Source organism: Emys orbicularis, chromosome 21 (assembly GCF_028017835.1).
Source record: "Emys orbicularis isolate rEmyOrb1 chromosome 21, rEmyOrb1.hap1, whole genome shotgun sequence".
Taxonomy (NCBI): domain Eukaryota; kingdom Metazoa; phylum Chordata; order Testudines; family Emydidae; genus Emys; species Emys orbicularis.
In genome coordinates, this window is record NC_088703.1 from 925775 (window position 1) to 993042 (window position 67268).

At 65.2% G+C, this 67268-nt stretch overlaps 4 protein-coding genes across 4 annotated transcripts in view; all 4 read left to right on the forward strand.

Moving 5' to 3' along the window:
* The first annotated feature begins 11342 nt into the window (after positions 1 to 11342).
* On the forward strand, positions 11343 to 19816 carry BLVRB (biliverdin reductase B). The gene is made up of 5 exons (XM_065420676.1): positions 11343 to 11467; positions 16832 to 16993; positions 17413 to 17502; positions 18763 to 18894; positions 19193 to 19816. Exons 1-5 carry the CDS (start codon positions 11386 to 11388, stop codon positions 19354 to 19356), a joined length of 630 nt encoding a protein of 209 aa, XP_065276748.1. The 5' UTR covers positions 11343 to 11385; the 3' UTR covers positions 19357 to 19816.
* Positions 19817 to 25005: 5189 nt separating this feature from the next.
* LOC135892987 (SERTA domain-containing protein 2-like) lies at positions 25006 to 26442 on the forward strand. Its single transcript, XM_065420770.1, has 2 exons — positions 25006 to 25035; positions 25486 to 26442. Exons 1-2 carry the CDS (start codon positions 25006 to 25008, stop codon positions 26440 to 26442), a joined length of 987 nt encoding a protein of 328 aa, XP_065276842.1.
* A 3800-nt stretch (positions 26443 to 30242) lies between these two features.
* SERTAD1 (SERTA domain containing 1) lies at positions 30243 to 37274 on the forward strand. The gene is given in 3 exon segments (XM_065420672.1): positions 30243 to 30273; positions 30276 to 30342; positions 36527 to 37274. Coding segments are annotated over 3 exon segments (846 nt in total).
* Positions 37275 to 65739: 28465 nt separating this feature from the next.
* The window catches only part of PRX (periaxin), a 10043-nt gene continuing 8514 nt past the window's right edge, over positions 65740 to 67268 (forward strand). Inside the window, exons 1-2 of the mRNA XM_065421078.1 lie at positions 65740 to 65766; positions 66817 to 66976. Of these exons, the coding sequence (XP_065277150.1) occupies positions 65740 to 65766; positions 66817 to 66976 (187 nt within the window). The remainder of the gene's footprint in view (positions 65767 to 66816; positions 66977 to 67268) is intronic.

The window sequence follows — 67268 nt, forward strand, 5'->3', positions numbered from 1 at the left end:
GCTGAGCTGGAAAATCTGGACAGAAAAATCGTTCGCGCCGACTCGAAATGACAATTATTGGTTTTATCCCTGGAGAAACAAAAAACCCCCAAATATGTCAATGTGGGTCAGACGAAACGTTTCGTTTTCTGGGGTTTTCTTCCCTCTTCTCTGTGCAGCTCGTTTTTACAGGACAGCTCCATTGCCCCGGGAAAAGTCAACATTTGTCCTCCGGCCAACAGGATTCGCTGCATTTGCCCCGAATTAGCGCCTACTTCGACCAAGAAATGCAGACTGTGGCAAATAAACGTTTCCCCCCGGCCCCTCCCCCCGCTGCAGGGCTGAGGTTCGCGGAGCGGCGCTGGAAAGCTGCGGGCTGCGCACGCACCAGGTTTGAACGACTCCCTCGCCAGACGTTCCTCGCTAAGAACAGCCCGTGTTTCCGCCCCAGGCGGGTGTCTGGGCGCCTGGCGAGCTGGGCACGAACCATCGCGCACACAGACGCGTGCCCCCAGCCCTGGTCGGCAGGAACGCGTGAGCTCTTCTCAGTCACACACGTAGGGGAGAGGGAACCCCTGTGATCGGAAAAGGACTGGGGGAGGGGGTAATAATCGCTTGCACAGCTTGGCAGCTGCAGATCTCAAAGCACTTTACCCAGGAGGCGGACGCTTTCCTCTGCCAAGGAAAGGGGGGTTTCCTGGGCCCTGAAGGAGACGAACCAGAAGTTCTGAGAGGCCTTTGCCGACCCCTACAAAGGGGACAGTAGAGACAGCAAAGGCTGCAACTATTGTATATAATTATCTCGGTTACAGCAGCGCATGCAGGTTCCACCTGAGATCAGGGCCCCGTCGTGCCAGGCGCTGCGCAGACCCCGACCGAGATCAGGGCCCCGTCGTGCCAGGTGCTGCGCAGACCCCGACCGAGATCAGGGCCCCGTCGTGCCAGGCGCTGCGCAGACCCCGGCCGAGGTGTGGTGCCAGAAGTGATAGATAGATCAACAGAGGATCAGGTAGTGCTTCCCCACCATGGGGCCTGTGGGGACTTGGCACTTTGCAAACTGCCAGGATTGTTACCCCCACTGTACAAGAAGGGGAAACTGAGGCACAGTGACGGGACGGGACTTATGCATGAACCTGGGCTCCCAGCCTTCCTAACCCCCACCGGCTCTAACCCACTAGGCCCTACTCTCCTCCCTGAGTCAGAAATAGAACCCAGGAGTCCTGGCTCCCAGCCCCCCCTGCCCCACTCTAACCACTAGACCCCACTCCCTTCCCAGAGCTGGGGACCGAACTCGCTCTTGGAGTGGGTCTGTGAGAACAGCCCATCCAGGTTTTGCCAGTGTTCCCCCCCACCCCGGGAATTGTTCCGCTGGTTATTTCCTCTGACCGCTAAAAACGCACGTCTCATTTCCAGCCTGGATGTGTCCAGCTTCAGCGTCCAGCCAATGGCTCATCCGACCTCCCTCTGCGAGCCTGACGAACCCGGGGCGCCAGGACACGTTTGTTCCCCTGTGGGCAGCGACAGGCTGGGATCAAGTCACCCCTGAACCGTCTCTGTGCTCAGCTAAGCAGCCGGAGCTCCTGCCGTCTGTTGCTCCCAGGAGCTTTCGAACCTGGCGGTCGTTCTCCTGGCTCTTCTCTGACCCCCCCAATCCACCAGCGGGCCCCAGAACCGGCCCCAGGCTCCCAGCAGCGTCGCACCAGGGCCAAACACGGGGGAAATCACCTCTCTGCTCCTGTGGGAGATTCCCCTGTTCCGGGGCCTCGTGCTGGGCATTTCTGGGGGGCAGAGCCCCCCCCCCATCCCGATGCCCCAGTTCCCTCCACGGGGCTCGGGGGAGCAGCAGACTGAGGGAGGGAGGGGCGCGGGGGCAGCTGTGCCAGGGAGACGTGTCAGAGGCTCTCTTCTGCTTCTAGCTGTGCACCCCCCTTTGCCCCCGGGGGGCTACAAATACAGCCTGCCCACTCCCCAGCGAATAACAGACCAGCCTCAAGGAGCAACGGGGCCACTTCCCCTTGCTGATGGCTTCCTCCCCCCGGTGACGCCCCAGCTGGAGGGGAAGGGGCGCCCGGACACTGGCACAAGGACAGGCTGAGCTCCCCTCCCTCCCCCCCAGTGCCTCAGCCAGGAGAATGAGAGCGCTCGGCGTGTCCACCCTCGGGGGAGGTAACAGCACCAGCTCTCTGGGCCGGGTCCGCGGGCCGACCGGGTGCCCCGCCCCTGGGGGCCTGATGGCTCCCAGCACGGCTAAGGGAGGGGGTCCAGAGCCCTGCGTGGTTAAGAGGAGGGGGTCTCCCCGGCGGGCTGGGGGAAGGGTCCTGGGACCTCTGCCCCATGTGGTGGTTGCTGACGCGCAGACCCGGGCTCTCAGCAGGGCAGGATCGGTCCCCCTGCACCTCCGCTGTGCAGATCGGCGGTGACAGGCGCTCGGCGGCGGGGGGATAAAGCGCCCGGGGGCCGGAGCAGGCGGGGGGGGGGGGGAGGGGGCGTTTGTCAAACCCAGTGATGGACCTGGGAAGAGGCACGGGGAGACACAAAGGGCATCGCGCCAACTCCGGCCACAGCAACCCACGCTCGACTGCTGCCCCACTCCCAAACCGTCCCCCACCCTGTGCACAGATGGGTCCTGCGCGGTCACCGGGCTACCTGCACGGCGCTGGGGAGAGAGGAGCTTGGGATCAAAACGCCGGCTGGGATTCTAGGCCCCCAGCTCTGCCCCAGGCCCCCCGGGGGGCGACGGGCAAGTCCCTGCGTCTCTCTGGGGCTCAGCTGCCCAATCTGTAATATGGGGACAGCGATCCTTTCATCTGCTCAGACCGGAGCTCCTGGGAGCAGGCGCTGGGTCTCACTCTGGGTCTGGGCAGCACACGTGAGGCCCTGATCTCGGTCGGGGTCGGGGCACCAGGGCTGCTTAAGGTGTTTTGGCCACTTTCTGCCACCTTTACTCCCGGGGACAGATGCTGGTTTCCCATCCGCCTGTTCTCCACTCCCCAGTCTATTCAGTCTCCCCAGCCTGGCAGCTCTTGGAGGGCAGGTTTCTTTTCCCCCTTGGTCTCCCGGTAAAGGCCCTGATGAGATGAGTGTGATGGGTTTGGTCACAGAGACGCCCCTTGGGACTGTTGGAATTACAACTGAGCCCATTTTCCCTGCCAGCTTGGGACTCCAGAACCCTGCCTGCTTGAGCCAGACATGCCAGCCTGCTGCAACACAGACCCAGGACTGGTCCACGCCCCCAAAGCTCCAGACTTTAACCCAAAACTGCTCAGCAGGTTACTTATCTCTAGCACCCAGACACCCAGTTCCCAATGGGATCCAAACCTCAAATAAATCAGTTTTACTTTGTATAAAGCGTATACAGGGTAAACTCATAAATTGTCCGCCCTCTATAACACTGATAGTGAGATACGCACAGCTGTTTGCCCCCCCAGGTATTAATCACTTATTCTGGGTTAATTAATAAACAAAAGTGATTTTATTAAGTATAAAAAGTAGGATTTAAGTGGTTCGAAGTAATAACAGACAGAACAAAGTAAGTTACCAAGCAAAATAAAACAAAACACGCAAGTCTAAGCCTAATACATTTAAGAAACTGAATACAGGTAAATCTCACCCTCAGAGATGTTCCAATAAGCTTCTTTCACAGACTAGACTCCTCCCTAGTCTGGGCCCAATCCTGTCCCCTGGTACAGTCCTTGTTACAGCTCAGGTGGTAACTAGGGGATTTCTCATGACTGCAGCCCGCTTTGTTCTCTTCCACCCCCTTTTATAGCTTTGGCACAAGGCGGGAATCCTTTGTCCCTCTCTGGGTCCCCATCCCTCCTTCTCAATGGAAAGGCACAAAGTTTAAGATGGATTCCAGTCCCAGGTGACAAGTATCGGGGGTAGCCCTGTTAGTCTGTAACAAAAACAATGGGGAGTCCGGTGACACCTTAAAGAGTAACAAATGTATTTGGGCATAAGCTTTCCTGGGTAAAAAAGCTTATGCCCAAATAAATTTGTTAGTCTTTAAGGTGCCACTGTACCAGGTGACATGATCACATGTCCCCAGCCTCCATTCTTCCGGGCCTGACTAACAGGAAGGCTTACAAGCAAACAGAGCCATTTACAACCAATTGTCCTAGTCAATGGGAGCCATCAAGCTTCCAAGCCACCATTAATGGCCCACACTTTGCATAATTACAATAGGACTCAGAGTTAACTTCATATTCCTAGTTTCAAATACAAGAATGATACGTTCATACAAATAGGATGACCACACTCAGGAGATTATAAGCTTTGTAATGGTACCTTACAAGAGACCTTTTGCATGAAGCATATTCCAGTTACATTATATTCACCCTCATTAGCATATTTCCATCAAACGTTATGGGGTGCAACGTCACCCCGAGATGAGACTGAGACCCCAGGGTCAATCCCGCCAGGCTCCGCTAGAGGCCAGGGCGGGAGCAGAGCAGGGGCGGAACCGCTGCTGGGGGCTCTTCGAGTGCGGACCCAGCTGGGCCAGCACCTGGCAGGGAGCTGGGTAAACGGGCTCATCCCCGTGTTCCCAGCCGGGCACGGACTGCGATCGCCTTGGCCGCAGGGGCCTCGTGCCTAGCGCAAGCTGGAGCCCCTCACCCCAGAGCCCGGCCTGCAGCCCAGAACTTCGGCTGTGCTGGAGCAGATCCTGGGAACGGAGACGCCCCCGGTGGGCCCTTCCAAGGGCCAAGCCCCTCCCTGACAGCTCTGCACATCATTTCTAGCCTGAGCTCGTCTTGCTCGAGCGTCCGGCTGCTGCCTTCGCCGGCTCCAAGCCCGGAGTTCGTACCCGGCTGGGCCACGGGCCCTGCAGCGTCCGATGCTGCGCAAGCAGGGAGCGCTGCCCCGAACCGGCTCGCTCAGCTCGCTCTCTCGCCGTCCCAGGTGCTCCCATACCCAGAGCCGGAGGAGCTGAGGCCCGGCGAGGTGGCTGTGCCGCTGACACCGTTATCCACAGGGGCCGGTCACACCGAGTCTGCGGCAGAGGGCGGGACGGCGCCAGCTCCCCCGGGCCCCGGGCGAGTTCCCCATGCTGGAAAGGAGCCTGGCTGGCCTGAGAGCAGCACGTGAACCTGCCCAAGGAGCCGGCAGCATCGTGGGTCTTTCCGTCTCCCTCGGAAGGGTCACCGGGGTGGATGGGCCGATCCTCACCCGCCCCCTGCTCCGGCGCTGGGGCACGGCCCCACAGGGCAGGATCCTGGGACAGTTTGGGAACTGAATGGTTCCCTTTCACCCTGGGGCCCGGATTCCCTTCGAGGGACCAACGCCAGCCAGGCAGAGCCTGCTGCAGATGCTCTGAGCTGAGCGATGCAGGAGTCAGCCTGGCCCCTTCTGGCCTGGAAATGCCTGGAAAGAACGCACGGCTGGCCGGCCAGCCGGGCCCGCTGGGGTCTGCCATCCTGCCAGGAACGGCAAATCAACCGTGTCTGGCCGGGCCCCCAACCCAACCCCCGGTGCCGTCAGGTGGACTTAACCCGGCAGAGGCCACAGGCAGGTGGGGAGCTGCGTTGATCTGTCCCTCGCCCGCCCGCGCTCACACACACGTCCCCAGGTGCTCGTCTGCCTGGCGGCCTGGAAAACGCCAGCGCGCTGGGCTACTACAATGGACGGCGGAGGAAACAGTCGGGGAGAGGGGCGGAGATGGAATCGCGTTGGGGCGGACAGAGAGGCTACAGCTGGGGATGGATGGACAGAGGGGGACGCACAGACAGACTGCCAGCGGGGTAGATACAGAGACGCGCAGGTGGGACCCAGCCCGGCCCCACGCTCTCCCTATGCCACCGGTTTTGTTTTAGACGCAACCTCCAGCCGGACCGGGAAAGCAACCCCCCCGCCAAGGGGCTGGAGGAATAAATTAAAGCCTGGACAAGGCTAGGAAGCCAGCTGGCTCCTGGCCAGGCCGCCCGGGTTCACCAGCGGCTGTGGGGGGGTCCACGCTCAGCTCACGGCAAGGAGCGTCTCTGCCCTGCCGTTCACCTTCAGCAGCCATGGTGTGGGAGAGGCCGGCTGCACAGACAGATGCTGCTTGGGGCAGGGATGCAGGGGGATCACAGGGTCTCCTCGTCCCGTGGGCACCGACCAGGGCCACAAGACAAATCATCAATCACCGCCTCTGCCTGCGTCCGGCCAGGGCAGCCACCTGGCTGGGCCCGGAGAGCCGGCACGACGCTCCGGGCAAACACCGGCCCGGCAGAAATACAAACCTGCCCCCCAGCCGCCAGCCCCATGGGGAGAAGGGGAAACGCCGGGTCACAGACACAGAGCGGCTCTGGGCTCTCCTGGCTGTGGGCAAAGCGGCCCCGTGGCCCGGGCTGGCGACAAGCGGCCCCCCCTTGGCACACCCCCCATCTCCGGCTGGCGACCCCGACGGGCCGTGGGCACCCACAGCCAGTGCTTGGCTGGCACCCTGGGGCGATGCCCTCCACACCGCCCACCGCGAGGGGGGGCTCCCCCCATCCCCCGCCACCTGCCAGCCCCAGCAAGCCTCTGCCCCCCTGCGCCCCAGCCCCAGCCCCTGCCAGCCCCCCGCCGCCCCCTGCCCGCGCCGCAGGACTCACCCGGCGCCGGCTCCCGCAGCAGCCAGGCCCGGTGCGCGCTGCAGAGCGCCCGGCCAGGCAGCCCCGCCGTCACCGCCGCCCCCGCGCCCGGCCAATCCCGCGCGGCGCCGCAGCCTCCCTCCCTCCCCGCCCGGGGCGGGCAGCGAGCCGGGGCCGGGATGCTCGGGCGCGGAGCTGGGGCGCGCCGGGGGCAGAGGGGCGGGAAAGGGGCGGGATGGGCTCGGGGTGCAGCCTGCCGGATGCCTGGGTCCTATTCCTGCCACACGCCGCGAGCAGCCCCCTCCCCTCCTCCGCTGGGGGGGTGACTGAGTGAGCTCTGCCAAGCGGGGGCTGGCTCTGGGGGGGCTGGGCAGCGCCCGGCGCGTCGGGGCCCCAATCTCAGTTGGGGTCTGGGCAGCGCCCGGCGCGTCGGGGCCCCAATCTCAGTTGGGGTCTGGGCAGCGCCCGGCGCGTCGGGGCCCCAATCTCAGTCGGGGTCTGGGCAGCGCCCGGCGCGTCGGGGCCCCAATCTCAGTTGGGGTCTGGGCAGCGCCCGGCGCGTCGGGGCCCCAATCTCAGTCGGGGTCTGGGCAGCGCCCGGCGCGACGGGGGCCTGATCTCGGCCGGGGTCTGGGCAGCGCCCGGCGCGACTGGGCCCCGATCTCAGCTGGGGTCTGGGCAGTGCCCGGCCCGATGGGGCCTGATCTTGGCTGGGGTCTGGGCGGCGCCCGGCGCGACGGGGCCCCAATCTCAGCCGGGGTCTGGGCAGCGCCCAGTCCAGTGTGGGACTCGATCTCAGTTGGGGCCTCAAAATTTGGATTTTTTATTTACAAATTTTTTTTAATAAAACAATTTTACCAGGCCAATCTCAGTGGAATAAAGTCTCAGCCAGAAAGAGGCATTTGGCCCGTCACTGTGTAGATTTACGGGGCTGTTAACATTAGTACCTGGTCGCCTAGCTGAACCCAGGAGCTACAGGGAGCAGCGCTGGTGACTCTGGCCGAGGACAGAAACGGTTTTAGTTGTGTCTGGTTTGGATTGTTTCCTCGGGTTGTGACGGGTTCAGGTCAGTGGGGAATATGAGCACTTTGCAGGATCAGGGACATGGGGCTGAATAAAGATAATCTGGGTCACAAGGTCCATCCTATTGGGCCTCCCCGATGCTGTAGCCCTGTCCCGGCCATGGCCCCTGGCAGAGTTTAGAGGGCCGGAGCAGTTCACCCCTCTTCCAGCTACTGTTCCAGGCTCTCTGCAGACTCAGGAAGGCACAGTGCACCTTGGTTGTGCGCCTAGCGTAGGGGTTGTGAGACTTCTGTACTGGTGACCCCTTTCACATAGAAAGCCTCTGAGTGCGACCCCCCTTACACAGTCAAACCACTTGTTTATATCTTTAACACCATTAGAAATGCTGGAGGCAAAGCGGGGTTTGGGGTGGAGGTTGACAGCTCGCGATCCCCCAGGTAATAACCTCGCGACCCCCTGATGTGTCCCGACCCCCGGGTTGAGAACTCCTGCTCTCGTGCGGGTGAAGTGGGAGGGTGGATGGAATTGTGGGCAAAGAAAAGGACAATGGCTCCGATTCCGCACCTCCTCTGGAGCCCGGCGTCCAGCTCTGGCCCCCCCGTGGGCAAGAGAGAGGAGCTGAAGCTGGACCTGGCGTAGAGAAGGGTGGCTGGGGGGCTGTGGGGAACGGAGTGCCAAGGGGGGAGGAGGGATTGGTTTTCTCCCTGGAAATGCCTCCAGGGGGACCGCTCGAGCTGCAGTATACTAGGCAGCAGCCCAGGGCCGCGCTGTGACTCCGGGTCCAGGTGGCACCGACACTCCGGTTTGGCCTGGACACACACGGCCTGGCTGGAGGGGCAGCCCTGCGGGCTCACCGCACGCCCTGGGGAGGAACCTCTGTTCTAGGCGGCAGGAGGGGGCTGCCTCAGGCGGCAGAGCTAAGCAGCCTCTGGGGAGCGCGGCCGCAGCTAACGGGCAGTGTTGGCACCAGAAGAAATGGGGGGAACCCGGCCAGGAGTCAGCGGAGCCTGGAGCTGGGGAGCAGGGAGGTTCCTCCGCACAGGAGCAGGGCGGCAAACAGCCCGGCAGGTTTGAAGATGGAGTCTGATGAGTTTCTGAGTCATTGTGGCTGGTTCTCCGAAAACACCCGCTCAGCGTCCTGGCCCGGGAAGCCAGTGATCCAACCCACGGGCCAAATTCGGTGAATCCTGGTCACGTGCCACCCGAGGCATGAAGCGCATATGCTAAGAAGTGGGCAGCAGCAGCCAGAAAAGCCACCGGTGCCAGGAACCACTAGGGAAGGGAGAGATAATGAGACAGAAAATACCATGCCGCCTCTATCTCAATCTATGGTATGTCCACATCTGGAATACTCAGGGCCGGTGTAACCACTAGGTGAACTAGGCGGCCGCCTAGGGCGCCAAGATTTGGGGGCACCAAAAAGCGGCTGCCGCTCACCTCTCACCCCCGCCCGCTGCCGCTTCCGCTCTGCTCGGCGCGTAGCGTGCGGGGCAGGGGGAGGAGACAGCAGGTTCCTCCCCCCGCGGCCAGGCGGGCCGGGCTGGCTGGATTCGGGAGACTAGAGGAGGCTTGTCCTGCTGGGGGCATCTCGGTCCGCGCCCAGGCCGGGTCAGGGTGGGGCACTTGCTCACTCGCACCCCAGGAGTCCTGGCGTGGCGCGCTGGAGGCCGGGGCTGGGTCTCGGCAAGGAGCCGGAGGGAAGGGGGGCCTGGGCTTTGGGAGACAGAAAGACGCTGCGGCGGGGCAGGGTCCCTGCCCCACAGAGCCAGAGGGGGCTGGCTGAGCTCCAACCGCTCGGGTCGGACTTGACACGTGTGTGGGGGGCGCTGGTGGCGTGTCTGGCTCTCCAGCCTGGTTCCCTTGGGTGCTCTGCAGCCTCCATCGCCCTGGCACTGGCTGTCCCCTGGGGTGCTTCTGTTCTGCTGTTTAATTCTCAATATACGGCCGAGCCATTAAAGCCCTGATCGTGCAAACGCTAGAGCGCCTGCTTTATTTTAGACAGGAGAGTGAATTTCCTGTCCTTGCCGAGCATGTCTGCAGCATCAGGGCCCAGCTGAGGGGTGGAGAAATCACATCGTTCTAAGGCGCTAAAGGAGGGTGGAGTGCTTCCGGGGAGCCAAATTAACTGATTGGTAACCTCAGTCTGTCGTAGTGCTGTACAATACACAGTTTCTCAGCTCAAAGTCTCTTCTCCTTCTCCCCCTGTCTTGTTTCATTTTATTTCTGTTATTGTTTGACTGTTTCCTTGGATGCTTGGTCCCCCCCCCCCCCCCCCCCGGGAAAAAAGTACATGAATGAAATTGCTAACTGAAATCAAACGTCAAGAAAAATGACTAGTAAATTTCCCATTGTGAGATGATCACTTGCTGGCGTGGTATTTGGGGTCACTCTTTGGGCAATTCATTATTTAACTTCTTGATGATAAGATTGGTACGATCTGGAACTATCATTTGCTGGTCAGTATTTTTTTTTTTTTTCAGAAAAAACCAAAACTGATTTTTTCCTTATCACTAAAAAGTAATTTAAAATGAGATGAATTATTTTTTTCTGAAACCTTATGTTATTAATGTCATGGTCTTTGTATATTTTAAGATTGTAACATTAATATTGCATTAAATATGATTTTGCATGTTAATTTATGCTCGGGGGGAGGGGAGGGGGAGGGGGAGGGAGGGCGCAAGGTGGAAGTTTCGCCTAGGGCGCAAAATATCCTTGCACTGGCCCTGGGAATACTGCGTGCAGATGTGATCGCCCCATCTCAAAATAGATGTATTGGAATTGGAAAAGGTTCAGAGAAAGGCAACAGAAATGCTTAGGGGCATGGAACAGCTGCCGTGTGAGGAGAGATGAATCAGACCGGGACTGTTCAGCTTGGAAACGGCTAAGGGGGGATATGATAGACGTCTATAAAATCATGACTGGTGTGGAGAAAGTCAATAAGGAAGTGTTATTTGCTCCTCATAAGGACAAGAACTAGGGGCCACCCAATGACATTAACAGGCAGCAGGTTTAAAACAAACATAAGGAAGTATTTCTTCACACAACGCACGATTAACCTGTGGAACTCCTTGCCAGGGGATGTTGTGAAGGCCAAAAGTATAACTGGGTTAAAAGAAGAGTGAGATGAGCTCCTGGAGGATGGGTCCATCAGTGGCGATTAGCCAGGATGCTGAGGGATACAGCCCCACGCTCCGGGTGTCCCTAGATCTGTGATGGCTGGAAGCTGGGACTGGACGCCCGGGGACGGATCACTCGATAGCCGCCCTGTTCTGTTCATTCCCTCTGGGACACCTGGCACCGGCTGCTGTCAGAGACAGGGCGCCGGGCTGGACAGGCCGTTGCTCTGACCGTCCCAGGAACGTGACAGGACACCGTGGTGAGGGCCGGACTCGATGACCCAGGCGGGCTCCGGTCCTGAGTTCCGTTTGCACTTGGCACCGGCTCTGAACGGCCACGGGGCGCCCCCTCTTTGCGCTGGGGGGCTCCGAGCCCGGGGGCTGGGCACACGCAGGCAGGGCACCATCCAGCCGGTGGTTTGCCTGGCAGGAGTCTCCGCTCTCAGCTGCGGGCACCGGGCAATGCAGGGAAAGGCCCCTGGGTGCGGGGGGGTCCAGCGCCCCGCCCCAGGCAGCCGAAGCCTGTGGCTTTGGTGCGGGGCAGAGCCGGTCTCTGGAGCCCAGAGACAGGCGGGGGGAGCTCGCCATGGGCCCGGCCCGGGGCAGGGCTGGGGGCTGGGGGCTGGCTCGGCCCGGCCCCCGGGGTGGAGCTGCGGGCGGGCGGGAGGGAGGGAGTTTCCCGCACGGGGAGCCGGGAGCTGGGAGCGCCCAGCATGGCAGCCTGCAAGAACATTGTCATTTTCGGGGCCACCGGCATGACCGGCCTGGCCACCCTGGCGCAAGCGCTGCAGGCGGGTAAGGGGGCGCGGGGACCCCCCGGCCGGAGCCCGCCGCCGGGGCGGGGCGGGGCGGGGCAGAGGCGCCCCGGGGCCTGGGCACAGACAAGGGCTGGAGACCCCAGGGAGCGACCTGCTGCCGGTTCAAATCCTGCCTCCGTCCCTCACTCCCCGGGTCTCTGCTGGGGGCCACTTTCCCCCTCTAACAGTCGGGGAACGGATCCTCCCTTTGGCTCCCCGGACTGGGGGCGTTTCGGGGCAGGGGCTGCCCTTGCTGGGTCTGGGCAGCCCCTGGCGCGGTGTGGCCCTGATCTCACCTGGGGTCTGGGCAGCGCCCGGCCCGACGGGACCTGATCTCGGCCAGGGTCTGGGCAGCGCCCAGCGCAACGGGGCCTGATCTTGGCTGGGGTCTGGGCAGCGCCCAGCGCAACGGGGCCTGATCTTGGCTGGGGTCTGGGCAGCGCCCGGCCCAACGGGGCCCTGATCTCACCTGGGGTCTGGGCAGCGCCCGGCCCGACGGGACCTGATCTCGGCCGGGGTCTGGACAGCGCCCGGCGCGATGGGGACCTGATCTCGGCCAGGGTCTGGGCAGCGCCCAGCGCAACGGGGCCTGATCTTGGCTGGGGTCTGGGCAGCGCCCAGCGCAACGGGGCCTGATCTTGGCTGGGGTCTGGGCAGCGCCCGGCCCGACGGGGCCCTGATCTCACCTGGGGTCTGGGCAGCGCCCGGCCCGACGGGACCTGATCTCGGCCGGGGTCTGGGCGGCACCCGGCGCGACGGGGCCCTGATCTCGGCCGGGGTCTGGGCAGCGCCCAGCGCAACAGGGCCTGATTTTGCCTGGGGTCTGGGCAGCGCCCGGCGCGACGGGGCCCTGATCTCGGCCAGGTGCTACCACAGTACACGTAAGAGCAGTTCTCCCACAGGCCCTACATTCTGGGCATGGGTAGGTGCTTCCAGTCCTTCAGGCTCTACGTGACTTCTCGGTCTCTGGGTGGGGAAGGCACATGTGAGCCGGAGAGATAAGACGGGGGCGTTGGTATCTGGGCCGCCAGGGGCCAGAAACAGCTGCACAGACCCAGTGGAAAGGGCTGGGGCGGCACCAAACCTGTCGCTGGTGTAGACTGTCCTGGTGCGGCAGGCACTCGAAAGGCTCGCAGGGTGAGGGCCTTGTGGCTGTGAGTGCGTGACTCAGCTCTGCAGAAAGGGCACATCCGTCACTGCGTGACTCAGTTTCCCCAGCTGCGGGATGGGGAGGGTGGCGCTGAGCCGGCAGCGAGGAGCACTTTGCGTCCCCTCTGATGAAAGGGGCTCTGAACCGGAGCCTGGGTTTTCTCTGGGAAGTTGAACACTACCAGTGGTCTGACTTGGTGGCAGATTTCGCGGAGGGCCACCAGTCCCCAGCACAGACCTAGGCGCGGGGAGGGGACGCTTCCCTCACTCCTAGAGGCTGCACTTGCCTCCGTCCCCGTCTTGGCACCGGCACGAGCCTGGTGCATTGAGCAATCGGCCCTGGCGTTGCCGCCGCACGAGCCACCCAAATGCCGTGCCGTGGGTCCCTGAGCCCCACCCCAAGCGGTGCAGGATCAGCGCTGGGTGAACCATGAGCGAGGTACGGCCCAAGGAGCCAGCGGGTGGGGCCAGGAACCCCGGCACTCCTCGGGAAACGCTGCTGCCATGAAGGTTGAGAGGGGACTGGACCTCGGAGAGCAGAGACTCCAGGAGACAAAGGCAGAGCTGTTAGGCGTATTACGGCAGCACCGGGGAGCCCCAGTCCTGGAGCCGGACCCTGCGGTGCCGGGCGCTGTACAAACCACAACAGACGGGCCCTGCCCCACAGAACTGCCCAGCTAAGTGAGGAACGAGACACGGTGGCTGGACCCTGCAGCGAGTAGATTCAGGCTAGAAATAAGGTGCAGATTGGTACCCAAGCGCTGGAGCAAACAAGCTGGGAGATGGGGAACCCCTAGCAAGCAGCCAGTGCCTGCAGATCCAGCCTGAGCGTCTCTTTCAACAGCCCCCTCCAGTGTGGCCAGCCGCTCGGGCTGGGTGTGACCCTCCACCTTGTGTTAGCACAAGGGCAGATGGGGTGGGGTCCCTTCTGGCCTAAAGCTCCCTGAGGCTGCAATCAGTGGGGCCAGGGGGCCCGGCCCGGCCCGGCCTGGCCCTGCAGCACTGGCTCTGTCCGTGGGATGGCCCGGCTTTGCCCCCAATCCCTAGGCGGTGCCATGCCACGGACACCACGGGGTTAAATCCTAGAGTTGAGCGGGCAGTAGTCCTTTGCACACATGCTGGATGCATTGAGATCCACACCAGGACTGTGTGTGAAATGCCACCTGTCACGGACTCACAGATCGTGCCCACTCTTGGCCCCGTGCGGTCCGTGGGGGATGCCCCTTTTAGTGAGACAGCCCTTCTCCAAACCATTGAAACTCCACAGAAAACAAGAAAACCCCCCACTTCGTCACACCACCTAGCGGGGGAGAGCCAGTCCGGATGCCTGGGTTCTCTTCCCTGCTCCGCCAGCGACCGGCTCGGGACTTGGGCAGGTTCCCCCCCGCGAGTCTCACTTCCTCAGTGAGGAGCATCCGTCAGCTTTGTAGAGCTGTCAACTAATGGGAAGTGCTGTGCAAGACCCGGGGTAGTATTAACCCAACAAAACCGTTTATACTGCAGGCACTGCCCGAGGCCTCTCATGCCAGCCCCCGGCCGAGATCAGGGCCCCGTCGCGCCGGGCGCCGCCCAGACCCCGGCCGAGATCAGGGCCCCGTCGCGCCGGGCGCCGCCCAGACCCCGGCCGAGATCAGGGCCCCGTCGCGCCGGGCGCCGCCCAGACCCCAACCGAGATCAGGGCCCCATCGCGCCGGGCGCCGCCCAGACCCCGACCGAGATCAGGGCCCCGTCGCGCCGGGCGCCGCCCAGACCCCAACCGAGATCAGGGCCCCGTCGCGCCGGGCGCCGCCCAGACCCCGACCGAGATCAGGGCCCCGTCGCGCCGGGCGCCGCCCACACCCCAGCCGAGATTGGGGCCCCGTCGCGCTGGGCACTGCCCAGACCCCAACCGAGATCAGGGCCCCGTCGGGCCGGGCGCTGCCCAGACCCCGGCCGAGATCAGGGCCCCATCGCGCCGGGCGCCGCCCAGACCCCAACCGAGATCAGGGCCCCGTCGCGCCGGGCGCTGCACAGACCCCAGCCGAGATTGGGGCCCCGTCGCGCTGGGCACTGCCCAGACCCCAACCGAGATCAGGGCCCCGTCGGGCCGGGCGCTGCCCAGACCCCGGCCGAGATCAGGGCCCCATCGCGCCGGGCGCCGCCCACACCCCAGCCGAGATTGGGGCCCCGTCGCGCTGGGCACTGCCCAGACCCCAACCGAGATCAGGGCCCCGTCGCGCCGGGCGCCGCCAAGACACACAATGAGAGGCAGCACCTGCTATGTAAAGTGCAGAAGGGGACACAGGAGGGGGAGGAAGGCCTGTGGCAGAACTGGAGCTAGAACCCAGGTCTTCTGAGTCCTAGCGTAGGGCCTGACCCACTAGGCCACGCTGCCTGTCAGCCACCAGGTGCCCTGCCTGGCAGGACTCCAGTCAGCGCCAGCTCCTGGGAGAATCACCGTTAGTGCAAACTCAGCCCCCCAGAGACTCCCCCTCGCACCACGAGGGCAAATGCAGCAGCATTCAAAGCTGTCCTGAGGGCTGGAAGTGAGTGGCTCTGCTCAGTGCCAGGATGGATAGACGGGGTCCTGGGAAAGCCCCTCTCCCCCCACCCCCCACATGGCGCCTGGGGTCCAACTCCTGCTGCCCGGCACCTCGCCCGATCGTTCCCGCCACGCCGAGCGCCGGGCAGCGTCTCACACCCGCTGTGCACTGGTGTCACACGTGTTTCACACCCGCTGTGCGCTGGTGTCACACGCGCCGAGCGCCGGGCAGCGTCTCACACCCGCTGTGCACTGGTGTCACACGTGTTTCACACCCGCTGTGCGCTGGTGTCACACGCGCCGAGCAGCGTCTCACACCCGCTGTGCACTGGTGTCACATGCGTTTCACACCCGCTGTGCGCTGGTGTCACGCGCGCCCAGCGCCGGGCAGCGTCTCACACCCGCTGTGCACTGGTGTCACATGCGTTTCACACCCGCTGTGCGCTGGTGTCACGCGCGCCAAGCTCTGGGCAGCGTCTCACACCTGCTGTGCACTGGTTTCACACGCGTTTCACACCCACTGTGCGCTGGTGTCACACGCTCCGAGTGCCCGGCAGCGTCTCACACCCGCTGTGCACTGGTGTCACACGGACCCAGAGAGACTCAACCTCCGTGTCAGAGCTGCCAGCGAGGGAGGGTCCGTCCGGCCCCGCAGCTCAGACGCCCTGATCCTGCTGAGTCACGGTCCCCATGGTGCTGACTCACCACCCCATGGCCGGGTGCAGGGGGGAGGGGAGCACCGCCTGCTCCTGCTGGCCCCAGGCCTGGCTCTCTGCTCCTCCGCGGGGGCCAGGGATGGGGGGTTAAAGCCCCTTTGCTGCCCCATATCCTGGGCCCTGCCTGGCTTCGGGGGTCAGGTACAGCAGTCTCAGGGCTGCTCTAACTCCCGCTCCGCCTCCTATGGGCCCCGGGGGGCAGGGAACGGCCCCAGCCAGTGCGCCCCGGCCACGCCCCTTATCCGCCTCCTATGGGCCCTGGGGGGCAGGGAACGGCCCCAGCCAGTGCGCCCCGGCCACGCCCCGATCAGCGGAGTGGGGCACAGAGACCCTGGTGATGGGGACTCTCGGTAGGACAGGGGGATTCTCAATGTACCGACCTCCTTCCAGCCCCAACCTGCGCAGCCTCGTCACACTCCCCCCACCCGGGGCAGCCCGCCCACCCAGCTGTCCAGCCCACGCCCCAGGACCGGCCTGGCAGCTCTGGGGGAGACGCAGGGGGCTCGAGCTCCCCTCTACTGGCTCGCAGCAGGTGCTGCAGGTGCGAGGTATGCCCTGCGCAGAGCAGCGTGACCATGGGGCAGCGGGGGCTGCTGGGTCTCTGGCCGAAGCTCCCACACCAGAGGGGTCCCACTACCTAGCCAGAGACTGACAATGACTCCTGGCACTTTGCAAACTGCCAAGAGATTGGTGTCAAAGGTGTTGTCCCCTGTGAATAGCCAGGGGAAACTGAGGCACAGGGACGTGACAAGGCTGAGGCCACACAGTGAGTATCAGAGCCGGGAAGAGAACCCAGGAGTCTTGGCTCCCAGCCCCCCTGCTCTAACCACCAGCCCCCACTCCCCTCCCAGAGCTGGGGAGAGAACCCAGGAGTCCTGGCTCCCAGCCCCCTGCTCTCACCACTAGACCCCCCTCCCTCTGGCGCTGCCCGAGGCTCCCCCCACGCACACCCACTCGCTGTCTCTCCCGCTGGCAGGGTACCTGGTGACGGTGCTGGTGCGGGACCCGGCGCGGCTGCCCCCGGAGCACAAGCCGGCGCAAGTCGTGGTGGGCGACGTGCTGAACCCGCCGGACGTGGACAGGGCAATTCAGGGGCAGGACGCCGTCATCATCATCCTGGGCACCCGCAACGACCTGAGTATGACGCGCCCCCAGGGACTGGGGCCCCTCCCTCGGCCCCTGCGCTCCCCACTCCTCCCGGGGCCCCTCCCTCGGCCCCCGCGCTCCCCGCTCCTCCTGCCCCCTGGGGCCCCTCCCTCGGCCCCTGCGCTCCCCACTCCTCCTGGGGCCCCTCCCTCGGCCTCCGCGCTCCACGCTCCTGCCCCCCGGGGCCCCTCCCCCGGTCCCCGTGCTCCACGCTCCTGCCCCCTGGGGCCCCTCCCTCGGCCCCCGTGCTCCCCACTCCTCCTGCCCTGCACCCTCTGACCCACCCCCTGCACCCCCCCAAAGCTCCCCCTGCCCCATCCCACACAGCCTCCACGCCCAACAAATCCCCCTACCCTTGGCACTCTCCCCCCATCCCTGGAGCCCCCCTGACCCAGCTGCTCTCCCATCCAGGCCCCACCACCATGATGTCCGAGGGCACCAGGAACATAGTGGCGGCCATGAAGGCCCACGGGATCCGGAAGGTGGTCGTGTGCCTGTCGGGTGAGTCCAGCGGCCCCCGCCCTGAGCTTTGGGGCACCGGCTGGGTGCATGCCCCTGCCCGCATCTCCCTGGGCTACGTGGCCGGCCAGCGGGGGCTGGATTCCGGCTCACTCCTTCCACCAGACATGCAGCTCTTGGGCCCGGAGGGACCCTGCTCCTGTGCCCGAGCGATTGACGATGTTTGTGTTTCAGACCATCCCCCCGTTAGCGGCTCCCGTTTGCCAGGTTCTTGTGCCAAAGGACGGGTCAGGTGGGAGCCCCGGGGCCGGCCGGCTGCCAACTCTTAGGAGAAACCTGTTGGAATTGGCTCAGCGGGCGCCGTCCCAAGCCCTCCGGCCTAGCGCCGGGGGAGAGACCCCAGAGGGAGCCGAGCAGCCGCGGCCGGCAGAGCACCCTGGGGTGGGGGGTTATCGGCGTCTCCCTCGTCGCCGGCACTGCCCGGGGGCACGGGCCTGGCCTGTCCCCGCTGCAGCGATGCCTCATGCGTCTGGGAGGGTTCTCTTCCTGGCCGTTCCTCCCCTGCCAAGGGGGCGCCTGCTCCCACGGGTTCCTAACCCCTTTGCCTCGGGTTCAGGACCACGTCCGCCCCTTCGCTCCCTGCTGTCCTGGGGGCCTTGGTCCTGCCCCACACCGGGAGAAACGAGCCCCTTGCGGTAACCTGGCTGCAGGGCCGCCCGGCAGCGTCCTCGCATGTGACGCCGGAGGGTCCGGGGTTACCCGCGTTAGGGCCGTGGGGCCGGGTGCAGCTACGCTGCCGTCTGACAGGCCTTGCAGGCTCCTTCCGTCCCCACCTTAATGGATCCCCCCGCCTCCCTGAGCGAATACGACAGCCTCCGCGGGCACAGCACCATCACTAGCGGCTTTCTCCTCGTATCCCCCGGGGCGAGCCCACCTCTCAGCTGGGGGACGAAAGGACTTGCCCAAGTCTCACAGAGTCAGTGGGAGATGGGGAGAGAACCCAGGAATCCGGGCTCCCAATCCCCCTGCTCTAACCACTAGACACCACTCCCCTCCCAGAGCTGGAGAGAGAACCCAGGAGTCCTGGCTCCCAGCGCCCCCCCCCCCCGCTCTAACCACTAGACCCCACTCCCCTCCCAGAGCCGGGGAGAGAACCCAGGAATCCTGGCTCCCAACCCCCCGCTCTAACCACTAGCCCCCACTCCCCTCCCAGAGCTGGGATAGAACCCAGGAGTCCGGGCTTTGCTGCCACTGTCCTTCCTCCCCTGTTCTGACTCTCCCCTCCCCCCCCCCCCCCCGTAGCTTTCCTGATGTGGGACCTGAAGAAGGTGCCACCCAAGCTCCTGCCGGTGACGGAGGATCACATCCGCATGCACCAGATCCTGCAGGAGTCGGGGCTGGACTGTGTCTCCGTCATGCCGCCCCACATCGCTGGTGGGTAGGGGGCTCTGGCTGGGACCAGCTCTCTCTGCCAGTACCTGGGAGAGAGGGGCCGGGTGGGCTCCCCCTCTGGGTTCACGGGGGACAGCGGGTGGGGCAGGATACCCCCTCCCAGTTGGAGGGTTGGGCGCAGGCCTGTGTGGGTGGGTGACTCGGAGTGGGGCCCCATGTCACACACACACACCCCGGGCAGGCTCGCTGGCCGAGCAGGGGGCTGGCATGGGAGGAAGAGGGGCCGGTGACCCTCAGTGCCGGCTACGTCCCAAGCCGTCCCTCCCTCCCTGCCCGCCAGATGACCAGCCGCTGACCGGGGACTACACGGTGACGGTGAACACGTCCGGCGGCGCCCGGGTCATCTCCAAGCACGACCTCGGCCACTTCTTCCTGAAATGCCTCACCACCTCGGAGTACGACGGGCAGAGCATCTATCTCTCCAGGAACTACCCCAAGGTGTGAGGGCGCCGGCCCCTGCCGGGAACTCCCCACCCGCGCTGCCCCTGTTGCTTGGATCCAGCCGCCTGCCGCCACTTTCCCGCAACCTCGCCGCCTGCTCCGGATCGGGGGGGGCTCAGCCCAGCTCCTAGCCGCTACCGCAGCGCAAGTGGGGCTGGCTGGGCCCCTGGATCGGGGGCCCAATGAGCGAGGCTGAATTCAGTTCTGTCCTCCACGGCCTGTGGCGGGAGAGAAAATTCAGCCTCCAGCTCCCCAGTGTCTTTCCGCAGGTCAGTTCGTGGAGCTCCTTCGGGGCCAGCGCTCAACCCCGGCCGGGGAGCTGCCCTAACCCCATGGTGACCCCTCGCTGCCGAGCCCAGGCCTCGGGCTGCCTTTGATATCCGCTGTGGTTTGCTTCTCGCTGGCAGCAGGAGCTTCCACCCACCTACCGCGCGGGGACGAGTAAAGATTTCCTATTTTCTCAGACTGAATCTCGCGGGTCTCTTTCATCTCTGAGCAGCCAGCTCCCAACGTGCGTGTTCTTCGTGGGGGTCACTGCGGGATTAGCCTGTGCGACTCCTTGCCACTAGATTGCAATGGAGCTGTAACAAAGGCTCTGATGAGCAGGAACAGCCAGTGCGCCAGATGCAGAGATTAAAACTACAATGGAGAACATGGGACAGTGGGCACCCCCACCTGCAGAGCACTCCCCCCCCCCCCCCCGGCTGCAGAGCGCTCCCTCCCCCCCGCCTGCAGAACGCTCCCTCCCCCCCAGCCGGCAGAGCGCTCCCCCCCCCAGCTGCAGAGAGAATATGGGACAGTGGGCACCCCCGCCTGCAGAGCGCTCCCCCCCCCCCCGGCTGCAGGGAGCATATAGGACAGTGGGCACCCCCACCTGCAGAGCGCTTCCCCCCCCTCCTGGCTGCAGGGCAGCATCGTCACGTCACGCTCCGAGCACCTTTCCGCCCGGAATCTCAAAGCACTTCACACAGACAGGGCAGGACCATTATCCCCATTTTACAGCTGGGGAAATCAAGGCACAGAGCAGGAAAGTGACTTGCCCTAGCTGGGAATAGGCCCTAGGTGTCCTGTCTGCCTGGGCACCGTTCTAACCCTCGAGCTAAGGGGGTTGAAGTCTCCCTGGGGGCAGCACTGCGGGGTCTCTGGAGCAGCTGCTGCTGGCCTGTTGCAGACGGGATACCGGGCCAGATAGGCTCTGGTGTGATCCAAGGGTGGGGGGCGATTCCTCAGCAGTAACCTGCCCCCGAACAGCTGTACAGATATTAGCCAATTAGCCCCAGGCATCCCCATGTGCCAGAGGGGGAACTGGCCTCTGACGAGGTAGGGGCTAGTCCACGGAGGATCGCACTGGCCCCTGAGAACAATGGGCTCTGCTGGGGGCTGAGAGGCACCATGGCCCAGTGGTTAGACCACCTGCCTAGGGGCACTTGGGAGACCTGGACTAATAACCATGTTTCTGAATCCCATAGGAGGTGCCAGGCCTAGCCATAGAGACACAATGTCCTCTGATGGGCTCTAGACCCCAGGGAGCGCCTCAGCAGGGCTGCAGACTGTTTAAAGGGATAGCACCCAAGTCCCATTTGGGGAAACCGAGGCACAGAGCGATGCGGCGACTTGCCCAAGGCCATAGAAGGAGGCATTGGCAGAGCCAGGCGTTGAAGTTGCGTCCACAGTGGGAGAACAAGCTGCTGTATCCAGCTTCCTGGACGTTGTTTAGACAGTTTAAGGCGGGAAGGGAACCGTGGGCTCCTCCCGCCTGACCTGCCTAGCCCTGGCCTGAGGTTAGAGCAGATCTCCCCGAGGGGCAGCCCGGGTGCAAGCCACGAAGGTCTGTAGGGTTTAGGTGCCACCACGGTGCACCAGCCTCCAGCTCGGCAGGCTGTGTTCGGCCCCTGGGTGGACGCGCTGCCACTTGGCTCCTGGCATCCGGGCGCCTGTCTCCCGCCGGAGCCCCCGAGCAATGCCCATGCCGGGGAGACAGGGACTTCAGCCACAGGCCTCACGTCGGTGCCTGACCTGGGCAGGGGCTCGGATGCTGCCTCCGGGATCGGGCCCCCAGGCGAGTTCACAAACCACCAGCTGGGTTGGGGGGAGGAAGCTCTCCCTTGTGAGCTGTGGGTGGGGCACCCCCCCAGCAGGTGGGGGACACCTGGCTCCAGCCCCCACCCTCTTGGGGAAATGGGGGGGGGGTGAACAGGGATCTGCCAGCTCTCAGGTGAGAGCCCTTGTTCCATCTCAGGGGAGGCAGGAAAACGGTGGGATTCTGGGCCTGGGGGCAGGACGATGCTTGGGGGAGACGCTCTCTCATTCCCCAGACTCCCCACACCCCCCGCAGGGGACCTCCCTGGAGGCCGACAGGGCCGGTGTCAATGGGACACGTCTCCCTGTCCGCCCTGGGGTAGCATTAGCCCCACATCACACCGGGACGGGCAGCAACAGGACACAGAGCCCAGGGGAGCTGCTCCCAGCTCCCGCCCTGGGCATGCCGAGGCATTAACCATAGATCACACCTCTCCAGAGCCAGGGAAAGAACCAGCAGGCCCCAAATCCCCACTCCCCTCCCAGGGGCAGGGACAGAACCCAGGAGTCCTGTCTCCCAGCCTCCCCCTGCTCTAACCACTAGACCCCATTCCCTTCCCAGAGCTGGGGATAGAACCCAGGAGTCCTGGCTCCCAGCCCCCACGCAGTAACTTCCCTCAGACCCAGGAGTCCCGCTGCTCGCTCACTCCCGGGCTGGATAGTTCAGTCCCGGGATGCAGGGGGGTCCCAGCTCTGTGGGCTGGAGGCGATCGCAGCCCCCCAGGGGGCGGGCCGGAGACACCTGGAGCGGCCAGGTAAGGGCCCCGCCCAGCCAATCCCAGCCTCCCGAGGCGTCCGAACCAGCCAATGGGGGCCGGGCGGGGCCCGCGGGCGTCCTGTGCAGACCCCAGGCGCTAACTCCTGAGCGCGGAGCCCGAAGCGGCGGTAGGTGCCGGGCCCCATAGGGGGGACCTGGGCTCCGGGGCTAGACACCCGTATCTATGCCTCCCCCCCCCGGCTCATCCCTTATCTGTGGCCCCGGCGCCCCTCCCCCCAGCACCCCTGCAATGGGGGCTGCACCCCCCCAGCTCACCCCTTATCTGTGCCCCCGCACCCCTGCAATGGGGGCTGCACCCGCCCCGCTCACCTCTTATCTGTGCCCCCCGTGCCCCTCCCCCCAGCACCCCCGCAATGGGGGCTGCACCCCCCCTGCTCACCCCTTATCTGTGCCCCCCGTGCCCCTCCCCCCAGCACCCCTGCAATGGGGGCTGCACCCCCCCAGCTCACCCCTTATCTGTGCCCCCCGCGCCCCCCACCCCCAGCACCCCTGCAATGGGGGCTGCACCCCCCCAGCTCACCCCTTATCTGTGCCCCCCGCGCCCCCCGCCCCCAGCACCCCTGCAATGGGGGCTGCACCAGCCCCGCTCACCTCTTATCTGTGCCCCCCGTGCCCCTCCCCCCAGCACACTTGCAAAGGGGGCTGGACACCCCCCCCGCTCACCCCTTATTTGTGCCCCCCGTGCCCCTTGCCCCCCTGCAGTGGGGGCTGCACCCCCCCCTGCTCACCCCTTATCTGTGCCCCCCGTGCCCCTCCCCCCAGCACCCCTGCAATGGGGGCTGGACACCCCCCCGCTCACCCCTTATCTGTGCCCCCCCGTGCCCCTCCCCCAGCACCCCTGCAATGGGGGCTGCACCCCCCCCGCTCACCTCTTATCTGTGCCCCCCTGTGCCCCTCCCCCCAGCACCCCTGCAATGGGGGCTGCACCCCCCCCGCTCACCTCTTATCTGTGCCCCCCCGTGCCCCTCCCCCCAGCACTCCTGCAATGGGGGCTGCACCCCCCCCCCGCTCACCCCTTATCTGTGCCTCCCCCCGTGCCCCTCCCCCCAGCACCCCTGCAATGGGGGCTGCACCCCCTGGCTCACCCATTATCTGTGCCCCCCGCACTCCCCCCAGGAACCCTGCAATGGGGGCTGCACCCCCCCCGGCTCACCCCTTATCTGTGCCCCCCTCCTCCCAGCACCCCTGCAATGGGGGCTGCACCCCCCCCCCCCCGCTCACCCCTTATCTGTGTCCCCGCACCCCTCCCCCCTTGCTGCAGTCTCTCCTCCCCCCCACTACATCTCCAGGAGTTGCACAACATTGAAGGAGGGGGAGGGGGGCTCCGCCCAGCTGGGGGAGCTGGGCTCAGCTGGGGGAGGGAACAGCTTGGAGGAATGTGGGGGAGGGCAGAGGGGTGCGTGGTGGTAGGCGTAAGGTGTTGGGGGAGGGTTTGGGGAGAGTCGGGGATGGGGGGTGCAATGGTGGAGAGGGGGGAACTGAGGGGGTGGGGGGAGGGTTGGAGGGGGGGCTGGGGTTGTGTGGGGAGATGGGGCTGGGAGTCGGGGTGGCGGGGAGGGGCAGTGGGGTGCTGGCGGAAGGTTGCGGGCGGAGGGGTATCAGGCATGACTCAGGTTTTATAATGTCCCGGCCCATTGCCGCGGGAGGGACGCTCGTTGCTGGTCTGGAGCCTGCTTCCCGCAGGGCCGGGAGATGGGGCAAGCCGGCCGCCCGTCAGCCCAGGACCCCAGGGAAACGCCTCTTGGACCAGGGTGTGGATCCTTGGCGGGGGCCTGCCCAAATAACGGGAATGTTTCTGGGCGCCTCGGGGTTGGCTTAGAAACCAAGCCAGAAGCCGAGATTGCTGGCCCCAAATGGCTGGCGTCTCCCGTCGGCGCTTGCCAGGTTTGTCTGGAGCCGGAGCCGGGAAGGAGGGAGCGAAGCGCCTAGATCCCCTGCGTATCAGGAGCGACCTTTGACACCCTTGGGCAGACAGCTGATGGCCGAGGCTGGCCCTTCCTGCCGGAGTCGGGCCGGGCGGGCGTTCTGACCGAGCGGAGGGCCAGGATCCCGTCCCAGCTGGGTGGCGCTCGGAGGGACAGGGCTGCTTGTGCTGAGGTCGTTGTGTGGGCGAGAGCCCCTGTGTGGATGCCATGATCCTGGCCAAGTCCTTTTGCCGGGGTGGCGGATTTCGCTGGTCTAACCTGCCCCCTGTCTAAGCTCTCGCTGGTCTAACCTGCCCCGGCGCTAACTGGGAGGCTCTGCGGGGCTGCAAATCTCCTTCGTGTAGAAATGGGCCTTTCCCCTAATCAGGTTATCTCAATGGAGCTCACTGAGTGCGATTAAACCCCCAGGTTCGCACCACTGGTGACCTCTGTGGTCTGGCCTGCACCCAGAACTGACGTGGACATTGCTACTTCGCGAGGGGGTGTAAAAACCTCACGCCCCAGAGAGACCCAGCGGAGCCAGCCCAGGTTCCAGGGTAGACGCTGCTAGATTGACAGTCAATCTAGATCCGCCTCTCGGGGTGGATTAACTACAGCGAGAGAGAGATCCCTTCTGCGTGGGAGTGAGTGAGCCGGCCGACTGCCCCGCTACGCCCCTTAACAACTCCACCCCCCACGCGGCGCAGAGTCACGGTCCACGCAGTGAGGGCGACGCGGGGTCAGTGTAGCCGTCGCGTCACTTACGTCGACTGTTCCTGCCTTTTGGGCGCTGCTCCGCAATCCCCCGCGCTGCCGGCACAATCGGCGCCAGCGCTCCGGGTGAGGTGCACGCCGCCGGCACTGGGGGCTGCGTGTGGACGTGCACACGTGATGGACTGGCTGTGGCGGCTGGATGCCAACGTAAGTCCACTTAACTTTGTAGACTAACACGGCTGCTACTCTGAAACTTAACTTTGTAGTGTAGACGTGCCCTGAGGCTAAAACTCCCCCTGCGGCGTTCCGCCCTGGTTGGTCCAGGTGGCTCTGTGCCTTTTCTCAACGTCCCAGCCTCGCTTGGCACCGTTGCCGCATGCCGTTAAGCATCCTGTGTCTCTTGGGGGGTTGCAGCGCAGGGATCCCCGTCCCGGGTGTGTAGAAGTAACGCGCTCTGTTGCAGAGACGAAGAGTCAGTGGGAGGAACAGACTTGACTGAAATAAGCAGGCGCCCTGTAGCATCTCTTGTGGCTAGTGGCTAGTTCGGCCAGCTGATAAAGGCTGCTGCCGGATTTTCGGGGGGGTGTCTGAGATGGTTTGTAGAAAGACAATGCTGCGGTTTCTCTAACTCACCTCCCCTACACCTCTTCCTTGCAGGGAGCGATGCCTGTGGGAGAGAAGCGCAAATTCTCGGCAAGGGAGGATGTCTCGAGCGATGCGGTGGCTCCTCAGGACGCCGAGCTGCCTGCGCAGCTGCGCCGGTGTCTCTTCTACGCCACGGTGGATAAATTCAGGAAGGAATGCGTGGCGAAAAGGCCTAACCTACACCGCCACGTGCTGATCTGCAACACCCTCCATCAAATCCGGGAAGAGATGTGCCTGGAAAAGAGCCTCCTCCCTGGCCTGAATCCCCCGGCCCTTACGCATCCACCTCCTGTCCAGGCAGAAGTTACCCCCCAGTCTCTGGCCCGGGAGGTGACATCCTGGTTCAAGGCGGCGAGCCAGCCTCCGAAAGGCCCGGGCGATGCGGAGACAGCGGGGCTCAACTTTTCTGCAGCCTCTGCCGTCCCTGCCATCCTGGAGCCTCTGGAGCCGGCACGGGATCCCGGTGGCCCGCAGGACTCGCTTGCAGACCCCAGGCCTGCTGTGGAAGAAGCGGAGCTGGCGCGTGTCTTCGGAGACGGCTCGTCCCAGAGCCACCGGCAGCCAGACGCTGGAGAGAGCCACGGGCTGGCGACAACGGGCAGCCGCTGTGCGGCTGAGGAGCTTCACCGGGGTTCGCCGGGAGACGCCGCAGCAAACCTGAGCCTGGGAACTGCCTTGGGGGAAGCGTGGCCGCAGGCCGAGCTGCTGCTGGCCAGCGCTGAGTTTGCTAAACCTGCCGATTCCTTCTTCGGGAGCTTTGAGATCCTGGACTCCGGCTACCTCAGTGACCTGGCTGGGGACGATCTGTTTTCCGACATCGACACTTCGGGCTTTGAGAGCTTCGGGGCAGACGTGCCCAGCAGCCGGCAGCCCTCCCAGGCCAGCGGGGACCCGGCAGCGCCCTGCAACACGGCGGGGAGAGACTGGCATGACCTCGACCACCTGATGGAGATAGTCGTGGGCTCCTAACGCCACGCTTCTCCTGTCCGTTCTCCACGTCCAGACCCAGGCCGCTCCGATTCCCTGCCGAAGCGCTGAGGATAGTCGGTTACTTCTCCTCTGGCGCTGCAGGATTGGGTCCTGCACGAGTTGAAAACTCCTAGGTACCGCGGCCGGTCGGCCCCCGACTTGCCCCTGTTCCAAAGCGCTGCTGCTGCCGATTCTACCTGTGCCATTGCCGCCTCCTCTCTCCGGACGGCGCGGCAGGCTCCTGCCGGAGGTGGAAATTGGCAGTGCGGCCGATTTGACGTGTTTTAATGCCGTAACGCTAGTGCCGAGAGGGAAGCTGCATCTCAGGTCATTGGCTGCCTCCTTCCCTGAAACGCCCGGGCAGCGTCCGGCTTGCTTCACGCCGGGTCAAACGGCTCTCATCAGCCGGCTTGTAACTCTCAGGCCCTGCACATCGCAACCTGCCTCTTGCTTTGCCGGCTGGGTCTACGTCCTGGTACAGTGTGAGATTTGGGAGCCAGCTTTGCTAGCTCGAACCACAGGCTGGTCTCGCTGAAGTGGCCTTGGGGCGTATTTGGGTGATAGAATTTCTCCCTCCACCTCCGCGGGGCTGGATTCTCTCCGGAGTCTCTCTGAGTACCGGGCGTTTAGTCTTTTAATCTGTCGGCCGTGTTCAGACGCTCGGGTAGGGCTGCGGTGCGGCCCCTCTCCTGCCACGAGGCTGCGGGAGCGTTGCGCGGCTGCGTGGGGTTAGTCCTGGCACACTTGCACCATCAGAGTGACAGCAGCTGATCTCCGGAGCGCCCTCACTGCTGGCCTGCAGCGTCCCCTCAGCCCGCGGGCACCTGTCTGAGGCCTGAAGGAGCCAGGTTTGGCTGCCCTGAGACCACCCCTTGGTTCTTGCTCATGCATCCGGCTACCGGTCTCGCTGGGTTCAGGCAGCGAGCCGGCAAACAGCTGGGACTGGGGGGCTGTTCCCTGGATTCCTCTTCTGATGGTGTTGGCCACAATGTGTGATGGCCGACATGCAGCCACGTCTTTTGATATGCCCACTAGTCAGGAAAAGTCTATCTCCTTGGGTCTGTTTTTAATATTTTCCTGAGCGCCACCGAGCTCCGTGCTCTTTGCAGCAGACTTTTGTCCGAAGTCTTGTCAGTGTTTCAGACCCAATCGTTTGCAGCGACGGGCCTGTTTTTTAAAATAGCGACGGACCTGTTTTCTCTCGCAGTGGGAGCCTCCATGCTCTGCCCTTGGCCGATCCAGGCGTGAATGCTGTCTGTGGAGAACGGCAAAACTTCTTAAGAAGCCGTTGTGATTTTTAATGATTTCTTCGTAGGCCTCTGGGCCAAGCTAGGCAGGCGTGATCATTGTGTTGTGGGGCCAATGCTGAGACACCAGAGAGGGTTGTGACTCTCCCGGGCTCTAACCAGGTCCCTTTACAGGGTCTCAGGTTGGGCACACACAAGTTACTGCTACAAGTTGTGGTTTCAGTTCTCTTCTGGAAGCCTACCCCTGAGATCTTTGCCTGAGTTGCTCCAGGAAACCGACCCTGTTGTAACATGGCGCTACCTATTACAAGCTCCTCTGGGGTGTAAATTGGGGGGTGGCGGCTGGGAATGGTTGAGAGGTCCAGCTTCCCTGTGTTTGGCCAGAGTCCTGTCTCCTCATTAGTCACAGCATGGACGATCACGCCTGCCCTGCCCAAGAGACTAGCCCTTGAGTCTGATTTTTCAGATGTGCTCAGCCCCCTCCCGGCTTCAGCCATCTTCCCTGGTGCTCAGGTGTTCAGCAGATCTGGGCTGATCCGAGGGGTGTCTGCACTCCCAGGAATCTGGCCTTAAGGAACCCGAAGACCTGGTGGGTGTTGACGTTTCATGAGAATACACGGAAATGTGAGATTCGTGCCAGATGCACGTGCCTTGGAAGACAGAGCATTCCCGGGGAGGTTTGCCAGGTGTGAGAGATGCCCATCTTGGTATACTGCTCGGCCAGGGCTGGGGGGCCACGGTAGAACTGCACCTGTTCAGCGTTAGGATTATTACTCCGCTTTGCTATAAGCCACAGGCAGCGGACGCACTCTGTCCTATTGGTGCCTGATGGTAACGGAACAAAAAGCAGGCACCTTCTCCCAGAATACTCGGCGCTGTACAGAGATGTGTAGCCTGGCCATTGCGATCTCCAGCTGCGTTAGCGATGGGACTCTCAAACTCCTGTTTAAATCGCGTTCGGCCTGAGTGTGGAGCAGGGCTCGGGGTGGAGAAGTGGATGCACAAGGAGATCTAGTAGCTTCTGTTCTTAACCGAAATTACGTGACCTTTAACTAAAGCCCTGGTTAAGCAACAAGCTTCATTTATCTTGCAGTGTTGTGTGTGCGCGCGTTTCAATCTGTAATTTGCACCTTGCAAGTAATTGCGGTTTTTCATCCCTGACAAACTCAAATCGTGCTGTAATCTGGGTATAAAGGATTCAAATATCAGTGTTAAAGCACCCACGTGTGGCAAATGCCCTGAATCTGCTGAGAAACTCTAGGGCAAATGCTCCTTATGCAGATCTGCATAATTAAACTGTTCTGTAGAGTTGCTCTCCCTGAATTGTTAGTTTAAACTCAAGTCTCTTACACTGATTGCACCTGTCTTGTTAAACGTGATTGCTCAGACAGATGGGCACATGTTGAAACAAACTGCTGGCAAAACTAGCAATGCAGGTTACTTTAAAAGGGTCACTTCTTTACTTTACTTTGTGAATAAAGGTATTGGCTCCATGGAGGAGTGAGCTTTCTTCTTTCCCAGTGTGCCGATCACACGGGAGTGTCTGACGGGAGCTGCAGGGTTTCACTGGGGGTTAGACTAGGGATGGTGGCGACAGGCTCCTTTTAATTCTCCGCACTGAACTATCTAGGAAGGTTGATCTGGGGGCTGCAGGTAGGAATGGTTGGGCGGGATTCTCTGCTCGACATTCTGCAGGAGATCAGACTTGGGCGTACAAAACAAGTGACCTAGAAATGAAAGGCTCCAGGATATCCCAGTGTATCTCCCGGTGCTCTCCACCCCCTCGAGGGTCCTGGACTAACAGTGTCCTTTAAATAAACAGCTGCCCTGTGCTTTCTGGCCATAGCAGAATTTCCGCCTTGCCTTTTGAGCTCTGCTCTATCTCCTTACTACCTGAGCCCCATGTAGGAAGCCAAGCGATGCGCGAATCGGTAGGTCTCACATTTGCTTTCCTTTTGCGCACACGCTGTAGTAGCGCTGGCCACAGCCACGACTTGTCCGCGAGATGCTGAGTGAAAAGACGAGGGAAGAAATTGCTCTATTTGTGGGACTTTTTCCCAAATCTCATTTGTGGTTTGTTTTCAGATTTTGCCCGTCTCGAAGCCGGTAGGAAAGGGCTGTCTCCTAAGAACTGATCTTTGCCTTTGCCTGGCCCCGCTGCTGGTGTGCTAGCATCTGGAAGCGATCGCTGGGCAGAGCGAGAAGCTCTTTCTGCTGCAGCTGGCCAGTGCAGACACAATAACTGCACGTTCCGGGAGCACCTGGGAACAGGCTGTCCGGGGCCAGAACGTTCGGGCAGCGGTAGCGCCCGCTCAGCTAAAGTAAAGAACGGCTTGTGTGCCAGCCCTGCCTCGCCTCTGAGCCGGAGCCGGGCTGCCAGCACCCTTGGCACGGGACCCAGTAGCGGCACATCACTGTTCATGTTAGACCAGCAGCTTGGTGAGTTAACCCTGAAGGTCCCTGGTCTGCTGGGTGGGGAGCTGGTGGGATCTGGCCCGGGGCCTTGGGTCTGATCGTGTTGGAGAGAGACAAGGGGGGGAAGGGATCTATTCGATGGGACCAGCGTGGGTGATGGAAGAGACAGGCATCCAGCTGCTGCAGTCCGGATGAAGCGCTCGGTGAAGGTAACTGGAGTGTCACTGCTCCGTACAAGGTGGGACGGATTGCTCTGCAAGAGGGTTAGCACCTTGCAAGAAACTCCTTGAAACGAGGTGGGTAATTAACTCCTCTGCAGTCACAGGCCAAAGGAGGGTTAGTAGGTTGCGGATGGTTTGGAATGAGGTCTGGGGAGACCATGGTTTTGAGTGTCCAGCGGAGTTCTCATCTCTGGTTTTCCTGCGGGCCGAGCGGTCGGATGTGGCGGGGTGGCATGGGGTTTGTGTCTCATCCTTTTTCTGACACAGCTCAGGCGAGCACGGGCTGATTGGTGCAAAAAGTGACGTGTTTTCAAGATGGCATTTGAAAAAGCAACAGCGGCCACCTAGGAATCACTTCAGGTAGCTAGGAGGAGCTGGGCTCGGGAAGCCAGGAAAGCCACAGCCGTTGCATTAGGCAGTCTTTCCCCCTGCACCTGGGCTCAGGGCTCCCATCAATGTACCTGCTTCCACTCCCCGCCCAGGTCACCTGGCCTGGGGCGAGCCTGCTGTCTGACCAGCCTTTCCTCGCGGTGCCAGCCTCACGGCCAAGTGAATGGGGCCACCGGGCGGGGAACGGGGCGAGCGGGGTTCTAGGCACAGCGCCGGGTGCCTGGGCAAGTCTGTGTGCTTCCGCCCCCCCCCCCCCCCCCGTCTAATCCATGGGGCCTGAGTGCTCCTTGGCAGGGACGTCTCCCGGGCGCATGGTGGTGCATGCAGCCGGGGGCCTGGTCTGCGCTGGAGATACTAGAGGGACGAGGTGGGGCAGGTGAGGCCTTTCGTTGGCCCGAGTTCTGGGGGTGAGAGAGACACTTTGGAGGCCCCGGGGGCGAGGGTGGGGGAGAGGGACGAGCCGGGGCTCTGGCCAGGCTGACGCAAGGCTGGTCCGAGGGTGATGGTTGTAAAAGGCTCAGGCGGAGGCGTGGGCCTGATGTGTAATCCTGGGCCCCAGACAAAGCAGCTGGGGACCTGCCCCAGCTCGGCTCAGGCCTGGCCCTTGTGCAGTCACAGGGCAACGCCGGCCCTTTCGCTTTCGCTTCTCGGCCCCGGACTCTTCTTTCACTTTCCTCTAAATCACATGAATCCTGACACTCAGCGGCTGCCCGGCCCCCCGGTCCCTCGCGTGGAGCACCCTGCGCGGCTCAGCGGGCCCACCCTCACTGTGCTCCCCTGGGGGGGGGGGGGGGGGGCTGCCTGGCCCCCCATCCCTCGCGTGGAGCACCCTGCTCAGCGGGGCCCACCCTGGCTGTGCTCCACTGGGGGGGGCTGCCCGGCCCCCCCGGCCCTTGCGTGGAGCACCCTGCGCGGCTCAGCGGGCCCACCCTCACTGTGCTCCCCTGGGGGGCGGCTGCCCGGCCCCCCCCCATCCCTCGCGTGGAGCACCCTGCGCGGCTCAGCGGGCCCACCCTCACTGTGCTCCCCTGGGGGGGGGGGGGGGGGGCTGCCTGGCCCCCCATCCCTCGCGTGGAGCACCCTGCTCAGCGGGGCCCACCCTGGCTGTGCTCCACTGGGGGGGGCTGCCCGGCCCCCCCGGCCCTTGCGTGGAGCACCCTGCGCGGCTCAGCGGGCCCACCCTCACTGTGCTCCCCTGGGGGGCGGCTGCCCGGCCCCCCCCATCCCTCGCGTGGAGCACCCTGCTCGGCTCGGCGGGGCCCCTCGCTTTGCTTTGCTGGGGGGGGGGGGGGGAAAACTGGAACTGCCCTGCCCCTCGCGTGGAGCACCCTGCATGGCTCAGCTGGACTCACCCTGGCTGTGCTCCCCTGGGGGGCGGCTGCCTGGCCCCCCCCATCCCTCGCGTGGAGCACCCTGCGCGGCTCAGTGGGGCCCCTCACTGTGCTTTGCTGGGGGGGGGGAACTGGAACTGCCCTGCCCCTCGCGTGGAGCACCCTGCATGGCTCAGCTGGGCTCACCCGTGCTGTGCTTTGCTGGGGGGCTGGAACCGCCCTGCGTGGAACTACAGCCCTGCTCTGCTGGGGGAGGCAGGATACCGGGGTAGATGGGCCCCTGGGCTGGCCGGAGCAATGCTGGTTGCACTAAGGTGGCTGGGGGAGTGGGGCTGTTGAGGGCTAGAGGAGAGGAGGGGGCGGGGCATGCCCAGAGTCTCCTCCCTCCTCCCCTGCAGGCCCCACCAGCAGCTGCGGGCTGAGCCCCGACAAACTCATCCCAGCCCGCCCCCTGCGGGGCCTGCCACTCAAACCGCCCGCCCCGCCTCTCGCTTGAGTCGCTCACGTCCGCTCTCTGTATGCAGATGAGCCGCTTGGCCCTGGCCAATCAGATGGCAGTGGGGCAGGGCTTCTTGGTATTTCCTTTCACCCCGCCCCTCCCTCCAGCTGTGTTGATTCGGTCCCGTCCGCCCACTGTATGCAGATGAGTCGTGCGGCCGAGCCCCGCTATTGGCTGGCGCGCTGCTTCCCCCCCTCCCCCGGACAATCGGAGGGGCGGGGCCTGGCGCGGCAGGGCAGATGTAGCAATTCCCGGTGGCCGAGTCGGTTTCGGAGCCGGAGGGGGGGAGATGCCGGCTGCTGATTGGCTGCGCGCCGCGTTCCAAACCCCGCTGATTGGGCCCTGAGGAGCCGGGTATGTAAATGAGGGTCTGGAGGGGTCCGGCGGCGGGGCTCGCGCTGCCCCGGGACGGGGCGCGGGGGGGAGCCCGGGGCCGGCCGCTGGGGGGAGCCCGGGGCCGGGAGCCGGAGCCCGGAGCCCGGGGCCGGGAGCCGGAGCCCGGTGAGTCACCCGGGCCGGGCGGGGAAGGAGGCTCCGGCTGCTGCGTGACTCACCCGCCCCCGCCGCTGCTCCGTCCGCCGCGTGGGGACGCCCCCCCCCGAGCAACGGGGACCCCCCCGAGGCGAGTCCCGAGCAGGGGCAGCCCCCCATGCCATGCACGGAGCACTGGGGCCCCGGCAAGGGGCAGGCAGCAGGCGGCCCCCCCAGTGCAGTGGGGCAGCTAAGGGACACTGCAGTGCCCGGATTAATGGGGGTGCCGGGGGGGGTCCAGCCTTGGGGTGTCTAGCTCCCCATTCTGCCTGCGGGGCCCTGCAGGAAAGCCCAGGGGCTGGGCTCAGAACTGGCCGTGGCCCCCCCCAGCCCAGCTCCGGGCACTGACCTTTGGCTCCCAACAGCCTCGGGCCATGGGACGGTGTAAAACGTGCAGCCGGAGCTGTGGCCCAGCCCCTGTCTCAGGCGTTTGGCCCAGTCCAGGTTCCCAAGGGCGCAGAGACTGCGGGCGAATGGCTTTTCTGGCAGGCACAGTGCATAGGACCCTGCCCTGGGACTCAGGACACCTGGGTTCGCTTTTGTGACCTGTCTGAGCCTCAGTTTCCCCATCTGTGGGCATTGCTCCATCATGTGCAGGCTGCCTGGAGACCTCTGCGTGCAAAGCCCTCTGTCACAGCAAGGGCATTAGACTGGTTAGGGTTCGTTCTCCTCTTCTCCGCTTCAGGACAGGACCAAGACACGCTGCCAGGGGGCCTGGGTGTGCGGGACGTGGGTCCTGCTGCTCCTGCCCGGAGCTGTCAGTCTGGCGCCCTGGATCCACACATGTTTAAAACTTTCTGGGTCTGATTCTCCGTGTGCCCGGGGCACCTGCTTGCCTCCCTGCCAAGCGAGTGCCAGGCGCTGCCGGTTCAGCATGGCTGCAGCTGTGGCCTGGAGGACAGAGCAATTGTCTGGGACTTAGGAAACCTGGGTTCTAGCCCTGGCTCTCCCTGGCCTGCTGGGTGACCTTGGGCAAGTTGTGGTGCTCTGTGCCTCAGTTTCCCCATCTCTACAATAGAGAGGATGTGATACTGGCCTCCTCTGTAAAGTGCTTTGTAAAGATCCCTATTTGTGTAGCTGTAATTCTGTGTCCTGCGGTAACCACCCCTAGGAAATCAAGGCCCTGCGGCGCTGTATACACATATACGGTATCAGTGTGTTGATTGTTAGTTCTTTGGGGCATTTGTCCCGGGCCCTGCTCCGAATACCAGCGATTAACAGGGATAATACGACATCCATGATTACTAATAATTTATATTAGGGTAGCACCCGAGGGCTCCACTCGGGCTCTGGGGCCCATCACACCGGGTGCTGCACAGACCCTGCGGGAGACGTAGCCCCTGCCCCAAGAGCTCCCCGTCTGGGTAGGCAAGGCTGAGAGGGGAAACTGAGGCACAGAGCAGGGAAGGGGTTTGCTCAAGGCCACCTGGGGCGGAGCTGGGAGTGGAACCAGCCCTGTGACCTGCTCACTGGTTCGAATGCTGCCTTGGGTCTCGGCTGGTGCTTGGTTCATATCGAGCCCTTCGGAGGCAGGTGCCTGGAAACCATGGGCTGTGATTCATCTGTCATCCGCACGACACCGTGGTGTTAGTCACGTTGTGTCATCTCCGTGACACACACGGGGGCGTCTCTGGCACAACAGCTCTGCTGCATCCCACAGGCCATGATCCCAGCACAGGGCCTGGGGCAGGCGGTGTCAGGAAACCCCCCTTGCGCCCCGGGGTTGGGGGTCGGGGCGGTGTCCCCAGGGCTTTGGCCAGTACTGGTTCAGGGGGAGCCGGAAGTGCAGATCCCCGCCCCACTTGGGCTCTGTGCTTTGGAGGGTGTGGACACCCCTCATGGGAAGTCAGGGAGAGGAGGGGGACCCAGACTCCTTCCAGGGACCATATGGCCCGGTGCTAAAAGCTATACTTCCACGTCCCCTATACAATGCCGGCACACAGGAACTGAACAAACACCCCTCCCTTTAGGAAGGGCAGGCTCTATAGGTCAGTGTAGACACCCTCCCCAGGCTGTATAGTTCACTATTGACTGACACTCCCTCCCCCCAGGCCAGCGCGGATCAAGCCGGTTAAGGGCCGGCCTGATGTCTCTCCCCGCAGGCCCCTCTCTGGAGCTTTCCAGCCTTGGCAGCTCCGGCAGGGGGAGGAACCGCAGGGAGGCCTCGGCTGGGGGAGGCTGAGCCGGATCCCGTCTCCTCCCCCGCCGCCTGGGAAGAGAGCTCCAGAGGGAGGGTGTCGGCCTGCGGGAGAGGGGTGTGCCCCCCCTTTCCGCTGTAGGGAGCAGGTTTTTGCTTCCCGCAGGGGACTGTGGCTGTCAGACACGGGCCCCCCTCTGGGAAGGGCTGCAGCTCGGTGACAACAGCACAGGTGAGTCCCTTGGTGCTGCTATCCCGGAGTGACAGGGGGAAACTGAGGCACTGAAAGGGGGTGGGTCTTGTGCCCAAGGGCACACAGGGCAGCCGTGGCAGAGCTGGGCTAGAACCCAGGAGTCCTGACTCCCAGCCCCCTGCTCTAACCACTAGACCATGCCTGAGTAGCGTGGCATAAACTGAAACTGGGTCACCAGTCAGCCCCGTCCCTGAGGCCCGGCCTTGCTGGCCGTTAGCCGTGGGGCAGCTGGGGCAGGATGGCTCCGTGCTTAGGGCAGCTCCCTGCTTTGCCACAGACTCCCTGCAGCTTTGGGCTTCAGCTCCCCGTCTGCACCGTGGGGCTCCCCAGCCTGCCCTGCCCCACAGGGGGGAGACAGACCTGTGTGAGCCAGGTGCCGGCAGCTGTGCCCAGCCCCCGGGGGCCGAGTGTCAGCAGGCGCCCGGACACGGGAGCGGGTCTCGGAGGGGCGAGAGCGGGCTGGGAGGAGTTAAATACCCTCCCCCGATGGCTCCAGGGAGCTAATCCCCCCCCCCTTGGGGGGGTGTTGCGTCACCCGGACAACCAGGGATGGACGAGTCCCTGCTCATGGAGGTGTCCCCCCCCCCCCAGCTGCCTTGTGTCCGCTGGGACTGAATAATAACGCTTGGGAGTAGGACCCCGGAGTCCTGGCTCCCTGTCCCCGCTCACCAGACCCCACTTCCTGCCAGAGCTGGGGAGAGAACCGAGGAGTCCTGCTCCCGGCCCCCCGCTCTAACAACTAGACCCCACTCCCAGCCCAGAGCCAGGGAGAGAACCCAGGAGTCCTGGCTCCCAGCCCTGCTCTAACCACCAGCCCCCACTCTTCTCCCAGAGCTGGGAGAGAACCCAGGAGTCCTGGCTCCCTGTCCCCGCTCACCAGACCCCAATTCCTGCCAGAGCTGGGAGAGAACCCAGGAGTCCTGGCTCCCAGCCCCCGCTCTAACCACTAGACGCAGCTGCACTCCCAGAGCTGGGAGAGAACCCAGAGGGCCGTGCCGTGGGGCTGGGCGTGCTCGGGGCTGCGGGCCGGTGGGACTCACTGCTCCCGTCTCTGTTGCAGAGCCATGCTGGGCAAAGGCGTGAAGCGCCCGCGCGAGGAGATGGAGGGCGGCGAGCCGGAGCCCCGAGACCCCGGCGCCGCCCCGGCCAGCTCCTTGTTCAACATCTCCATGGTGAAGCTGCACCAGAGCCTGCGGCGCGTGGAGCCCAACCTGCGGCACTTGGTGCTGGTGGCCAACACCTTGCGCCGGATGCAGGAGCAGATGCAGCGGGAGGCTGGGGGGCCGGCGGCCCCGGACAGCCCCGAGGCCCCGCCTGCGGTGGATTCTCCTGCCCCCGTCTCAGACTCCAGGGACAGTGGGCTAGAGCCCTGCCGGCCGCCACCCTCCGACAAGCAGGGGGACGATCTCCTCCTCTCCACCATGGACACCTCCATCTCCACCATCCTGGAGGACTTGGGTCAGGTGGAGGCGCTGAGCCCCGCCCGGCCCGAAGAGGAGCAGCCGTTGGCCGGCGCGTCTGGAGCCAGGCAGGAGCCGGCTAGGACCTCAGCCCCTTGCTTGGGCCCCCTGGAGCTACTCAGCTCGGCCAGCTACCTGCTGGAGGACGGCCTGGAGGACATCTTCGAGGACATCGACACCTCCATGTACGACTGCGACCTGTGGTCGCCCACCAGCCTCTCCGGCTTCAAGGCTTTCTCCGGTGCGGAGGACTCGGACAGCAAGGCGTTTGCCGGCGCCGAAGACCGGCTGGACATGAGCGACCTGGACTACCTGATGGACGTGCTCGTGGGGGGTCACGCGCTCTGAGGGCGGGGGGGGGGGGGGTGACAGGATTAAATACCCCTGCTCTAATTTATTAGGGGCCCGATCCTCAGCTGTCAGTGGAGCCGGCTGATACCTGCTGCAGACCCGGCCCTATGTGCCTCGGCCTGAATTCTCAGCCAGGCTCGGGACCCCCTGCCCTGCCCTGGGGTGGCGTCGGCCCCCTGAGGAGTCCCGTGCGTAGGGGCCTCCCTGGTCAGTGCGGAGCTGGTGTAATGGCCCTGCTCCCAGCCCCTGACGTAGGGGGTGGAGCGGGGGTGTGGCTGGAGCACACTGTGCTGTGGCTGTTCTCAACCCCCTGGGGCCCATAGGGGGAGAAGCATCAGTTAGAGCAGCCCTGAGGTTGCTCTAACTGACACCAGGGCTCAGAATACGGGAAGCGCAAAGGAGCCTTAAAGCCACCGAACCCCCGGCCCAAGAGCAAGAGCTGAGAATGGCAACATGTCCAGTAAGCCCCTGCCCTGCCCCCGTCTCGCCCCCAACCCCCCATCCTAGCTAGATGAGCCGTGGCGGGGGAGGGTAAGAGGCCATTTCCTGGCCCGTGGTGGCTCCCAGGTTGGGCTCTGAACGGTTTGGAAGTAACTTATTGTCTGAGCGACGGGGAAAGTGTCGGAAGCTCCCGAAAAGCCGCTGTGAACTGCTGTGAAAGGAAAATAACAGCCCTGGCTCTACCCCGCTCCCGCTGCCTCCTTCCCCCACAAGCCCTTCCCGCCACCTGCCGTGCCAGCCTCAAGTCCTGGGTGGCTGCGTCTTGTCCACTCCTCGTTCTTTGTGGCTGTTCCCTGGGTCACTTAACCGCGGGCTGCCCGGTGCCCCCGCTCGCCCCTGGCCCGGAGCCCAGCCGCCCGGCACGCGCCCGGTGCCCCCGCTCGGCCCGGCCCAGAACCCAGCTGCCTGGCACGCGCCCGGTGCCCCCGCTGGCCCGGAGCCCACCCGTCCGGCCCGGAGCCCACCCGTCCGGCACGCGCCCGGTGCCCCCGCTCGGCCCGGCCCAGAGCCCACCCGCCTGGCACGCGCCCGGTGCCCCCGCTCGGCCTGGCCCAGAGCCCACCCGCCCGGCACGCTCCCGGTGCCCCCGCTCGGCCCGGCCCAGAGCCTACCCGCCCGGCATGCTCCCAGTGCCCCCCGCTCGGCCTGGCCTGGAGGACACCCGTCCGGCACGCACCTGGTGCCCCCGCTCGGCCTGGCCCAGAGCCCACCCACCCGGCATGCTCCCGGTGCCCCCGCTCGCCCCGGCCCGGATCCCAGCCGCCCGGCACGCGCCCGGTGCCCCTGCTCGCCCGGAGCCCAGCCGCCCGGCACGCACCCGGTGCCCCCGCTCGCCCCCGGCCCAGGGCTCAGCCCCCCGGCACGCGCCCGGTGCCCCCCGCTCGCCCCTGTGAAGCTGGCCCTGGTTCCAGGGGAACCCTCACGGCTGACAAAGAGCCTGTTTGGAACCCCTTCAGTTGAGCCCACCAGTGCTTGACTGTAACAGCAGGACTCCTGGGTTCTCTCCCCGGCTCTGGGAGGGGAGTGGGGGCTGGTGGTCAGAGCAGGGGGGCTGGGAGCCAGGACTCCTGGGTTATCTCCCAGGCTCGGGGGGTTAGAACAGGGGGGGCTGGGAGCCAGGACTCCTGGGTTCTCTCCCAGGCTCGGGGAGGGGGGTCTAGTGGTTAGAGCAGGGGGGCTGGGAGCCAGGACTCCTGGGTTCTCTCCCCGGCTCTGGGAGGGGAGGGGGGTCTAGTGGTTAGAGCAGGGGGGCTGGGAGCCAGGACTCCTGGGTTCTCTCCCCAGCTCTGGGAGGGGAGGGGGGTCTAGTGATTAGAGCAGGGGGGCTGGGAGCCAGGACTCCTGGGTTCTCTCCCCAGCTCTGGGAGGGGAGTGGGGGCTGGTGGTTAGAACGGGGGGGGGGGGAGCCCGGATGCCTGGGTTCTCTTCCTGTCTCGGCCCCTGACTCACTCTGTAACTCTCAGCAGTCACCTCCCGCTCTGGGCCCAGTGGGTGATGACTGTCCCCTTCCAGGTCCCACTCCCGCCCGGCACTTTGAACCCAGGCGTCCTGCCTCCCACCCCTGCTCGCTGCACAGCCCTTCGGGGGCCTCAGAGGGAGGGGCTAGCTAAGAACAGGAGGGTCTTGTCAGCACCCCTGGGCCCCCTCCGCCCCCCATGGGGTAGCAGCCGCTTCAGCCGGGCTCTGGACGCAGCCCCTGGCAATGTGCAGTGGCTGGGCTGGGGTCGGCGGGCGCCCCACAGCCCGGGGTCTGCACCACGGCCCCTCCGCGGGCTTCCCGGGCCTGGAGCATCCCCAGGGACCGTCGCCGTTTGACCGGCCCTACCCACTGCCCCCTCTCTGGCTGTGCACTGCGGCTGCTGCCGCTCCCCAGGGACGCACCGGGAGCCTGGCGGCTCTGCCCCACGTGCCCGCGCTGCTCGGGGGTTACCAGCAGCTGGGACTTTGCCCGTGGCCGGCGGCGAGGGGAAAGAGGGTGGATCTGGCTCCTCGCCGCCCGGCCCGGCTGTAGGGCAGAGTTCACCAGCGCCTGCTGTTCCCGGGCAAAGCCGGGCAGATTTCGCTGCCAGCCTTGAACTCTGCTCCCTGGCGCTGAGCAGGTGGGGCCCGGCCATGTGCAGTGGTTGGCGCCGGGGCCGGGGCCGCTCCGCGGTGCTTTGCCCTGGCACCGAGCAACGGACAGCCCGAGGGCCCGGAGCCGGCACCGACGCAGCCCCAGCTGGGGGCAGCTCTCCCGCCCTCCCCACTTCCCGGGGCTCCATCATTTGCCTGGGAGTTCAACTGCTGGGCCTCTGCCTAGCTCCTTATTGTCTGTAGGAAACTGACCCCCCCCGGGAGTGTACCCCACCCCCAAGGTCCCATCCTGGGCAGCTGCCGGCTCCTGCAGGCTCCACACAGCCGCCCGCTTGGCCCGTCCCTGGGTTCAGCTACTCGGTCATTCCCAGCGCCTGCGTCCTTCCGCTAGAGGGCAGGAGGAGCCGTGTCAGAGCAAGGGGGGGCAGCCCATGGACAAAGAAAATCAGCAGAGACTCTTCTCCACATGGCAAACACCCGTTTTACAATGTTTTACCCATCAGTGGGGGGCCCCATCGCACCGGATGCTGCCCAGACCCCAACCGAGATCAGGCCCCGTCGCGCCGGGCGCTGCCCAGACCCCGACCGAGATCAGGGCCCCGTCGTGCCAGGTGCTGCGCAGACCCCGACCGAGATCAGGCCCCGTCGCGCCGGGCGCTGCCCAGACCCCAACCGAGATCAGGGCCCCGTCACGCCGGGTGCTGCCCAGACCCCGACCGAGATCAGGGCCCCGTCGCGCCGGGCGCTGCCCAGACCCCAACCGAGATCAGGGCCCCGTCACGCCGGGTGCTGCCCAGACCCCGACCGAGATCAGGGCCCCGTCGGGCCGGGCGCTGCCCAGACCCCAACCGAGATCACAGCCCCGTCGGGCCGGGCGCTGCCCAGACCCCGACCGAGATCAGGGCCCCGTCGCGCCGGGTGCTGCCCAGACCCCGACCGAGATCAGGGCCCCGTCGGGCCGGGCGCTGCCCAGACCCCAACCGAGATCAGGACCCCGTCGCGCCGGGCGCTGCCCAGACCCCAACCGAGAGCGTGTGACAGAGCCAGGGTCTGAGTCCAGCGCCCGGCTGTTCGATGCACACTCGAAGCGGCACCTTCCCTGACCAGGAAGCAGCAGCCCAGCAGGAAATGACAAACCCTCCAGAAATGACTGTCACCCATCCACTTCCCGGAGCGGTGGAGCCGGAGCCCGGCTGAGCAGGGCCACGCCTGCAGTTACCGCTTCCCCGCCCCCACCTGGACCCCGAAGCAGCACTCACGCTGGAGATGGGCGGGTGCTAGAGCTGGAGGCCTGGGGCGCTGGAGACGGGGGTCTGTTCCCAGCTCCCTGGGTGACTGTGGATGAGTCGCTTTGGGGCAGCGTGGGCAGCGCTCAGCACCCATTGGGAGCTGGTCTCTGGAAAATCAGCCCCTCCATTCGCTGGGCCTCAGTCCCCTCTGTCCTGAGGATGATGCCCGGAGCTCCCAGCACCCACAGCCATTGGGCGTTGACAAACAAAACTTCTGCCACGTACATTCACAGGGGGAAATAAACCATCACAATTCTATTGTGTGAGAGCTGGTCCTGGTCCCGCTCCCAAAGAGCTTACAGTGAGTGTGTGCAGCGCCCGGCGCGATGGGACCTGATCTCAGCTGAGGTCTGGGCAGCGCCCGGCGCAATGGGGCCCCAATCTCGGTCAGGGTCTGGGCAGCGCCCGGCCCGATGGGGCCTTGATTTTGGCTGGGGGCTGGGCGGCGCCCGGCGTGATGGGCCCCCGGTCTTGGTCGGGGTCTGGGCGGTGCCCGGCGCAACAGGGCCCTGGTCTCGGCCGGGGTCTGGGCAGTGCCCGGCGCAACAGGGCCCTGGTCTCGGCCGGGGTATGGGCGGCACCCGGAGCGATGGGGCCCTGATCTCGGTCGGGGTCTGGGCAGCACCCGGCCCGACGGGACCTGATCTCGGCTGGGGTCTGGGCAGCGCCCGGCGCAACGGGGCCCCAATCTCGGTCTGTGTCTCTGCAGCACCCAGCGCGACGGGCCCCCGATCTCGGTCGGGGTCTGGACGGTGCCCGGCGCGACGGGGCCCTGATCTTAGCCGGGGGGCTGCAGACACTGCCCCATTCACCTGACCCCTGGGAGAAGGTGGGTCGCTCTCCGTGGAGCCGAGCGCCCCGGGGGTGCAGGCCCGGGCACTGGCTGAGTGAAGGGTTAAAGGATGCAGCACAGCTGGCCGGGGCCGGCCTGGGGCTAACGAGGTGCTAATTGGGCTGGGGAAGGCGCCGAGCAGGCGGTGGGTAGGGCAGCAGGAAGCGGCTCCCCAAGGTAAGAGCGGCTCCCCCGCCCCCGTGTCCCTGCGGCCCATCTCTGCTGGGGGGCGTTGCGCCGGGCACCGCGGGGAGATGGGGGGGGCCCGTCGTGCCAGGCACTGCACAGACTCGGTCCCAGAGACTTTCCCTGCCCTGCAGAGCTCCCGGTCTGACCAGACCAAGGCAGGTTCATTCTCCCCCACGTGACAGGAGGGGAAACTGAGGCCAAGCAGATGCCAGGACTTCCCACGGGTGAGTGGCATGAGTGGCCGTGTCTCCTGTGTCCCAGCCCGGAACCTCTGTCCCTGGTCCTCCCATGCGGGCGCCCAGCAGCCAGCCACCTCCCCTAGCCATGAGCTCACATCCCGCGGTGTCCTCCCGCCGCCCGAGCCCCGGGGCCGCGCCCTAGTGGTGTGAGACTCCCGGAGCAATGGCCCAGACTGACCAGCGGCTCCGCAGGGGCCTGGCGCGTGACCCAGGGGCGTCGTTACGCCCAGGGGCTGCGAATGGCAGCAGGTGCCCATCCGGTGGGGCTTGGCTGGGCGCGTCTCTCTGATGCCTGCGAAGGGTCTTTGCACTGGGGCACTGAAAGCGCCCGCTGCCCTTGGTGTATCAGAGCTGCCCTGGCTCAGGGCTCGAGGGTCGGAGCGAGACGCTGGCTCAGGCCTTCCAGGATAGGTGACGGGTCACGGCCCCGGGCTCCTACCTGGCGTTGAGCCTGGCCTGTCCCCGGCGCGCACCCGTCTCCCAGCGCACGGGGCCGGCTCTCTGCTGAGCCCGGCTGGGCGCGGCAGGTGGCATAACTGCGGCAGGCGCGCTGGCATTGTCTCGGGGGCTGGCTGCAGTCGCTGTTCTGTGCCCACTCTCCCCAGGCCGTGCGCATTCCCTTGCGAACCCACACCATTCCTGGGCTGGCGGAGATGAATGCCCCATTCTCTCCGTGCCCAGCAGCTCTGGGCCTGCCACACGGGCCGTGCCCGGACCTCGCACCCGGGCTCGTGGCTTCGAACCGTGTCTCTGGGCTCTGCCCGACAAGGCGCTTGGACTCCCCGGGGTGCTCCTCACGCTGGGGGGCTGCTTCTCTGCGTGGCTGCAGAGCGGCAGAGCCCTGCAGCCCTCCTCACCCCGCCCAATCCCTGGCACAAGCTGCAGGGAGCCCAGGAGTCCTGGCTCCCAGCCCTGGCTCTAGGCACCCTGCTCCGGGCCTCCCTCTGCAGGGAGTCTGCTGGGCGCTACCTCCCCCCCCCCCCCCCCCCGGTGCACTGGCAGCTCCACCCCTGCTGCCCCGGGGTGTTTGCCAGGTGCCCCCACTTAGCTACCTGCAGGGCTCTCCCCGGCCCCGGGCGCGGCACGTGCTGTGACCCTGCCCTGCTGGCCTGGGACAACCCGGCACCAGGGTCCCAACAGCCTCCTGCCCGGCCTTGCGGCAAGACACCGTCTCCTCGGACCGGCCTTGGCGTCCGGGCAGGGCTGCTCTGGGGGTGCCAGGAGGGCTCCCGAAGGTCCCCAAGGGGGCTGAGTCTGCAGAGACTCTCACAAATGACTCCCGCCCCCCCGGGGGGGGGGGGGCTCTGCATGCGAGGGGCTTTCTCCTCCGGCAGCAGGGCTCTGGGTGTCGCGCTCCTTCCAGCGACGGGACACCTGGGCGGCTCCTCCATTGCCCTGGGCGGTGGCTTCCCGCAGACCGTGCCCAGTGTGTGGGGCAGGGCAGGGCCCCGTTCCCTTGTCGGGGCGCCCGGCCTAGTGGCGCTCACGGGGATCTCTGCGGGAGCTGCCAGGCCTGGCACGTGGGGGTTGGGGGCAGACCCAAGTGGTTACTTCCTGTGTTCTCGTCTCTTGCTCGTTACACACGACTGGCGTGCGGCGTCCCCTCTGCGCGGGTGGGAACGGCGGCCCGGGGCGCAGGAGGCCTCGGGGTCAGAGCCAGAGGGACTGACAAGCTGGACCTGCACAGAGTGCTTCTCTAAGGAGTGAGGCAGGAGGGGTAGGGCCTCGGACGCCTGGGTTCTGTTCCTAGCTTGGCCACTGTCCTGCGGGGGGCTCATGGGCAAGCTGCTTCCCCCCCGCTGAGCCTCGCGGGTAAGGACCTGCCCTCTCTGCAAAGCACAGTGCCTGAGACGCGCCGCACTCCGCTATCTCGGCAGAAGGCCCGGCTAGGGAGCACGGAGGACGTTCCCAGCAGCGCCTGGTGTTACGTCCAGCCCTGAGCGGCACGGCTGGAACTGGTCATGCTGCAGGGAGCATTGGGAAGAAGGAAGGTGACTGAGGCGTTGCTGCTGCGTTGCCCAGGGGAAGGCCACCAGAGTGTCTCTTCGGAGCAGGGGCTGGCTTGCATGGCCCTGAGTGTGCTCAGTGTGTGGCACACAATGGTGCGAGGTGTGTGTCCATTACTGGTGGGGGGGGCAGGTACCCGATGGACAACCGGGCTCCATGGAAATAGGTGCTGTATGTAGACGGTGATCTGAATTGCGTTAAACTTAATGGAAACCCGGTGTAACAGCTGCCCCTCGTTACTGAGAAAGGTCAGTGTGACGAGGTGGGGGATTTTCTTGTTTTTTCTTGTTTTCTGTGGAGTTTCAATGGTTTGCATGCGGAGGGGGTGGGACTCAGTTTCCCTGGGTATTACTGGTTTAACGAGGTGAGGGGAGAGGGAGTGTGTTTTGCAGAGGACCGGAGAGAGGACTTGGGGACCCAGCCGATGGCCGGGAGGACCCAGCGACCAGTGACCTGGCAACCTGGTGACCCGGAGGCCCAGCTGAGGAGACGCAGCTGGTTCTGGCCAGTGGGAGGACAATGGCCTGCAGAGTGAGGACCCAGTGACCTAACCAGCCGGTTCCAGCCAGAGGACAGAAGCAGGAGAGGAGGCCCCGGTTTACGACCCTGTTTACCTGGAGAGAAGACAATGGACAGAGGCGGGGCCTGGGGCCAGTGATCTCAGATGCCCAGCTGGGAGCAGGGGGGCTCGAGGCTGGAGAGGGGAAGCAGGCAGAGCCCACCTGGATGCAGGGAGACTGGGATGTGCTGGGCTGAGGGAGGCCAGGCCTGAGGCCCTGAGAGTTTCCTGTGCTGTGTTCAACTCTCAATAAACCCTCCTGTTTTATGCTGGCTGAGAGTCACTCCGGTCTAGAGAACAGGGGGCATCAACCCCTTCGGAGGTGGAGGCCCCGGGGGGTCCAGAGCGAGGGGACTCCCTGAGGGGGCCCACGGCAGAGACAGACGTGCTAAGGCTCAGAGAGGTGCGGTTCCAGGAGGTGGAGGGGCCTGACCCCAGGAGAGAGTGGACCCCCGAGAAGGGCTGTCTCACTGAAAGGGGCACCCCCCCCACACACGGACCGCACGGGGCCAAGAGTGGGCACGGTCCGTGAGTCCGTGACACCAAGCATTGTGTCACCCAGCTCCTCTTCTGAACCCAAACAACCTGCTAGCCCTTGAATGTGGGCAAACTGCCCGGGCCCGAAAGGGGCACCAGTAGCACACTGTGCTCGCCCCGAAGAGCTCAGCCCTGAAATAAAGACGGCCCTGGAAGGCTTAGCCCTGTGTTAGGGGGTGCACATAGGCCCCAGGGACTCCAAACCCAGATCTCCAGGGACTGAAGTCGGGCTCTGAGGCTGTGAAGAAGGGACATGGCTGGAGCTGGGGAATTGAGGGAAGCGTCCGGTCCCGTCCTGGGGTTTTCCAGAGGCTGTCTCCTGGCGGAAGCCGCTCCAGGAGGAGGATGTCCTGTGTTTACAATAGCTGGGCAGGGCTCCTCTCCCCATGCTTGACCCGTTCCCAGGGAAAGGGCACAAACAACCTCTTACCTGAGGGGATCGGGGGCGGGGGCAGCTGTGCTTCAAAGGGGGCTCCCCATCTAGCACCCCGGCTTTCCTCTGGCTCCTTCGGAGCGGACCCTGGCACCTTCCGGGCGCTGTCCTGGGAAGCACTGAGACCCTGCGCCAGCAGCGTGGCCAGTCGAGGTCCTAGCCCGAAACGCAGCCATGCGCCGACGGCAGAGCCCGACCTCCTCCCTGGGGAGCTCTCTGGGATTTGGAAAGCAGCCGGGTGACTCTTTGGGGAGGGTCTGAGTCCCGGCTGTTGGCGGCCTGGGCACCTCGCGCCCCCTCCCCAGAAGAACTTTGCCACTTGGGAGAACTTTGGTCTTTAGTTCGTAGCTTCTCCTTTATTTCTCCCCTTTTGCAAATGGGAATCTCCGGCGGAGCCCCTCAGACCCGCTTTGCCTGCCCGCTGAGGGGGCCTTTCCCCTCTGCCTCGGTAGCATCCAAACCGGGAGGGAATGGGACCCAGGAGTCCTGATTCTCAGCCCCCCCCCCCCCCCCAATTCCCTCTCCTCCAGGGATGCTGGGATCACGTCAGACTTCCTCTCTCAGACCCATTCCAGTGCTAGTCACTGACAGTGCGGGGCCAATCCACCCACTTCCTCGAGCCCAGAGCGGGACCTTGTCGTCACGGTGACACTGGGTGCTGCTGTGCCTTCGTCACGCAGTGACCCGAGGGACGTGGGGTTTGGGGGCCGGGGGCAGAGCTCGGGGGGGGGGGGCGCGCCGGGGGCAGATCTCCAGCGGGGGCTGGGCCCCCCCACCACACCACGCCGCACTCCGGTATCGCAGGGCCGGGGGCAGAGCTCTTCCTTTCCAGTGCGGCGTCGGACAAGTGTCCACACAAGCCGCCTCCAGGCCCGATGCAGCGTCTCCTGCCTCAGCTCAGAGCCCTCCCCCCGCAGGGCTGTTCGGTCCCCGATGGGCAGCTCGCTTCGTGTTGGGCTGCTGCGGCCTGGGCTCCCCTCCTGCTCCTGGGGGACCTCCGCCCCCACGGGGAGCAGCCAGGTGCTGTTTGCAAGGTGCTGCTCGGACGCTGCCCTGGGAGGCCGTGCTGGGCCCCCCCAGGACTGACCCTTGCTGCTGCTCAGGCTGTCGGGGCGTATTGCACCAGAGGGGCGGAGAACGTCCTGCACGGCTCCGCTGGCGTCTCCTTTGCACGTGGCCGGGGCTCGGCTGGTGCCCTGGGGCCTGGAGCCTCGGTGGCTGAATGCTGCGCTCGCTAAGGCGGGGAAGCATTGCCTAGCGGTTAGAGCTGGCTGTTTGGGGGGGAAGGGGCGTATTGCTGAGATGGGGAGCCAGGACTCCTGGGTTCTATTCCCAACAAAGCGAGCGCCTCCTCCAGCACCCGACCCTGGCCTGGCGCTCGCCCTGCCTGCCCGTCCCCCCGCGCCGCCCGGGCACCGAAGCCAGGGGCTTTAACTTGTTGTCTCCCTCGTCAAATCCGCCCTGGGCAGGGAGGGGAGAACAATGGGCCGGTGCTGTGTGAAGTGCTGACGGCGGGTTTGCGCTAATCTGCTGGGTCCGCGGCCCATTCACTGCTGCGTGCAGGGGGCTTTAGCCGCCGGCGGCCGGGAGCCGGGTGCAGGGGAGAGGGGGCCGTGGCCAGGCTGGGGACGGAGCGGCGGGAAGATGTGCGACTGCTTCACCAAGGCTCTCGGCACGGCCTGGTCCCTGGCCGCTCCATGTGGTAAGCCAAGACTGGGGGGGGGGGGGAGATTTTGGGACCCTGGGAGCTGGGCTCAGCCGGCTCCTCTGCAGTCGTGCGCACCCCCGAACCCACCAGCACAGCGGCCACGAGAGGCGCGCCTGGGCCCCCGGGCGTGGGGCTGAACAGAGCTGGCCTTAGGGGGCCCCACAGCGGGTACCGCTCCCAGGACGGGCGGTGGCTCTCTCCGGTGCTGGCCCTTCGCTCCCCCATCTCTAACGAGGGGCAGGGCCCCTCAGTGGCCACGGGCCCCTCGGCCTCCCCGGCCCTACAGCCGCGCTGGCCCGAAGGCCAGTGCCCGGGGGGTGGGGGGTGATTCCCAGCCCTGAGCACCAGCCGCCGGCAGCCGCTTTGCCGTTGGGGCCGGGGGTTCGTCTCTGAGAACTGGGAGCAGCTTCCCCCGGGCCAGCGCTGCCCGAGCCCTTTGCTGCCGCAGTGACCCGCGGGCGGGGGTCTCGCTCCGGGTCTACCCAGGGCCGGGGCCGCTCCGGGTGACTGCTGGGCCCTGCAGCCATCCGGGGGCAGCTCCTGCTCCGCTGCCAGCAATGCCGAGCCCCAGAGCAGGGAAGGGGGGCCTGGCAGAGCTGGGAGTGCAGCCCCCAACTCCGGGATCCCAGCCCTACCCAGGGGTTCGGCAGCGTCCGGTTCTTCACCTGGGAGCTTCCCCGAGGCTGCGGGTGAAGGGTGTACCTTCCCGGTACAGACTCATCTGCCCCGATCTGCTGCCACTGGGGGGCCGAACGCCTGCGGTCCCGGCCGAGGTGGCAGACCCCTCCTCCCTCTCCGTCTCTGCACCTGGGGCCCTCGGGTGCACGATGCTAACCAGTCGTCCCACTAGTGCTTCGCACGGGTGTGATGGAAATGGCACCGTCTTCCACCCCCCACCCCACCCCGTCACGGTAGGCAGGAGCGTGCTGGGCAGGACAGTTCCTGTGTCCTGACCCCTGCCTCAGTTTCCCCCACCCGGGAATGGTGCTAACCCTGAGAACTCGGGAGTGACGGGTTATAAAGCGCGTGGAGAGGCCCCGTGCTCGGACCACTTCTGCCGGGAGGCCGAGGGCTCGGCGCTGTGCTGACAGCAGGAAACTCGGGAGCTGCCAAGCGAGGTTAGCTCAGTGCGGGGCCCTGTGCGGTGAGCAGCAGAAATTCCCTCCCCCGTCCCTCGCACGGACGCTTGCCCTGGTGTGCAGCGCGGCCGGCCTGACTGGGTCGCACGTTGCACCATTGACACTGGGGCCGGGAAGGGGCAGCCTGCAGCAGCGTGAACAAACTCCCTCCACGCTCGGCCGCAGGCTGCTGGGCCCCGGCGAAGGGCCCTAAAAACACCAACCCTTGGCGGGGCTCTGGAGCCCGTGCGCCGTGGGGCTCTGGGGGCCCTGCTGCTGCCTCGCCGGAGGCTGGCCCCCGGCCCTGCCCCCTGCCCGAGTCGGATGTGGGGCAGTGCTGGGCACGTCCTGGCTCCTGATGGCAAATGGGGGGGGGCATCCAGGGCTCCACCTGGCGAAAGAGACGCCAAAGCTGGGGTGCCGGGGAGGAGGTCTGGATGCTGGGGGGAGCCCAGAGCAGAGGGGGTTCAGCTGGCTTTGGGGTAACTGGGAATTTGGGGGGGCCCTTCTGCTCATGGCCCGGTTAGGGTTACCAACTTTCTAGTCACAAAACCAAACACCCCTGCCTGAGGCCCCGCCCCTCCATCTGCCCCGCCCCTTCTCTGAGGCCCCGCCCCTGCTTGCTCCATCCCCCCTCGCTCGCTCTCCCCCACCCTCACTCACTTTTGCTGGGCTGGGGCAGGGGATTGGGGTGCAGGGGGGATGGGCTCTGGGTGGGACTGGGGATGAGGGGATTGGGGTCCAGGGGGGGGCTCAGGGCTGGGGATGGGGTTGAGGTACGGTGGGGTGAGGGGTTTGGGGTGCAGGAGGGGGCTCAGGGCTGGGGACGGGGTTTGGGGTGTGGGAGGGGGCTCAGGGCTGGGGACGGAGTTGGGGTGCGGGGAGGTGAGGGGTTTGGGGTGCGGGAGGGGACTCAGGGCTGGGGACGGAGTTGGGGTACGGGGGGTGAGGGGTTTGGGGTGCGGGAGGGGACTCAGGGCTGGGGACGGAGTTGGGGTGCGGGGAGGTGCGGGGTTTGGGGTGCGGGAGGGGACTCAGGGCTGGGGACGGAGTTGGGGTGCGGGGAGGTGAGGGGTTTGGGCTGCGGGAGGGGGCTCAGGGCTGGGAACGGAGTTGGGGTGCGGGGTGAGGGGTTTGGGGTGCAGGAGGGGGCTCAGGGCTGGGGACGGGGTTGGGGTGGGGGGTGAGGGGTTTGGGGTGCAGGAGGGGGCTCAGGGCTGGAGACGGAGTTGGGGTGCGGGGAGGTGAGGGGTTTGGGGTGCGGGGGGGACTCAGGGCTGGGGACGGAGTTGGGGTGCGGGGGGGTGAGGGGTTTGGGGTGCGGGAGGGGGCTCAGGGCTGGGGATGGGGTTGGGGTGCGGGGGGTGAGGGGTTTGGGGTGCAGGAGGGGGCTCAGGGCTGGGGACGGGGTTGGGGTGGGGGGTGAGGGGTTTGGGGTGCAGGAGGGGCCTCAGGGCTGGGGACGGAGTTGGGGTGCGGGGAGGTGAGGGGTTTGGGGTGCGGGAGGGGGCTCAGGGCTGGGAACGGAGTTGGGGTGCGGGGAGGTGAGGGGTTTGGGGTGCGGGAGGGGACTCAGGGCTGGGGACGGAGTTGGGGTACGGGGGGTGAGGGGTTTGTGCTGCGGGAGGGGGCTCAGGGCTGGGGACGGGGTTTGGGGTGTGGGAGGGGGCTCAGGGCTGGGGACGGAGTTGGGGTGCGGGAAGGTGAGGGGTTTGGGGTGCGGGAGGGGACTCAGGGCTGGGGACGGAGTTGGGGTGCGGGGAGGTGAGGGGTTTGGGCTGCGGGAGGGGGCTCAGGGCTGGGAACGGAGTTGGGGTGCGGGGAGGTGAGGGGTTTGGGGTGCGGGAGGGGACTCAGGGCTGGGGACGGAGTTGGGGTACGGTGGTGAGGGGTTTGGGCTGCGGGAGGGGGCTCAGGGCTGGGAACGGAGTTGGGGTGCGGGGAGGTGAGGGGTTTGGGGTGCAGGAGGGGGCTCAGGGCTGGGGATGGGGTTGGGGTACGGTGGGGTGAGGGGTTTGGGGTGCAGGAGGGGGCTCAGGGCTGGGGACGGGGTTTGGGGTGTGGGAGGGGGCTCAGGGCTGGGGACGGGGTTGGGGGGGCGGGAGGGGACTCAGGGCTGGGGACGGAGTTGGGGTGCGGGTAGGTGAGGGGTTTGGGGTGCGGGAGGGGGCTCAGGGCTGGGGACGGAGTTGGGGTGCGGGGAGGTGAGGGGTTTGGGGTGCGGGAGGGGACTCAGGGCTGGGGACGGAGTTGGGGTACGGGGGTGAGGGGTTTGGGCTGCGGGAGGGGGCTCAGGGCTGGGGATGGGGTTGAGGTACGGTGGGGTGAGGGGTTTGGGGTGCAGGAGGGGGCTCAGGGCTGGGGACGGGGTTTGGGGTGTGGGAGGGGGCTCAGGGCTGGGAACGGAGTTGGGGTGCGGAAGGGGGTTCAGGGTGCGGGGTCCCGGCGGCACTTACTGCGGCTCCCAGGAAGTGGCTGCCAGGTTCCTGCAGTCCCATGGCGCAGGGTGCCCAGGGGGGGTCTCTGTGCCGCCCCCGCAGCTCCCATTGGTCGCGGTTCCGGAGCAGGCCCCGGCTGCGCCGCTGATTGGCTTTTTAACGGTCCGGCCGGCGGTGCCAACTGGAGTCGCCAGGGTCCCTTTTCAACTGGGCGTTTGCAACCCAGGGCCGGAGTGTAGCCCCCCTGCCCACCCCAGCCCCTCTGCCGGCTGCTGTCCCGGGCTGCCCGGCTGTGACCCCTGCAATGCCCTGCGCCCTTGGCCTTGTGCCCAGACTGCACCTCGGGGGCTGCAAGCCCGGGGCCTGGGACCTGCCTGGCGGGCGTCGTCCCTGACCGCGGTGCCGTTCCCGCGCCCGCCTCCGACCAGCAAACCTGTCGGGCTGGGCCGTGGAGCGAGGGAAGTCCCGTGTCCCGGCCTGTGTCTCTGCACCGGGCCCGGCCGCCCCCGGGGTCTGGTCCCAGCAGCTCTGCTCTCGGGAAACTGGTTTTCACCCGGACAAACGTCTGCATCAAGTTCCCTTCCAACCTGTCAAACCCTGAAACACGGCGCTCGGGGGGGCTGTTCCTTTCTCTGCAAAGGATCCGATTTTGTTCTTTGGTCCCAACCCCCACCAAAAAAGGGGGGGAGCTGGTTTGAGCTGTCTTGGATTTTGCTTTTGACCTGCTCCGAGTGTAACGCGAACGGCTCCGTTTACCGGCGCTTCCCCGCACAGCGTTCTCGGCTCTGCCTCTGTCCCCGCGTACCAGCCGGATCGCGCTTCCCGGCTGCCCTGGCCGCAGCTCAGCAGGGCTGGGCACCCTCCCCAGGCCCTGCCCGCCTGCCTGCCTCCCTGCAAGCTGGCCGAGAAAGGCGCCTGCCTCTGGGCCAGAGCTGCCCCTGGCCCTTTAAGTGCAGTGCCCGGCCAGTAAGTAATATTTGGATCCCATAAGGGACCGTGAACACACACGCGCGCACACACACACACACTCACACAATCCCACGGACTCTGATGTCGGCCTGGCTGCAGCCAATGGCTGGGCAGTGCCTGCCCCTTTCTGCTCTGGGCTAGAAGCTGGCCGTGTCTCCAGCCTCCTTTTCCCAGCCAGCTGCAGGGCTCGCTGGCCCGGGCCACTTCCCTCCCGCTTGGCGGCGTGTGGGGCCGATCTCTCTGCAGGTGGGGCGCGGAGAGCCGGGGCCGGGGGGTGCCAGCTCCCAGGTAAGGTGCTGCGTGGGGCTGCCCTGGCGCTGCCCGTCTCTCGCCTCCTGCGGGTGGAAGAGCAGCAGCAAAACGTGCCAAGATCTCACAGGGGCTTCAAAAACAAGTTTCCTGCTACTGACTCCCAGCCAAGGGCGAGCTCCCCACGCCGCGCCCCGGCCTTGGGGGTCGCTGTCGCGGGCAGGAGGAGACCCCAGGGGGTTACTGGTGGGGTGGGCTGAGACCCGTCCCGCTCATTTCATGCAGGGATGGGCTGTGAGCTCTGCTCGCTGGCTCCTGGCCAGCGGGCAGCAAAGTCCCCGCACCGAGGGCAACCCGAGGGGGTGCAGAAAAGCCGCCGATGCGCCGCCTGTGCCCCCGGGTGGTTCCGCTGGCCAGTTTCGCTGCTAAAGCTGATTTTGTTTGGGGACCTGGGACGAGCTCCGTGCCGCTGTAAGGTCTAGTGTGGGGGCGATGGGGGGAGAGCTGGGCTGGGCTGGGCGGCCGCTGGGTTTGGGGGGGTCTTTGTACTTGTCAGCTCAGGACAGCGGCGCTTGGCACGGGTGCGAGCGGCGCCGAGCAAAGGGCTGAGACCAAACCTCTGTGGCGGAGGCTGAGCCGCGTCACTTCAGGCCCGGCCAGCGCTCAGGTGCGCCGGTGAGGGGGGCAGGAGAGCCGAGGGGCAGCGCTCTCTGGGGTGGATTTGAACCCCGCTGAGTGATTGGCAGGGGGGTGCCCCTAGCACACGGGCTGATCTCTGCTGGGGAATTGCCCTGGGAGAGGCTGACCCAGCCTGGTTGGATCTCCGGCAGCGCCCCCCGTTCCCTGGGAACTCGGGCTCTGTAGGAAGGAGGCTGGCGCGGGCAGGGTTGTGTGGGCTGAACTGGGTCTAAATACACGGTGCCCGCAGCCGGGTTGGAGGGACTTGTTCCATGGGTGGCAGCTGCAAACCAGCTGGGGCAGTAACCGCTGAGTGCTGCCCGGCCCGGGAGGGGCCCGTCTAGTGGTGGGGTTGGGGCCTGGGGGCTGCTGCCAGCGGGGTTTGAGCCCAGGACTGCCGGCCGCCCAGTTCGGTGTGGGTCAGAACAGGGCACTGGTAGGCATGAGCAGCCACCGCCCTGCAGCCTGGGCTATTGCACCAGTGCAAAGCAGGCGTGCAAAGGGTGACTGGTGCAAAGGCCTGCACGAGGGATTTGGGGGTGGGCGTTGTGTGTGGCTGTACAGGGAGCCTGGCGGTGAATCCACCTGCCTCCGGCCCGTGAGCTGAGCCCGCGGCTGGATTCTCTGCCCAGCCGCTCGCAAGGCTGCCGGGTCCCGGTGCCCCCGCCGGTGCCAGGGCGAGCAGGGTCAGGCTGGGCGGGATCCGGTCCCGTGCGGTGCCGGTCTAGAGGGCGGGTCGGTCTGTGCTCCGACACGCTGCCCCAGCCCCGGAGTTGGAGCCTAGGTGCCCTGGGGTGCACAGGCCCTGGCTGGTGCGGACGGGAGCCAGCGGAAATGCCCCAGCTCTGGGCTCGGTCCCTGCGCTGGCCCCCCGAGCTCCCCTTGCTCTGTTACGCTGGGCAGTGACTCACGCAGGAAGCCCGGCCCTGCCCGCGTGGCCTGGTTGGTAGGGGCTGTCCTTGCCCAGCGCACGGGGCACAGGGGCAGCCGGGACTGGGCCGTTCTAAGCAAGGGATGGGAGATGGGCCAGGTCTGCCCGCTGCCGTACTCCAGCCCCAGCAGTGCCCAAGGCCCCAGCCTGAGCTCCTGGCCCTGCCGCGCTTGGAGCTGTACAGACAGGGGGTCGGGAGCTGCACGGATACTGGGACCAGGCTGCCGTAGCCACGCTGCCGTGGGACGGGGGCTCGTGGTTTACTCAGCTCAGTCGGGAAGAGATTTGAGTAAAGCAGCATGAGCTGCAGCTACAGGGAAGTACCAGGGTCCGCCGGGCACCCCTCCTTGCCGGGCTGAATTTGCTGCTGCCGCTGGCTCGTGGTGGCCCCTGCCCGAGGACCCTACGGGCTAGAGACCAGGGCCCTAGCCAGGTACATTGCACCTGCCAAGTGCTCCTCGGGGGGACCGGATCAACCTGTGCCCTCGCCGGCAGGGCGTGTGCCCGCTCCCCTCCAGCGCGATGAGCCGTGGCAGCAGAAGTGCCCAGTGAGTGCTGGATTAAAGGGTCTGAGGGCCCTGCACCCTGTGGACATTGCGGGGGGGGTGGTGGCACCTTTGCTCATATTTGGCCCAGCCGCCCCCCCCCCCCCCAGTCATGAAGGGGGTGGGGGCTGGGCTCAGTCTGGGTGACATGTAGGGTGACCAGATGAGATGAAAAAAATATCGGGACACCGGGGGGGAGGGGGGGGGAAAGCCGAGTGCTGCCGGCGGAGTGAAATATCGGGACAAACAGCTAAAAATCGGCACGGGCGCCGTGCGAGTGCACCCAGTGCATGCTGGTTCCTCCTGGCCTGGGTGCGGCCGTCTCTGAGCCAGTGCGGCTGGGCGGGCACGAGGCGGGAGCTGAGAGCTGGCTTCAGAGCCACCTCAGCGAGGTCTCCTGGGACAGGCGCGTTTCCGCTGGCCAGAGGGCGCGAGGCTTTGGCTGGCACAAAGTCGCCCCAGAACGAGCACTGTTCTGCCAGGGCAAGCTGGTAGCGTGGGCCTAGCACCAGCGCTCCGGCCAGCCACTGCCCGGGCAAACTGGGCACGCTAGTCTGTTTGGCTTGTGAGCTCTGTCTCAGCCCGTGTCTCACTGGCCTTGCGGGGAGCCGGGAACCGAGGGAACCGTGGGCCGGCTGCTCTGGGAACGCAGCCACTGCTGCCACGTCAGTGGTTCTGCCCCAGGAGCCAGGGGATGTCCGTGGGGCCACGACCTGCCCCCCCCCCCGCGCCCTGCTGCCAGCGCCAGCCAGGCAGGATGCCGTGACTCGCAGCACAGGAAGCCACTTCTCAAACTCCTGCCGCTCGGATTCCCCGGCCCCGCTTCCTCCAGGAAGCCAATTGACAAGTTTGTTTTGCCTGCAGCGTCTTCTGCCATGAAGGAAACGCTCCCCGGGGCTGGGAGGTGGGAGCTGGTGCTGAGCCCGGCCTGGCAGAGCTGAGGGGCTGAGCGGTGGAGGGGCGAGGAGAGCGGGCCGAGAGCTGGGTATTTCAGGGCTGGGTTTTCCCGTGCACGTGCAGCACAATCCGACTGGCTGCAGCGAAGACCCCTGCCAAGGGCTGCCCGAGAATCCACCCCGGCGAGCCCAAGGCCAGAGCGTTGGAAAACCAGGGCGGCAGAACAGCCCTAGACACAGAGACCGCGGCTTGAATTCAATCGCTGGCTAATTCGATCCTCCGCATAATCGGCTCAAACTCTTTGATCCCCCTGCCCCCCCTCGCCTCATTTAATTAGATCAGACTCTCTGGCACTAAACCGCTTCCACTGGCTGGTGTCTGCCGGCTGGAGCCTGCTGGGGCCAAACGGGAACGTGCTGCAAAGTCTCGTTCGGCCCGTCCAGCGGCAGGATGCCCAGGGCCCTGGCGTGTGACGGGAATGGGCGGGATCGCCCCGGGCAATGGAGCCCACGGCCGGGGTGGGGGAAGGGCAAGGGGCAGCCCGAGCACAGCGTGGGGCGTGGGAGGAGAAATGGACGGGGTGGGCCAGGGTGGCTGCGTTGGCTCGTGCAGGGCCGGGCAGGCCGGGGCCATCCGGCCTGCCGGGACAGAATTAGAAACGGGAAGCCGGAGCAGGGTGGAGCCCGGGAACTGGGGCCTCCGGTGCCGCTTGGCCTCGGGCCGGGCCTGAGACACCACTCAGGACCCGGGTCAGCCCGGCCAGCTTGGCCTCAGGCCGGATGTCGTCCGAGAGCAGCCTGGGGCTGGCCGGCGAGTGGGGGGAGAGAGGAGGCCTTGGCCTGCCCCAGCTTGGAGCCGTCCCCCCCGTGGGGCCACGGGTGGTTCTTCCGTGGACGTCCCCCGGCCTGGCCTCGCATCCAGCTCTCCTGCCTGACCCCCTTCCGCTGCAGGGTCACTGCTGCGCCCCTCGCTGCTGCCTCTGGGCCTGGGCCTTCGTGCCGCCCCCACCCCAGCCCTCGGGGGAGCTGGGCGCAGGGGGGTGGGGGATGGTCAGAACGGGCCCCCCAAAACTCTGTCAAAGGAGAAGGTCGGGGCCCCTGGTTCTCTCACCAGGCCTGGCTGGGAGCCCGTGGTGGCCTGTCCCCCCCACCCCGCTGGGGGCTTGGCACTGCTGGGCGGGCGTGGGGCTGTGCCCGACGAGGGGCCGTGGCCGGAGAACAGCACAGCCCCTCCGCGTGAGCACGGGGTGCAGCGGGTCAGGGCTGCGCCCGCTGACTCAGGAAGGGGCCTGGCACCACTCCAGCATGGCGGGGCCGGCCATAGCTCAGGTCTGGGCGGGGTACAGACACACTCTATATAGCCTCTGGGGCCCACACGCACTGGTCAAACCGCTGCCCCTCCCCACCTGTGCAGTGGCTGACAGCCGTGTGCCTACTGTGTGCTTGTACAGCGCAGTGCGCCAAGGCAGCGTAATGGGGAGAGCGCTGGGCTGGGGGGCCACCTGGGTTCTCTTCTCAGCTCTACCATCGACCCGGCCCCTCTCCGTGCCTGGTCTGGCCTGTGAGCTGTGTGGGGCAGGGCCGGGCTCGCTCCGCGGCTGTGCAGCGCCCGGCGCGGAGCTACAGGAGCGATGGTTCCTGATCAGGGCCGAGTCAGAGCTCACCAGGAAACATTTTTTGTTCCCATGAAAGATTTCAGCAAAAACCGAAGCTTTAGTGACATTTTTCGTCGTTTTTTTTATTTTTTTCAGCTTTTTGTTCAAAAAAAGAAGAGATTTTTGGGGGTTTGGCTGAAATGTTTTGGTTGCTCGGAAACAAAAAACCTCCCTCAAATTCTTGCAAAAATCAGAAATTTCTGCACTGCTGAGAAAAGCTGGTTTGTCCCAAAGCACATTCCGGGGGGAACATTTCTCACCGCGAGCGGGAGCGCAGGAGGTTTGTCTGGCCTGCCAGCTCCGTGGGGCAGAGACTGTCCCGTTGTTCTGACTGTACAGCGCCTAGCGCCGGGGGCCCTGGGCCGGGTCTGCGTGCTACAGCGCCGCACCAGCTTTGGGTTGTTTGGGTTTGGTTTGCTTTGGGTTTTGTTGCTGGCACAAAGAGCTAAAACTTGACACATTTTCATCCCTTTGCAGCACAGAAAGCCCGAGCCTCCCGAAATAGCCCCCGCGACCCCTCCTTTCCCACCCCCGGTTATTTTTTTTCTGCTGAGCCTATAAAATACTTGGCATTCCCCACTCCTTGCTCTTGCGGGGAGCAGCGGCAGAAGGAGCCGGGAACGGCGAACAAGCTGCCGGTTGTCCGGCTAGCGAGTGGGACGAATTCTCCAACTCGTTGAATGACTTTCCCCGAGAGGGCTCAGGGGCTTTAGACAGCGGGTGAGGGGAAAGCAGCGCAGGGGGACGCGTCTCTGGGCGGCCTGGGGTGGGGGCTGCGTTAGAGGCGGAATTGACCCCCCTGCAGAGAGGCCTGCCTGAAGCTGTAATGAATCTCGCCCTATGCCCAGCAGTTTTTCCCCCTGGGAGGAGGACTTGGGTTCGCCTCTCTTCCCACCCGCCCAGGGCTCATGGTTGGCTGCTGCTCCCATCTGCCCGGTTCTGTTCTGGGCGGTGAGCCCTGGTTTGCAGCCTCTGTGCAGAGCTGGGGAGACAGCACGTCTCCCCGGGGTCACCCCGAGGCTGGTCTGTGACCCCCCCCTGCCCCAGAGGAAGGGTGGCCTCGGGGTGGAGGCATCGGACAAGGCTATGGGAGGCTGCCCAGGCTCCTGGGGCAACTTCATCTCTGGGCCTCAGTTTCCCCACCTCGATGGGCGAGCTGGGCTCCGGGGCCACGTAGGCTGAAGGACGGGGAGTCAGGTCCTGGCTCTGTTGCCTCCTTAGGGGCAAGTTACTTCCCCTCGGTCTGCTGCGTCCCTGCCCCCGGGAGCTCCTGGCATGGCTCTCACACAGGGTCTGGGCAGCGCCCAGCACCAGGGGGTCTTTGGGCGCTGCCCTGATGCACCTAGTACCAAGCGGCGCCGACGCGACAGGCCAGGATGGAGCTCAGCTCCTGCCTGGCTTTCGACCCGGCTTGTTTCAGCGTTGCGTCAGGCGCGTGGGAGCTGGGCATCGCCCGCACTCTCATCCCCTGGCGCTCGGTCTCTGCCGGACAGACCCGACTCCTGCAGCCCCCGGCGGATGGCAGGGGACGTTTCTCGCCAATGCGTCTCTCCTCTGCATGCCAGTCGTGTAGACGCCCCCCCACCCCCCCACGCAGCTCCTGCACCTCAGCGAGAGCCGGGAGCCGGAAGAACCCTTCGGCCTGTCTACACCAGGGCTAGTTCAGCGTCCCTGTGCTAAACCAGGCCAGACCCCGACAGGCTCAGAGGGCAAATGAACCGGCCCCGAGCTGCTCTGGGTTTAAACCAGGCTCAGGACTGCTGGGAGCGGCGCACTCCGGATTGTGAACACGGGGTGGGCTGAGACCGGCCGGGTGTTAAGCTTTGGAAGTGAAGTGAACTCGACTGAGCGGAAGCCGCTGTAAGTCGGAGTGAGAGCGCGCCCCAGGGGTTTCATGTGCTTTAAGTGCACCACGCGAAATTCATCCCTGTAGTTGTCAGATGAACTCTCATAAGAGCAGCCAGACCGGGTCCGACCAATGGTCCACCCAGCCCAGTGTCCTGTCCTCCGACAGTGGCCAGTGCCAGGTGCCCCAGAGGGAATGAACAGAACAGGGAATCAAGTGATCCATCCCCCGTCGCCCATTCCCAGCTTCTGGCAAACAGAGGCTAGGGACACCATCCCTGCCCAGCCTGGCTAATAGCCATTGATGGACCTATCCTCCAGGAACTGATCTAGTTCTCTTTTGAACCCTGTTATGGTCTTGGCCTTCACAACATCCTCTGGCAAGGAGTTCCACAGGTTGACTGTGTGTTGTGTGAAGAAATACTTCCTTTTATTTGTTTTAAACCTGCTGCCTATTAATTTCATTGGGTGACCCCTAGTTCTTGTGTTATGAGGAGTAAATAACACTTCCTTATTTACTTTCTCCACACCGCTCATGATTTTATAGACCTCTATCATATCCCCCCCCCCCCCCAGTTGTCTCTTTTCCAAGCTGAAAAGTCCCAGTCTTATTAATCTCTCCTCACACAGCAGCCGTTCCATACCCCTAAGCATTTTTGTTGCCCTTTGCTGAATCTTTTCCAAGTCCAAGATATCTTCTTTGAGATGGGGCGACCACATCTGCATGCAGTATTCAAGGTGTGGGCATATCATGGATTTATATAGAGACAATACAATATTTTCTGTCTTATTATCTATCCCTTTCCTATTGATTCCCAACATTCTGTTCGCTTTTTTGATGCAGCTGCACATTGAGTGGATGTTTTCAGAGAACTCTCCACAATGACTCCCAGATCTCTTTCGTGAGTGGTAACAGCTAATTTAGACCCCATCATTTTATATGGATAGTTGGGATTATGTTTTCCAATGTACATTACTTTGCATTTATCAACTTTGAATTGCATCTGCCATTTTGTTGCCCCGTCACCCAGTTTTGTGAGGTCCCTTTGTAGCGTCGGTGAGTGCCTGGACTGGAACCTGGGCCTGCGCGGGGTATGTTTGCGTTGCTCAAATGGCTCCTGTTTAACTAACCTGGGGCTGTTTGGGCTGGTCTGGGCTGGGCCTGGATGTTCCCCGGGAATGGGGAATTACCACGGCCCCCTCGCCGCAGCGCCCTGGCCACGTGCCCTCTTCCACTCGAATTCTTCCAGCCAGGTTAGCCAGCCGGTTCCTCAGGGGGGACCGGTCCCCAGGGCTGGGGGCACGTTCCGGGAACTGCCGGGGGTTATACCAGGTGTGTTACCTGCCGGGCTGAGCAGGGGCGGGGGGGCGTGGCCCTGCTGTGCCGGAGAGGAAAGCGATCGCTGGCCCGAAGACTGGGATGCAGGGCTCGTTATGAGGTGTTTTACAGTAGCACTTATAGGCACTGACTGAGACGGGGGGGAGGCACCGGGGGCGCTGCCCTGACCCCCCCCCCCCGACTGAGAGTCGGGCGCTGCACAGACCCAGTAGATGGTTGCTGCCCCAAATCGCTCCCGGTCTGACCAGGCAAAGGATGGTCCTGGCTCCCCGACCCGCCAGGCCCCGCTCCCCTCCCCGAGCTGGGAACAGCCCCCAGGGGTCCCGGCTCCCCGACCCGCCGGGCCCCGCTCCCCTCCCCGAGCTGGGAACAGCCCCCAGGGGTCCTGGCTCCCCGACCCGCCGAGCCCCGCTCCCCTCCCCGAGCTGGGAACAGCCCCCATCCGAGAAGAAGAGCTGGGGGGGGGTAAGCTGTGGAGCTGCTGCTGTCGCCTGCGGGTGGGGGGAGCTGGGGCTCTGCAGAGACATTGTTCGGGGTCCCGGGAACCTTTGCCCAGAATTCCAGCTATGCCAGCGCGGCCCTGGGCAGGACGCAGGGGCCCATTGTTTCCCGGGGGCTGGGAATGTGAGATGTCAGCCAGTGACCTTTTCAGGGACGGGCCCCGCTGGCACGGGCGTGGGAATGAAATGCCACCGGGCCCCGTGCAGAGATGGGTGCCCCACGCCAGTCTGTCCCCAGGCCGGGATGATGAGGGGGGCCCTGTGAGGGGTGCAGTGGGAGAGGGGAGGTGCAGAAGGGAGAAACCCCTTTGGGTCTGGGGCAGGGGGGCGCCAGCCAGGGGGCATCAGGTGCAGGGAGCCACAGGGAGAAAGACACGGCCCCACTCCCCGGAGTCGCTGAGCAAGTTACTGCAGGGCTGGGAACAGCAACCGAAGTGGGCGCCAGGACTCCTGGGTTCTCTCCCCAGCTCTGGGAGGGGAGTGGGGTCTAGTGGTTAGAGCAGGGGGGCTGGGATCCAGGACTCCTGGGTTCTCTCCCAGGCTCGGGGAGGGGAGGGGGGTTAGAACAGGGGGGGCTGGGAGCCAGGACTCCTGGGTTCTCTCCCAGGCTCGGGGAGGGGGGTCTAGTGGTTAGAGCAGGGGGGCTGGGAGCCAGGACTCCTGGGTTCTCTCCCCGGCTCTGGGAGGGGAGGGGGGGTCTAGTGGTTAGAGCAGGGGGGCTGGGAGCCAGGACTCCTGGGTTCTCTCCCCAGCTCTGGGAGGGGAGGGGGGTCTAGTGGTTAGAGCAGGGGGGCTGGGAGCCAGGACCCCTGGGTTCTCTCCCCAGCTCTGGGAGGGGAGGGGGGTCTAGTGATTAGAGCAGGGGGGCTGGGAGCCAGGACTCCTGGGTTCTCTCCCCAGCTCTGGGAGGGGAGGAGGGTCTAGTGATTAGAGCAGGGGGGCTGGGAGCCAGGACTCCTGGGTTCTCTCCCAGGCTCGGGGAGGGGAGGGGGGTCTGGTGGTTAGAACAGGGGGGGCTGGGAGCCAGGACTCCTGGGTTCTCTCCCCAGCTCTGGGAGGGGAGGGGGGTCTAGTGGTTAGAGCAGGGGGGCTGGGAGCCAGGACTCCTGGGTTCTCTCCCCTGATCTGGGAGGGGAGGGGGGGTCTAGTGGTTAGAGCAGGGGGGCTGGGAGCCAGGACTCCTGGGTTCTCTCCCCAGCTCTGGGAGGGGAGGGGGGTCTAGTGGTTAGAGCAGGGGGGCTGGGAGCCAGGACTCCTGGGTTCTGTCCCCTGATCTGGGAGGGGAGGGGGGGTCTAGTGGTTAGAGCAGGGGGGCTGGGAGCCAGGACTCCTGGGTTCTCTCCCCTGATCTGGGAGGGGAGGGGGGGTCTAGTGGTTAGGGGAGCAGCCTATGTGGGGGCAGGACATTGCCATTCAAAGCATTCTCCCCCCCCCCCCCCAAGGCTGTCAGGGGAGTGAGATGAGCAGCGTCTGTGCTGACCCCTGACCCCGGGATGGATGTTGCCCAGAGTCTTGCCCATCCGTCTCCTCCCCGCAGGAGCTGGTGCATCTCTGCGAGGGGCGGGCTCTCTCCATGGGGCACTAGTACTGGGAAGTTCGAGCACGCGCCTGCAGCTCGCGAAACCTTCCCTTGGCTCCTGTGTTTATTGCAGTCAGGAACTCCTCAGTCCACACAGCTCAGCTGCTGAGCAGCCCTTGCCGTGTGTGTGCCCTGCACCCCCCGCCCCCCCACACACTTTGGGTGGTGGCTTCTATTCTTTCCAGCTATCATGCTCCACAAAAGGGTTAATTGCTCCTTCCATTTAGCCCAAAAGAAGGTCTGCAATCCACAGGCCCAAAGACCCATTTGCTGGCAGCGGTGAACGCCATCCCGCATACCAGCCGGAGAAGGAAGTTGGTGGCTGAATGAAGTGGGACTGGGCTGGACGGGTTTGCTCTGAGGTGACACCTCGTGCTGCTCTGAGTATGGATTGTAAAGGGAGTGACACGCTTGATCCCCCTTATGGAGCTGAGCAACCCCGCGGGGTGGCTGGCTCTCGCCCTACGCCTTGCCAGCCCTGCCCCAGCGAGATGAGCGCGGCGGGTGCCCAAGCCCTGTGACAGCCTGGGGAAGGGCGCACGTTCCACCTGCCTGCTTGGGGGCCCTGGGACCAGTGCACGGTGCAGCCCCACAGAACACAGCAGCAGGGGCGCCGGCCTGCGGGGGGCTGGCTGGAGGAGTGACGAGGGCTGGGCTCCCCGGCTGTGTTATCAGGGTGGGGTTTGGGCTGGTTTCCCTGCTGACCAGGGCCCCTGGGACGGTGGTTCCTGAGAGGGTGGCGGGGGGGGGGGGCGTGTTTAGATCAGGTTCCTTTGACCTCGGGGGCTCCCCCTCAGCGCAGGGCCAAGTCCCGGCGGGGGAGGGAGAAAGTGGCCCAGCGCCGGGGCTTTCCCGGCAGTGCCCCAGAGGTGCAGGTACGTTCCCGGGGGCGCCTGGGGCTGGCCGGGAGCTCCCGCCCCCTGGCCTGCCCCGGCTGTGTTAAATCGCTCTATGTTGTGTGGTGGTTTGGGGCACGGACGCGTTCAGCACGGCTCGCGTGTGACGCCCAAACGCCCATCACTGTTCGGAGCCTGCCGGATGCGTCCACCCACTGCATGGCAAGGCCACGCAATCAGCCAGGCCAGGGGGAGATGGGCAAACTGGGCCCCAGCTGACCCCACCGGGGAATCGGAGCCAGCGGGGACGCGAGAGCCTCTGCTGGAATCTGGGGCGCTGGACGGAACCCCCCCGGGTCAGCAGCTCCCCCCGAAGATCTGGGCGGCCTGTGGGCTGGGGTCACCGATGGGACCCCTCTGCCCCCTGCATTGCCCTGACCAGATCCCAGCAGTCCCTTGGCCTTCAACCCCAAATCTGGGAGTGGAGCCGCAGTGTATTTCTAGGCAGCCTCCTGGGGGTGCTGCGTGACTCTCGCGCCCTCTTCCCTTCAGGGCTCCATTCAGAGGGCTGTTTTCTCTGTCTGGCAGGCGCGGAGAGAGAGCGGCCGGAAGGCCATGCTGTCAGCGCAGGAAGCCAGTCTCCCGTAAGTAGCTGCAGGGGGTGGGATCTGATCTGCAGGCCCAGGGTGAGGAAGGAGCATGGCCCAGCTGCTCAGGGCAGCCCTGGCTCGGAGCCCCCGGCCCCTCCTGGATTTCCAGGCCGCTGGGCACAACCCCTTGGCCCGGGGGCTGCAGGCCGGTTACCATGCGCAGCTGGGCACGCGGCCCCGCCTGAAGCGCTGCCAGGGGGACGAATGGGCAAACGCTAGGCAAGAGCTGTGCAGAGAGAGCTAAACCCTCCTGCTTTTCCCGGCCAGGGCTCAGGAGCTGGACCAGGGCTCTGGCAGACGGGAGGCCGGGCTAGATGGGCCCCCAGTCTGATCCCATTCCCGATCCCCGCACCAAGCAGTGTGCCGTCCCCGAGAGTCGCCCTGGCCGGTCCCAGCCCAGCTTGCGGGGTGCAGTACCCCGTTTGGGGTCCTGGAGGGGGAGGGGCCTGCAGAGCAGGGATAGAGGTGGAGAAGAGGGTGCCCGGGGGGAGGAGCCCTCGTTGCAGCTGGACAGGTCACGGGCCCTGAACCTCGTCTGGTCCTGCTGGGACCCCGCGGCTAGCGAGGCCCGAGCGTTTGGGCCTCGGCTTGCAGCGTGTGCGCGGCTGGCCCGCAGGGAGGATAACAGCCTCCCACTGCTGCTGACTGGTGGAGCGATTCCCATAGCTGGCAGGCCCTAGGCCCTGCTGGCAGGGCCGGCTCCAGGCACCAGCCTACCAAGCATGTGCTTGGGGCGGCACCTGGAGGGGGGCGGCGCTCAGGCCCGAGAGTGGGGCCGCGACTGGGCTCGCCGCCCTCCCCCCGGGAGGCTTTTTTGCCTGGGGCGGCAAAAAAGCCAGAGCCGGCCCTGCCTGCTGGTGCCGTGGGGGGCGGTCAGCACGTCTGCCTGGGGGGGGATGAGAGTGGGATCGGCTCCAGGCTGAGTCCTGTGTTTTCTCTCCCCCGCTCAAGGCAGCAGAAGTAAAGGAGGAGAAGCGGCCTGCACTGCCCCAGCCCTTGCCCGGAACCCGGCCACTCCTGTCACCCGAGGAAGCCAGCAACGCGGAACGAGCCGTAAGGCCGGGCTGGGCAGGGGGGCAGCAGAGGCGGCCGGGGAGCCTGCCCAGGGAAAGCGGCTGGGATCGCAGCTCTGAAAGGCCTTTCTCTGTAGCCGGGCTGGTCCTGCGAGCCAGCGGATCCCCGAGCTAACGGCTGGGATTGGGCCCCGCTGGGCTGGGAGCTGGGGGGCAGGTTCTGAAAGCACACGAGTCCCAGGGATGTTTAGTCTAAATAGACAAGATGGGCACAGAGAGGGGGCTGGGACTTGCCCAGAGCCACACAGCAGGTCAGTGGTAGAGCTGGGAGAGAAACCAGGAGTCCTGGCTCCCAGCCCCCCTGCTCTAACCAGTAGCCCCCACTCCCCTCCCAGAGCTGGGAGAGAACCCAGGAGTCCTGGCTCCCAGCCCCCTGCTCTAACCACTAGCCCCCGCTCCCCTCCCAGAGCTGGGAGAGAACCCAGGAGTCCTGGCTCCCAGCCCCCCTGCTCTAAGCACTAGCCCCGGCTCCCCTCCCAGAGCTGGGAGAGAACCCAGGAGTCCTGGCTCCCAGCCCCCCTGCTCTAACCACTAGACCCCGCTCCCCTCCCAGAACTGGGAGAGAACCCAGGAGTCCGGGCTCCCAGCCCCCCTGCTCTAACCACTAGCCCCCATTTCCCTCCCAGAGCTCCCAACCTCTTTCTAAGGTCCCAGCACGCACCCCACCTCTGCCCCCGTCTCCCCTGATGCAGGCGCAGAAGGAGAAGCTCCATGCAGAGCTGAAGCAGGTCTTGCAGTGGAAAGGCGAGAGCCAGCCCAGCGCCGCGGAGCCAGCGCCGCCCCCCGCCCCCGCCATGGAGACCCAGACCAGGGTGATGGAGGTGAGGGATTAACCCTTCCTAGCCTGCCCACCACCAGCCCCCGGGCGTCTCCCTTCACTCCCAGCACGGACCCTCCCTCCCCCCGTTTAAAACAATCAGCGGCCCCAGGACTCGCCGTTCCAGCCCAGTGGCTTCCGGCAGCAATTCGGGCTGTCGGGTGCTGTGTACCACACTAGGGCCTCCGGAGCCCGGCCAGGGAGCAGGGCCCGATTGTGCCAGGCGCTGTGCACACCTCTGCTGGAGAGACCCTCCCTGCCCCAGCCTCCCAGGGCTGACCCCGGTGACCCATGGGTCTGTCACATGCCGCGATCTCTCGCTGGGTATTTCTGCAGCCCACCAATGCCGCGGTTCCAGGGCCAGCCGCTCCCCCTGGCCTCTCCCCGCTCCAGTCTCTGGCCTCTGCCCTCACCCTCCCAGGCACTTGGTTATCCCCAGGGAACCGCAGCCGGCAGCAAATGGCTCCTGTCTTGTCCCGGATCCACCTTCCTCTCCCTGGGGCCGTTCAGCCTCCGGCACCCCGGTGAAGAGGGGGGGTCATGGGTAGCCGGCACTGTGCCCACCAGTCCTGTCTGAGCTCAGGGCCCGGCTCAGTGCCAGCCAGGGCCGGCTTTAGGAAGTGCGAGGCCCGATTCGAACAGTTTCGACGGGGCCCCGGCAGGGATGACTAAAAAAAAACCACATAAAAAAACCACGTGGGGCTTGTACTCACCGGGCCGCGCTCCTAGTCTTTGGCGGTGGGTCCTTCACTTGCTCCGGGTCTTCGGCGGCACTGAAGGACCCGCTGCCAAAGTGCCGCCAAAGACCCGGAGCGAGTGAAGGACCCGCCGCCAAAGACCTGGAGCGCCGCCGGGTGAGTAAAAATTAAAAAGGTGGCTCTAGCCAGGGAAGGGATTCTCTGGCACTTGCCCCCCACTCTGGGCGTCCCTGCCACTGGGCGCGGGGCCCTCTTAGGCGCGGGGCCCGATTCGGGGGAATTGGTGGAATTGGCCTAAAGCCGGCCCTGGTGCCAGCTTCCCCCTGCAGCTTCTCGCTGGGTCTCTCCCCCGCCAGGAGGAAGCGAAGACGTCAGAGCTGGTGGAGATCATCCTGGAGACGGAGGCCAGGGCCGGGGCCAGTGGGATCAGCGTGGCCGGCGGGGGCAAGGAGGGGCTCTTTGTCTCCGACGTGCTGAGGGAGTCCCCCGCGGCCAAGGCCCTGAGCCTGAAAGAAGGTGGGTGGCGCTGGGGGGAGGGGACGGTGAGTGGCCTCGTTCCTCAGGCGGGTGGTGAAGGAGGCAGCCGGGGACCCAGGTCTGCCACTGACTCCCTGTGGGACCCTGGGCACGGCCCTGGTGCTCTCTGGGCTTCAGCGCCCGGTCTGGGAACTGGGGAGAACCATCCTTCCCTGGTCTGTTGGGCTCGGCCCGATGGGAGACACCAACCGGAGACAGGGTCTGTCTGTGCAGCGCCCGGCCCGACGGGGGCCCCGATCTCGGCCGGGGACTGGGCAGCGTAGCTGGGCTG

Excerpts from the sequence above, each read along its gene's own strand:
- BLVRB (XM_065420676.1), top strand. The coding sequence starts at position 11,386 with ATGGCAGCCTGCAAGAACATTGTCATTTTCGGGGCCACCGGCATGACC. Across the intron at positions 16,994-17,412 it reads GGGCACCCGCAACGACCTGA|GCCCCACCACCATGATGTCC; the intron begins GTATGACGCGCC and ends TCTCCCATCCAG. Across the intron at positions 18,895-19,192 it reads CATGCCGCCCCACATCGCTG|ATGACCAGCCGCTGACCGGG; the intron begins GTGGGTAGGGGG and ends CCTGCCCGCCAG.
- LOC135892987 (XM_065420770.1), top strand. The coding sequence starts at position 25,006 with ATGGACTGGCTGTGGCGGCTGGATGCCAAC. Across the intron at positions 25,036-25,485 it reads TGTGGCGGCTGGATGCCAAC|GGAGCGATGCCTGTGGGAGA; the intron begins GTAAGTCCACTT and ends TCTTCCTTGCAG.